We start from the raw sequence: 72,089 nt of genomic DNA on the forward strand, positions 1-72,089 counted from the left end.
GTTCCCTTTAGTCCGAAATCTAAGAGTGTTGGGGTTGTTCGTTCCCCTGTTTTGAGGTAAAATTTGCAGGTTAACAATGACATCTTGAATCGGATGAAGCTGAGTGTTCGTATTGTCGATAAAACTCCATTTTCATATGTTAAATTGGTGAAATGTTTGTCTAAAAGGGGGAGATAATGCGAGTTCCCTTTGATTGTTGTTTTCGGGTTCACACGGCTCGAATTATCCCGACTTCCTTTTGAGTATCACTATGTCGATAATACTAAAGAGTTGGCTTCTTCCTTCGAAAAAATTGTGCACGTTTCATGCTCTTCTTCTGAGCTTAAAACTGTTGGTGTTGCACGTGTTTTTATCGAAAAAATGGGAAGCCCGTCTTTGATTGTTAATAATAATGTTAAAAAAGGTGAAAAATAGTTTGAAATCGGATTCCTTCCTCATTCGAACTTGCGAGATGTCATCTGCAACAAGTGTACTACAAATCATTTAAATAGGGACGTTAATCAGAGCTTAACATAGTTATTGCATATCAAGTCAAATGCATCACACAAAATTCATCATATAACTACACACAACGACGTACATTCAATAAGCTTCATAGAGCAACAATATAACAGGAACTAGACAACTTGTACTACAATCACCCCTCAATATACCATACGCCTCTTTGCTTAACGAACTATCATATTTCTTAACACTAAACCAACAGCAACAAAATGTTGCAGTTTAACAGAGTTCGTGCAGTTTAACACACGACATCTTTTTTTAACACATTTTGACAACCTTATTTTTATACCTGGCAAACGGGTCGAGATGGGTCGGGTTGGGTCAAAGATCAAATGGGTTTAGGTCGAAACGGGTCATGGGTCGAAACGGGTCAGAATTAAAATGGGTCGAACGGGTTGGGTCGAGACCCGGGTCAGGTTGGGTCAAGACCCGGGCCGGGCTAGTAAAATTGTTCTTAATTGTATTTTTTGATGTGTCTCTTCCGAACACGCGCCTTTTTAGGACCCCGTTTTTTATGTATTTTTTGGACCCCGTTTTTTGACCCCGTTTCTGCAACAAAAAACACGCGGCGAAAACGCGCCTCGAAAAAGGCGCATCGAAAAGCGCGCCAAAATCGTAGGCCGAAAACGCGCCTCGAAAAGTGTCGAAACGAGCGTCAAAAAGCGCGCCAAAATCGTAGGCCGAAAATGCGCCTCGAAACCGGGCGTACAAAACGCGCGTCGAAAAGCGCCTCCAAAACTCGGTTGAAACCCGGCGAGCCGAAACCGGGTGCCGAAACCGAGCGTCGAAAACGGGCGCCGAAAAAGCGGATCGAAACCGGCGCACTGAAACCAGGCGCAGAAACGGGCGTCGAAAACAGGAGCCGAAACCGGGCGCCGAAACCGGGTGCTGAAACCGGACGCCGAAAACGAGGCCCGAAACCGGGGGCAGAAAACGCGCGCTGAAAACAGGCGCCGAAAATGGGGTCCGAAACCGGGGGGTGAACGCGCACTGAAAACAACAGGCGCAGAAAACGGGGTGCCGAAACCGGGCGTCGAAAACGGGGGCCGAAACTAGGCGCCGAAACCGGGGGCCTGAAACTGCGCGCTGAAAGCGGGCGCCGAAACAGGGCGCCGAAACCGGGTTCCGAAACCGGGGGCCAAAAACGCGGACCGAAACCGGGGGCCTAAAACCGGAGTCGGAAAACGCGCGCCGAAAAAGCGGGCTGAAACCGGGCGCCGAAAATGGGGTCCGAAACCGGGGGCCGAAAACGCGCGCTGAAAACAGGCGTCGAAAACGGGGTCTGAAACAGGGGGCCGAAAACGCGCACTGAAAACTGGCGCCGAAAATGGGGTGACGAAACCGGACGTCGAAAACGAAGTCCAGAAACGGGGGCCAAAACCAGGGGCCTGAAACCGTACGCTGAAAACGGGCGCCGAAACAGGGGGCCAAAACCGGGGGCCGAAAACTGGGGCCAAAAACGGGGGGCCAAAACTGGGGCCTAAAACCGGAGTTCGAAAACGCACGCCGAAAACGGGGTGCCGAAACCGGGCGTCGAAAACGGGGTCCAAAAACGGAGGCTGAAATCGGGCGTCGAAAACGGGGTCAAAAAACGGAGGCCGAAACCGGGGGTCGAAACCGGGCGCCGAAAACGGGGTCCCAAAACGCGTGCCGTAAACGAGGTGCCGAAACTGGGCGTCGAAAACGGGGGCTGAAAACCGGTGGCCAAAAACCGGCGCTGAAAATGCGCGCCTAAAACGGGGTGCCGAAACCGGGGTGCCGAAAATGGGCGTCGAAATCGGGGTCCAAAAACGGGGGCTAAAAACCGGGCGTTGAAAACGGGGTCCAAAAACGGGCGCCGAAACCGGGCGCTTAAATTGGGCGCCGAAAACAGGCGCCGAAACCGGGGCCTAAAAACGTGCGTCGAAACCGGGTGTCGAAAACTCGCGTCGAATAACGCGCCTCGAACTCGCGCTCTGAAATCAAATCTTTTGAATTAAACCCATTTGGACCCATTTGGGTCCTCAAGTAATTTTCTATAATGTGATTGGACCCATTTGGGTCTTGGAGTAAAATTTGATATTATGTGCTTGGACCCATTTAGGTCTTCAAGTAAACCTAATCAACCCATCTTTTAAGCTTTGGGTCTTGTTTGCCAGGTCTACTTATTTTACCCAACTAAATGAACAAAAAACAGACTAGTCATTTTGACTACTTAATTAAATTATTTTTCTACCTTATTTGACCATCTTACTTTGTCCACCTTATTCTACCCAACTAAAAGACTACCCATTTTGACAGCTTATTTAACAATTACCCATTTTGACTGCACTTTATCATATACACCAAACTGCAGTTTAACATATACACCAAACACAAGCATATCAGATTAGCATATACACTACAGATTGCCATTTACAGTTGACCCATTTAGTTTATAATGCAAATTTGACCTTTATGACAACATTACCAAATGTAAATTTATGACCAAATGACCAATTTGCAGTTGACCCATATCATTCAGTTTAGCCATAAGTAGATTACATACAAAAGTATCAGTTCTAACTAAATTACCAATTTCAGTTTAGCATCCATATGCATTTTAACATAAATATGCTAAGTGACTCGGATGACCCAAATGACCAATTACAGTTAAGGATTAATATGCTAAGTGACCAAATGACCCAAATGTAATATCAGACCCAAATGACCATATGCAGTTTATTTTTAATATTCTAAGTGACCAGGTGCAGTTTAGCATTATTACTACACAAGTTCAAATTTGATAAACCAAATGACCCAAATGACCAAACTGTTTAGCATACTGCAGATCATAATGTAAGCAGATCATGTTAAAAGGAGCTCAGTATTAAACTTGACTATAACAGCATAACAGTATTATATCCAAAATGTAAATAATAACCAAAGTATTATAAGCAAAATGTAAATAATAACCAAACTATTATAACCAAAATGTAAATCATAACCAAAGTACTATAACCAAATCGTAAATCATAACCAGATACCTGATGGTTTATTAGTGTCGAAAAAGGTCATGACGCAAATACCTGATGGTTAATTAGTGTCAAAAGAGTTCATGACCCAAATACCTGATGACATCAAGTCAAAAAAGGTCATGACATAGTACCAAAAACAGTTTACATATAATAACCCAAAAACAGTTTACATACATTAAGTCGATAAAGGTCATGACATATAACGACCCAAATACCTGAAGTTTACATATAATGACCCAAAAACAGTTTACATACATCAACTATAAACAGTTTGCATATAACAACCTATAATGACCCAAATATATTGAGAAACTAAGTGAATGATTGGGAAAGATGGGGAAGCTAGTGTTTTTTAACCGTATTTATAACCGGGTTATCCATGACCATTTTAATAGCATTTCCTTTACTATCCAAGATATACCACCCTAAGATATATTTAAGATATAACACTATTTGGGTTTGAAAGTCCATTGTACTAAAATAAAGGGTATATGCTATTGTAGTACACTAATTTGACAGGGGTCCAATATCGAAGTTTTGCAAAAATTGTACCTGTTACTACACATTGTTTATATAGGTCTGTTGTTAATCAACTTAAGATAGTTACTGCATATCACGTAAAATGTATCAAACAAAAATCATCATATAACAACATACGACATATATTCAGTAATATAGAAGGCTGTCTTAGCTTCATAGAGAAACGATATAACAGAAACTAGACAACTTTGTACTACGATCATCTTCAAAATATGACGTATCTCTTCGCTTAACAAACTAACACATTTCTGAACAAAAACAATAGCAACAAAATGATTCAGCATAGTACTACATATAATCTCTAACCGTAAACAAGTTAGCCCTTGCTTGATCCAATTAGCTCCATGATCATTATAGAGATAAGACACAAATGAGCTACGATGCAAAAGAAGCGTATAACACCCATTAAGATGGGGCGGGCCCCAGATTTGCTGGTCAAAGTAATTATGTTGTGATCAGCATACACAACCACAGATGTCAATCCAAATACCAAAAATTTCCACACAATGGAGTTCATCAAGAAGGTGTTGGCTTCAAATGGAGTTTCCTTTTTACCATGAACGGTGAGCGCCAACACCAAGCACTGAAAGACTAAAACCAAGATAGCTCCTAAGTGATAGGGTTTGTAGTCAATCTCAGTACTAACTTTAGCATTCTGAATCCTGTAATAAATGATAAATCACAAGCAACTATATTAGAATTTGATGCCAATTGAATTGTTGGCATATTAAACATTGTGACATTACTCTGAATCCTCTAGTTATAATGAACACAAACAAATAATCAAGTATATGCTAGAGCAACAGTAAATAGTTCAATGATGCAATCAAAATGACAGCATAAGCAAAACAATTGAGATTTATTACACTATATGTATCTATATCTATATATCAATAGCATTAATAATATACATAAGATTATAGATATAACAATAGATACAGAAAACTCACAGAGGAGTAGATTCATCGTTAAGATAACTCGCAACCGTACCGCCGCTACTTTTTACGGCGTTCGAATCGCCCTCCATCGATCCAATTTTTCAAACCCTAATTTTGACTTTGAGAGAGAATACACTGGTAAAAACAAAAAATACTGATTACTGAAAGCTAATTACTCATTTTATATATTTGCCCCCCAATAGAATTTTTTTGCTAAATATACCCTTCTATTTATCAAACATATAGCCAACAAACGTATCCTCGACTTTCATTTACTATACATTCGCCTCAACACTAATTAATTTTTTTATTTTTTTTTATAATGGCAATATCGGTATCGAATCCTCTCATTTGTCACTAACGCACCCGTTAGGAAAATACTCCTCGCATCCGTCGCGCAAAGCGTACCCGAAATGCTTTAGTTTACTGCTTGGCCTGCACAAAATGAAGGATACCAGAGGCACAACCTTTGAAGAAAACTCCCCTCAGGATTTGAACCTGCACCTACTTTTTCAAGGATACAGGCCCACAAATAACTGAGGTTTTTTACCACAACACTAATTAATTATTAGCAAACATAAAACCCGTTTTAACTGAAAATTTACTCTTTTATGTATAATTTTTTTTTTTTTTGTTGCCTTTCTCTTGTAAATTAGCCAACGCTAAAAGAAAATTCATGCTATAAAGTTCTTTGAAATCTTATCAGTAATCAGTAATATATATAGTATAACCCGACTTAAAACCCATGTGTACACACCCGCTGATAGTTTTTAGTTTTTTTTTTAACGGCAATTTTGATATAGAATACTCTCATTTGTCACTCACGCACACGTTCGGGCGGAAACCCGAACCGCTAACCAGGGGACACCGAACCACAATCCATGCAAGCATGTGGTCGAGCCTTTATCCCATCGAGTGATCCGGTTTTTAAAATGAGAGTTAACAAATTGTACACCACGTTAAAGAACGTTGTAAATCCTAGTAAAATCCTTTATTTATTTATTATTTTTATTATTATTTTATTTATCTATTTATTTACTTATTGTTTTATTTTTTATTATCTGAATTATTAAATTAAAACATAAACCATACCGCGTTGTTTTACGTGTAGTTTTGACCGTTAACATGACTAGCGCTGAAGTACCGGCATCTATCTATTCTATTCTATACCTATATAAATACGTTGTATCTTCGATTTCCGTTCTCGAAAAATTAGGGTTTTTTAGGTGGAGAACTGAATTCTTCCGATCTAGGTTTTTTTTTTTTTTGGGTAAAGGGTAAAATTTACCCGGTGAAATATATTAAACTCAAATCAAAGGATTACACAGTTAAGCTCAAAAAACACTAAGGGTAGAGCCCAAAGTCAGAAAACCAGACCAAATGGTCACAACCAAGCCACATGAGCACGCAGGCTCACACTAAAACAACTAGACGCCTACCCTTACGGGACTTTCCATGCATCCTTCATTAACTTCACTTGCCTTGAATTCTTCCATTTAAGAGCCATAATTTTCAGCCGAACCATAGAAAAGATAGCAGCGACGACCTTACTATACGATCTAGCATCCTTTTTGAATAACCTTTTATTTCGCTCTTGCCAAATCATATACACAGCCGCACCAAACAAGAGCTTTGAAACGATACTACAAACAGTTCTTCTTGCTGCGCAGCTTCTGATCGAATCAACAAAGTCAGTCCAATCATTTCCTGCAACATTAACCCTCACGCTACTCTTAACATATTTCCAAACCTGCGCTGCAAATGGACATCGAAAAAAAAGATGCAGGTGCGAATCGGGTTCAGCGTGACAAAAAGGGCAAAGAAGAACAACACTTGCCCCAATCTCCCATGGTTTTAATTTGTCTTGAGTCTTTAAGTTTTCACCAAAAATGAGCCAAACCAAGAAAGAATGTCTAGGGATGCATTGTGGAAACCATACAATTGGGAACCAGTTAACCGGATCAGATCTGGTACGAATGGTGTTCCACACTATGCCTACCGAGAAATGTACCAAGTTACCTGCATAATCTCTCCATCGAATTGAATCTGGATCATTAGACAAGACAGGCGTATTAATATTGCGCAACCCAGGGTATTTAGAATACCATTCATTCGGCCAATTCCAGCCATCTTGCGAAATAATATCACAAATTTTCGCTTCTCTAGAATATCCTGCATTCAAGATATCTCTGTTAGAAATAAAGTTAGCAAGTGGCCCATAGTCACTCCAAGCATCATGCCACGCTGAGACAGTAACACCATCTCCAACATTATAAACAAAACGATCACGTATATAATCTCTAATACTCAGAATCTTGCGCCAACTAACACTTGCCCCAGCAACAACCGGAGCATCCCAAAAGCTTCTACCCTTAAGGCGGTATGTGTGCACCCATTGAACCCACAACGATTGTTTGTTTGTCAGCACACGCCAAATATGAGAAGCCATTAAAGCAACGTTCCACTCCTTCAATCTTTTAATACCAAGGCCACCTTCTTGTTTTGGAAGACAAACACGAGACCATTTAAGGAGGAAAGAAGAAAAATCTCCAAAAAACCCAACCTAGGGTTTTAAGGAGCTGCACTATTGGTGGTGATGAGAAGTCTGATTCTAGTAGTGATGATTCTACATCAAAACCTGTCTCCCAAAGTAAAGATGTTATTGGTACTGGGGTTGAATTGGGGAACATTGGATCTAATAAGGTGTTTGAAGGTCCACATGATGAATCCATTGCGTCTTCAAACGTGCAGGGGATCAATTTGGGTAACCTTCACGATGATCAGCGTAGTGTTCATACTGACAGCGATGCATCAGATAGCGAAGAAGGTGTGATTGGAGGTAAAAAGTCTAATCTTAATTATGAATTTCCTCCACTTTTTTCTGGTCAGAAGGTTCATGCGGTTAGCAGTTCTGCTGCAAATAATGAAGATGATACTAATAAAGTCATGCCAAATAGCAATAACACTAGTACTCCTACTCTTAAGAATTATATGGCAGCTTTGCACGGTCCTGTTGAAAAACGTAGAGTGCAGTTCTACTTGTATGAATCATCTGATGTATTGGAAGATGGTATTGATGTTGAAATTCCTATTGAGTCTGTGCAGGAGGCGTCCAATCGTTATAGCCATACCTTATACGGATATTTTATTGGAAAAAGGGTGGCTTTCCCGGTTGTTCAAAGCTATGTTATGAATGTCTGGAAAAAGTTTGGGATTGAAAAGGTGATGATGAACTCGAAGGGGTTTTTCTTCTTCAAGTTTAATTCCGAAAAAGGTATGGGGGATGTTTTGGAGAGTGGGCCATGGATGGTGAGAACCATTCCGATTATATTGAACAAATGGTCTCCGGATGTTTCACTTACTAAAGAGAATGTCACTAAGGTACCGGTGTGGGTAAAGTTGCACGATATTCCACTTGCCGGATATACAGAAGTGGGGTTGAGTGCTATTGCTTCAAAAGTGGGTCGTCCAATAATGTTGGACTCGTACACAAGCACGATGTGTTTGGAATCTTGGGGCCGTCCGAATTATGCGAGAGCTATGATAGAAGTGTCGGCAGACAAAGACTTGAAAGAAACGCTATGTGTGGCGACTCGGAGCTTAATTAATAAAGATAAAGTCTTGGACACTGTTCGGGTAGAATTTGAATGGAAACCGCCCAGATGTTCGGATTGTAATGTGTTTGGACACGTTGATGCTCAATGTCCGCGTCGGGTTCCTGTGGTGGTTGAGAGTACTCGAATTGATGATGGTTTCATGGCTGTGAATAAAAAGAATGCTAAAAAAGTTGTTCATGAAAATGGTTTTAAGCATAAGGATGGATTTTTGATGGGGAGAAATAAGCAGAAGTTTATCTACCGGCCTGTCAATAAGGGTCCGGGTGATAACAATATCAATACTAATGCAAGTAAGAAATTGGATGATCCGATCTAGGTTTTTTGGGACTCATTGAGTGAATGCTGTTCTTATTTCTTGCGGAATTAAGAAGACGCCTTGAACTTGGTAAGATTTTCAATTTCATGCTTTTAATCTTGATGAAATAATCTTAGATTTCTATATTTCTGTTTCGTTTTATTGACTGAATCCTTCGAAGTTAGGGCTTTCTTTAAAATTAATTTTAATTCTTCGAAGTTAGGGTTTTCTGGAAAAATAATTTTAATCCTTCGAATTAAAGTTTTTCTGGAATAATTGATTGAATATATGTATATAATAAAAAAGTATGATTAAATTTATGTTGATAAATGCATCTTTGTAACCATTAGGCAAAACTTTATCAAATAAATGTTAGTTAACTTTAATCTTGCCGTGTCCTGTCAGACTGCAGTGCTTGAATCCATTTGTTATTTGTTCATGCACTCACAGACCTTATGGATCATGCTGAGCCTCTGTGGGTGGGTGTGCTGTTGGCTTGTCAATTTAAGTGGTTAATTGGGTGGGTCATTCCTGTCTGAACTTGGGATTCGACTCGGAATCTGTCTTGAGGCTCTACGTGTTATTAATATAAATTTTAGTGTTTTGACAGCGCTTTTGTAAATTTATTAAATTTGGTGGTCTAACTGATTATTTTATCTTTTAATGTTACTTTTTACCTTGGATGCTCTGCAGCTATGGGGTGGTGTGATTCTCAGTTGGCGAGATGATTATCCTTCAAATGCAAGTTACAAAACATCAGAAGGCTATCAATCTGTTCCAAGTTAGTTCATATGTTCTGTGGGTGTTAAGTGTGATGTCATTGCTTTACAAAGTTGTCCCTGTTGGATGCCTGGTATGTTCCCTGAGCTATAAAGCTTATGTAGAAATTGCGCAATCCTTGGTCTCAAATAAGCCAAAGGTCTCGCTTAACGGACATAAGTTCATTTTGTTAAGATTGTGCTTTTTGTTATGTATTGTTGGAAGCTTCGACGAGCCCAACACACCCACTATAGAGGACCTAGAATATACTAGACTCACTACACCAACACTTTGACGTTGGTTAGCCTTTAATTTTATAAATCCTTAGTGCACAATGTACTTAGGCGACAGTGTCGACCATATATCTTTAGGCGGTATAACCGACCATGTATTACTTAGGCGGCAGAGCCGACCATATAATAAGAACAACAAAAGTGCACTAAGAACTTAAATACAAACTAAGGCTTGATCGGGAAACTTAACAAATAACACTTTTATTAATACAAAATACCTTTACAATATTACTTACTTATAAGTTTTCTCTTCTCTAACTCACACACTTCTTACTTCCTCACAACTCTCACTCTTTTCACAACTTACTCACACCTTACACACAAATGAAATCTCCTCCCATATTTATACTACTCCATGGAACATTCTAGAACCTAGATATTTCCATGGATATATAAATATCTAGATATTTCTACAACCTACAAATATCTAGATTTTTCTTTTACATTTCAATTTCTAGATTTTTCTCTCATATTCTAATATCTAGATATTTTCTTATACATATTAATATCTAGATATTTTACCCATATACATTTACTAATTCCATATTATTGTAAATTTGCATTGTATTTTAACACTCCCCCTCAATGCAAATTTTCTTCCAACGATGTCTTGCAGACCATTCCAAGTGCTTCTCTGAATTTTGTAAACTTCGGTTTACTTAGGCTCTTGGTGAATATATCTGCTACCTGTTCATCTGTCTTTGTTGGCACCATCTTGATCTCCCCTTCAAGGACCTTCTCGCGAACATAGTGATAGTGTACTTCTATATGTTTTGTTCTTGCGTGAAAGACTGGATTCTCTGCTAGACGTATAGCTGATAGGTTATCGCAGAAAAGCTCTACTTGATAATCTGTTGATTGATGAAGATCTTCCATTAGTTGCTTCAACCATGTAATTTCTTGTGTTGCTGACGATGCCGATCGATATTCTGCTTCAGTGCTTGACAAGGATACTGTTGGTTGTCTCTTGCTGCACCATGATATTACTCCCGATCCAAGACTAAACATGTATCCAGTTGTTGACCGTCGTATATCATAGTCTCCAGCGTAATCGGCGTCACAATATCCAGTCACGTGACATTCTTTTGTTTTCTTGTACAAAATGCCAAAGTTAATAGTGCCTTTAACATACCTTAAGATGCGTCGTACAACATCAAGGTGAGGCTTCTTCGGATTGCTCATGTATCGACTAACCACTCCAACTGCATAAGATATGTCTGGCCGGCTTAATGTGAGATAAATAAGACTTCCGACCATCTTTCGATACATGGTAACATCTTGAAGACTTTTTCCTTCATCTGCTCGTAGTTTTGTATTCGGATCCATCGGAGTTGAGATAGGTTTGCAATTAAGCATTCCGTACTTTTGTAAAAGATCTCGCGCATATTTCTGTTGTCCCAGAAATAATCCTTCTCTTTTCTGCTCTATTTCGAGTCTAAGAAAATGTTTGAGTTCTCCAAGCTCCTTCATATGAAATCTGATAGACAGATTCTCTCTTGTTCTTTGGATCTCCTCATAGTGATCTCCCGTGATGATTAAGTCATCCACATATACTAGCACTATGGCTAGTTTTCCTTGATCTTGTTTCACAAATAAACTAGAATCTGAAGGAGCAACTGTGAAACCACTTTGTACTAAGAACTCGCCAATCTTCCCGTACCAAGCTCTTGGAGCCTGCTTCAAGCCGTATAGTGCTTTCTTTAATTTGCAGACATGGTCAGGATGGGACTTGTTCTCAAAGCCTCTTGGTTGCTCCATATAAATTTCTTTATCAAGTTCTCCATGTAAGAAAGCGTTCTTGACATCCATCTGCCACAGCTTCCAAGATTTGCTAGCGGCTAAAGCTAGTAGAGCTCGAATTGTTGTGATCTTCGCCACTGGACTAAACGTTTCTTCATAATCCAGCCCATATTGTTGAGAAAAACCTCTAGCAACAAGTCGAGCTTTATACCTTTCAATTGAGCCATCTGATAGAGTCTTCACCTTGTAAACCCATTTACAAGATATTGGTTTTACATCTTTTGGCTTTGGAACTAAACTCCATGTCTGGTTTTCTTTTAGTGCATTAATTTCTTCTTCCATCACTTTCTGCCATTCTTGACTTTGTGCTGCTTCTTCATAAGTGGAAGGCTCAATAGGTATTGATTCATCCACATGAGCAGCATTGGCATACCTCGGATTAGGTTGCCTTGGCCTTGTTGATCTCCGTAATTCTTGCACATGCTCCTCGGCATCCATTTGGCTTGGACGAACCTCTTCGGATGTAGATTGATGTACCCCAGTTTTCCATGGACTCGTTTCCTTAGAGTACGATCCATCTCCTTCTTTAATTGGATCCGATATGTGCTCTTTATGTTCTTCTTTCTCTTCTGGAACTTCTTCTAATCCATGAGATTCTGGAAGCTCTATCTTTTGAGGTGACCACCATGAAGAAGCTTCATCAAATACCACATTTCTTGAAGTATGGCACTTTCCAGTATTTAGATCACAACATCTCCATCCTTTTCTTGATTCATCATAACCGACAAAAAAGCACCGAATTGCCTTCTTATCAAATTTGCTTCGGAGATGATCTGGCACGAAGACGTAGCATACACATCCAAAAACCTTGAGATGGTTGACGGTTGGCTTGATCTTCCATAATCTTTCATATGGTGAAATATACCCCAACTTGGTTTGTGGAAGCCTATTAATCACGTATAATGCCGTCCTCATACATTCGGCCCAAAATCTTTCTGGTACATTCTTACCATGAAGCATACTTCGACAAGTTTCAGCAAGGTGACGATTCTTGCGTTCTGCCACTCCATTCTGTTGTGGAGTATTGGGGCAAGTCAATTGCCTTCTGATCTTGTGCTTCTCAAGATAGATATTGAACTCGGTTGATAAATATTCTCCTCCATTATCTGTGCGTAAGCACCTAATCTTATTATTGAGCTCACTTTCTATCTTCTTCTTGAACTCTTTAAACTTCTGAAAAGTCTCCGACTTTTCCTTCATGAAGTAAACCCAGACATACCTTGAGAAGTCATCAATGAATGTCACCATATACTTCATTCCTCCAAGTGATGTTTGTTTCACTGGGCCAAAGACGTCTGAGTGTATGAGCTCTAGTGGTGTCTTGGACTGATGTTGTGACTCCTTGAATGGCAATTGGTGAGCTTTGCCAAATTGACATCCAGCACATATTGTATCTGTTCGGATATCAATTTGAGGAAGCCCATTTACTATGCGTTTTACCATCATCTCTTTTAACTTGTTGTAGCCCACATGCCCAAGACGTTCATGCCAAAGATCAGCCGTCTCATTTTTTCGAGTCTTATCCACATAAGCTGTTTCAGCAGATAATACATAGACCGATTCTATTCTTCTTCCATGCATAACTGGATTGCCAACCACCTTTACTCTCTTGAATACGGACACATCTTCTGGTCCAAAGAGCACATAGTTCCCTTCTGCTGTCAATTGTGGTACTGACAGTAAATTCTTCTTTAGGCCAGGGACAAGATACACCTTCTCGAGTTGGAGCTTATGAGAGCCGCCTTCATTTGGAATTATTGTCTTTCCAATGTGAGAAATAGGCAACCTTGAATTGTTGGCTGTCAACACGACTCTCTTTCCTTTGTAATCCTCCATTTCTTGCAGCTTCGTCCCATCGTTGGTCATATGTTTTGAGCACCCAGAATAGATGATCCAATCATCTTTGTAGTTTATTTTTGACTTTAAGGTTGCTGCAAGAGCTTGATCATCCATGTCAGCTTCAACGGAGAGTCCTGCTTCTGCATCCCATGTTTCCTCATTAATGGTTGCTTCGAATGTGACCTCTTTCTTCTCATCTCTTGCGGCGGCCACATTTCCTTCAAAAGTTCGCCTTCTGGGGAATCTACAATCTCGAGCAAAATGACCCTTCTTGCCACAATTGAAGCATTCACCATTCTTTCTCTTATCATTTTCCCCGTATTGTTGGCGATGATCTCTTCTTCCTTGTTGAGCTCCCCCTGAAGCGTTGCCTTTTGATTTTGGGTGACCCTTCCACCCATATGTCTTACTTTCTTTCATCGCCTCTTGTCTTTGAGATGTTGCTTTCTTTTTATCGGTGAAGAGTGCATCTTCTCCGTCTTTTACGGTTACTTCATTCATCTGCTTGGCTAATGCCTCTTGATTTGCCAATAGATTCTCCAGCTCTATTAATGATGGTTGAGTAGGCCATCCTCTCACAGCAGCTATAAATCCATTATACTCGGATCTTAAGCCGTGGATGATAATTCTCTTCATCCTTGCATCACTCACTTTCTCTTCAGGAGCAAGTTGAGATATCTCACGGCAAATTGATTTCACCTTGGTGAAATACTGAGAAATAGACAGACTTCCTTGTGAGATACCCGCGAGCTCATTTTCCAAGAGCTGGAGGCGTGCTTCATTCTTCTTTGAAAATAATTTTTCAAAAGTTTCCCAAGCTGCCTTTGGTGTTTTCTCGTCACGGATGTGCTCCAATAGATCCTCCTCGATTGTAGTTTTCAATATAAATAAAGCCTTCCCGGCCTTGATGTTCCATTTTCTCAAGGCTTCAGCATTTTCTTTCGGTGGAGGCGTTGTGTCACTGCCAGCAACTATTTCCCACAAATCCTGTCCTTGTAGGTAGGATTCTATACAAGTCCGCCAATAACCATAGTTGTGGTTATTGAGACTCTTGATTCCACTGCTCGTACTTGCAAGATCTGTCATCATGACGTCCAACGTCCAATAAGCTTGGTCCCTGACCGATGAGCTTTCACAGTTCCTAACTGTGCTCCGACAGAATCTCCTTTAGAGCCTTGGTGAAAACAAGTCGATGTAAACGTCCAACATTTACCGATGAGTACCTCCACTAGCAATGGTCCCGAACGACCCGCTCTGATACCAATTGTTGGAAGCTTTGACGAGCCCAACACACCCACTATAGAGGACCTAGAATATACTAGACTCACTACACCAACACTTTGACGTTGGTTAGCCTTTAATTTTATAAATCCTTAGTGCACAATGTACTTAGGCGACAGTGTCGACCATATATCTTTAGGCGGTATAACCGACCATGTATTACTTAGGCGGCAGAGCCGACCATATAATAAGAACAACAAAAGTGCACTAAGAACTTAAATACAAACTAAGGCTTGATCGGGAAACTTAACAAATAACACTTTTATTAATACAAAATACAATTACAATATTACTTACTTATAAGTTTTCTCTTCTCTAACTCACACACTTCTTACTTCCTCACAACTCTCACTCTTTTCACAACTTACTCACACCTTACACACAAATGAAATCTCCTCCCATATTTATACTACTCCATGGAACATTCTAGAACCTAGATATTTCCATGGATATATAAATATCTAGATATTTCTACAACCTACAAATATCTAGATTTTTCTTTTACATTTCAATTTCTAGATTTTTCTCTCATATTCTAATATCTAGATATTTTCTTATACATATTAATATCTAGATATTTTACCCATATACATTTACTAATTCCATATTATTCTAAATTTGCATTGTATTTTAACATATATTATACCGTAACTTATCATTTACCAGATATGAAACAATAGGTGTTTGATAGAGGTGGCAAAATGGGTGGGTCAATTAATGTGTTAAAAATAGGGTGACTTTTCCTTTTTTTAATGTGATAGCATATCATACTTTTCCTTTTTTTAATCTTCTCTCTTCAAGCTTAAATAAGCTCTTTTTACAAATCGACCAAATCCCATAAGGGGACTTTTTTTACAAGTCATAATGTAAACTGATATTGAACCATCAATTCCAAACAAAATTCGGCAAACCAACGTCGAGACCTACAAAGAAGAGACTCGTTTTACAATTCATAATGTAATCCAACAAACAAACTGTCAAACCTACACAGATATTGCAACCAACATCAAAACCAACAAGGTAACTTTCTACAAGCCACTACATAAACCAACATCAAAAAGTCAAATCTGTTATAAACCGACAGGGAAACCTATAAGACCCCTATTGGAACCGACCATCAATATTATATATATTTTGGCAAACCAACAACGAAACCAACAACATTTACAACATGAGCCTTGTTTGGTCATGGCCATGTCCTCTAACTTGGTCATAGGGCGTGTCCTCCATCTCGGACATGAGCCATGCCTCCCTTCTCGGGCATGGGTCATGTCCTCCATCTTGGGCAATGGCCATGTCCTCCATCTCAAGCATGGTCCATATCCTCCATCTAGGGCGTGGGCCATGTCTTTCAATAAAAAATGAGACATGTCCTCCATCTCGGACATGAGCCACGTCCTCCATCTCGAACATAGGCTACGTCTCGGTCGTGGCCATGTCCTCCGTCTCGATCGGGGGGGCATGTCCTCCGTCTCAGTCAGGGCTATGTCCTCCATCTCGGTCGTGGGGCATTTTCTCTAACCATCATGAGGCATGCCCTCCATATTCGTCATGAGGCATGTCCTTTAACAGTCATTGGGCATGTCCTTCATCTAGAACATGGGGCATGTCTTTTAACCGTCATGGTAATGCCATGTCCTTACATCTTGGTCATGCCATGTCCCCGAACATGGAAATGGGTCATGTCCTCTGTCTCGGACATGGCCCATATCCGCCGTGTCGGACATAGGCCATGTTTGCTGCCTCGGACATGGGGCTTTTCCGCCTCCTCGGGCATGGGGCTTGTCTGCCGCTCGATTATGGGCCATGTCCGCTGGCTGGGGCATGGGGCTTGTTCGCCAGCTCGAGTATAGGGCATGTCCGCCGGCTCGGGCATTCCGCCGCCTCGGACATGTGACATGTCATCCATCTTGGATATGGGGCATGTCCTCCTTTAGGGCATGTCCTCCTTTAGGACATGGGGCATGTCCTCCATCTAGAACATGAAGCATGTCCACCTTCTTGGTCATGAGCCATGTCCACCTTCTTGGTCATGAGGCATATCCACCATCTCGGTCTTGGGCCATGTCTAACGTTTCATTCATGTGTCATGTCCAACGTCTCGTTCATGTGTCATGTACAACGTCTCGTTCATGTGCCTTATCCTCCGTATCGCTCATGGGCCATGTCTTCTGTCTCAGACATGGGCCATTTCCTCTGTCTCGTTATGGTATGTCCTTCGTCTCGGTCATGGGTCGTCCTTCGTCTCGGACATGGCCCATGTCCTTCGTCTCGGAAATGGCCCATGTCCTCCGTCTCGGATATGACCCATGTCCTCCGTCTCGGAATGACCCATTTCCGCCGTCTCAGACGTGTCACCTGTCCTCCGTCTCGGACATGGGATCTCTCCGCCGTCTCAGACACGGGACCACTCTGCCGTCTCGAACACGGGACCTGTCCGCTGTCTCGGACACGACGCCTGTATTCCGTCTCATGGCGCGCATGTTATCCATCTAGGACAAATGACATGTCATCCTTCTAGGACGTATGGCATGTCATCTATCTTGGTCGTTGGGGCATGTTCTTTATCATGGTCATTGGGTCTCATGTCCACCGGCTCAGACGTGGGACCTGTCCACTGTGTCGGACTTGGGCCCTATCAACCGTCTCGGACGTAGGCCATGTACACCGTCTCGAGTGTGGGCCATGTAGGGATGGCAACGAGAGGAAAAATACCCATGACCCGCGATACCTATGACCCGCGGATATCCATTTCAATGATGGGCGGGTAAATTCTAAGAAGTTTACGCGTAGGTGCGGGTCGGGTAAAATTATACTCGTTGACGTGTCACGGATGGGTCATGGATATTAAACTCCCGTTGCGGGTAAATTCGACCTGCAAACCCGTGATACCCGTTTAAGCAGCCCACAGGTATACCCGTTAAGCCGCATACATATAATTAGTTACACATTAATTTACGTATATATTTTAACGTAAATCCACACTTTATTTTTGTGTCATGTGTTTCTGAACCTGCCACATCGTTTATGGAGGAAAAGTTGATTGGAGATTAGGTTTATAAAAATAGTTAACTTTTCATCTCAGGGCCTTGCTTATTTGGGTTGATGGCCTAAATATTTGTGGGCAAAGATTACAAAAATATTGTCATAAATAATATACTACTTGGGCCATAACGGTTGACCTCAGTTGACCCAACATTGAAACCACCCATTTGTATAATTATTAAACCTGTGGGTTGCAGGTATACACGGGTCACGGGCACCGGCACAAAGCTATGGCGGGCGGGTCGTGGCTATAAAGAATTCGTGCCTGTTGCCCGCGATCCCATCTCTAGGGTCATGTCCATTTTCTAGGACGTAGGCAATGTCCATCGTCTCGGATGTGGGCCATGTCCGCCATGTCCACAGTCTCGGCCGTGAGCCATGTCCTCCAACATGGAAATGGCTCATGTCCTCCGTCTCAGACATGGGCCATGTCCTCCGTCTCGGAATGAGCCATGACCGCAGTCTCGGAATGAGCCATGACCGCAGTCTCGGAATGAGCCATGACCGCAGTCACGGAATGAGCCATCCACTTCGGACCTACGACATATCATCCTCTCGGACATGGAAGTTTTCATTCATCTAGGGCATGGGGCACGTCTCTTGGTCACGGGCATGTCCTCCATCTTAGGATTGCACAAATGAGCTTTTTAATATCTAAGTTGATCGGGTCTGAATTCACTCTGAAGTGAAAAAATGCTATCGTCATGGATGAGACACTTCATTGATGAACCATTATACTTTGCATCCGGAACTGTCTCTATAATAAAAACCTCTGAAATCCCTTTTGACTGCCTGTGAGTTTGTCTCGCTTCTAAATTTTTTTTTATCTTAGTGAGCAAGGATGTTAGACGTTTAATTTTGGCCTCTTGGAAGGAACCTGATAGAGTGAAAGCGAACCAGGCGAAGAATGCAGCCCAAGTAAATAATATGTGTTCTAAGCCAGCTCAACGGGTATTTACCAAAATGCTTAATTTAATCGCTGTTTAATACCAGAATCACTAGCTAAGCTTATACTAGTCCGTATATTAGAGTTTTTAACTTTTGTATTTACCATAAAAATGTCATCTTTGAGGACTTTAGGTTTGTAGCATGCTAAATTCCTGTCTATCTGACTTCATTTTGTTTGTTTATAAACTGTGTTTAATCAGTTATAGAATAGAATGCAATTACATAACGATTAGCTTATGAAATGTAGAAATAATCTTGATTGAATTGAAACGATTGGAGTAATTACGTTCATGAATATCAACACGTGTCCACACACATACACTATTTGTTGTATAGCTGTGGCGCCTTTTTTTGCATTCCATCATCGATCTGCTGTTTTGCTGACTTGGTGGTCAGAAAACAGACATATTAGTTCACTTGCTTTCGATCACCAAATTGATCGTTGTCTTTGCAGGCGTATCGAACAACTACTTATGTTTTGAATCACCATTCACCTTCAACGTCCAAGTATTTGAAGAACTTCTTATTGGTTTTGTTATGTAAGCTATTCACTTGTGTAACTGCCTGTTCACTTTTTCATGCTTCCGTCAATATTCCTGCTTTGTTTCAGCAGAACCTGTTACAGTTTTTTAGTGCGTTTTATAGCTTGGCTACTGTGTACTTATGTCCATCATTTCTTGTTTTATATTCAATTTTGTGACACATCGCTTGCAGCTGTTCGGCTGGCCCTGTTGTGCAGTTGAAGTACACAACTTGAGCATGAAGAGTTTAGATATTGATCATCCTTCTGTTGTTTAAAATTATTAATATTCCTTTCTCTACTCCAACTTATTTAAGTTTGATATTTAGTCATAAATTTTCTTACTGTATCACCATGTGTTTGTTACATTGGTTAAAAAGTGCAATACATATAGGCATTTTAATATGAGTGAACATATGCAAGGCATTTTAATATGAGTGCAAAACATGTGTTCTTGGGCATGTTTCGAGTCTTTTGACCCAACTGATCCTTTGGCATTTTAATTTCCCATAAACTTTGATTGGATGCAGTTTTTAGTGGGAATCTTCATGTAATGTGTTCTAAGCTCCATTCTTTTGGAAATTTATCACCCGTCAAAGTGGAAATTCATGAATTTTTTTTTTTATGTTGAACAGTAGATAAGTTAAACTCTCTTTAGACCGATTTTATGCTCATTCCTTACGACAGGTATGTTTTAAGCATCCATAGGTGAATCTGTTCGATTAAAACTTGTATGCTTCGTTCCACGAACAGAGAGCAAATGAAATCTTCCTCTTAGGGGGTTTGATTCTGCGAAATGGTGATCCATTATGTCGAAGTATTCCGCTGTGAGGTTGGGTTAACCTGTAATTACTTGTCAGTTTCTCTCAGGAACTTATTTCAATTGGTAATGTTTTTAATATGATTACAAAATAATCCATTTTCTAATAGCAAATAACTTGGGACTTGGGAGGGTTATGTAGATAGAAATTAACTTCGGGCGACATTTACCTTGTTGAGACGTTCCCTTTTTAGTTAAATTGATTGGCCCAAAAAGACCCATTCATTAGTATTAATATATTTTGGAAAGCGTTGTTCCATGCTCCGGACTATTCAAACTTGGGTTTGTGCCATAAAGCGGAGGTGGGTTTTTGATGTAGAGGGGGGGGGGGGGGGGGGGGGGGGGGGGGGGGGGTGGGGGGTTGCTTTCTTGATATCGTAATTTTATTCTACTCCATTTTTTCCTAATTTTGATTAGCTTTTTTATAAATCTTCCTGTTTTTCATAAAAAAAAAGTTGTATGGTAAGATTGAAATTGTTAATGTTATGTGGATGACGATTTTATCATGAAAAACTATTAAATTTACGGATTTTATAGTTTTCAAGTAGCTTATTATGTTGTGCTGTTTATAGATGTTTGTGTGTGTGTGTGTGTGTGTGTGTGTGTGTGTGTGTGTGTGTGTGTGTGTATAGATTGATTGCAAGCGTTGTAACACAGTTAAAAGTTTAAAAACATTGCAAAATTTTAGGTTAGTAAAATCTTACCCCATGTGATAGTGATAAATACTAATAATGTGATTGACCCTCGGATATCATATTTGAATGCAACAATTCTAATAATTTGAATGTGCTTCAAGGTTTGCATGATGAGGGCTCTTCACGATACCTTTAGATTAGGCAGTACGTCATAAAAGAGGGTTATTTCCATTTTGGCAGACTTGGAAAGAAATTATTAACCTTGAAAATTTGGGAAACACATACACATAAGCTAACATGCTAAATGTATATTGTTGACTAGGTAAAATTGTGTTGGTCAAAAACTACATTTAGGATTTTTTGACGTGGTTGGTCACCCACGTTAGCATAGTTACACGATTGGTCTCTCAGCCTAATGGTCATTAGAGAAATCTCGTTAAGTAGTATTGTGCGCGTGGCACATGAGGGTATTTTTATCGTTTCATTACCTTTTTTATTTTTTTTGGACAACAGATAGTTGGGGATCCCCCAGGGGACTTAAGCACCCACACGATTATCTCCCGCAGTTGCTATACCCGCCCCCCAACTGCATGCCCGGGAGGAAACCCGCACAAATCCCATACGGGGCATGGACGGTAAAATTCACTTCCCCTTTCCCCAACGTGATGTGAGAAAGGTGTCATGGGTGGTATTTTATGGCAGAGATGAAATTGTGGGTTACTATGTAGCCAACGGGAGTCGAACTCCTGACCCGTTGGACCTCATCACAATCAATTAATAAGTTCACAATCAAAAATAAAAAAATAAATCTTAAAACCACATTCAAATTTAACATCGGGTGAGCTACATTTCTATAACAATGAATCATACCCTAGCTAGATAGAAATTACATCTCATTAATGTTGATAATTCCAAATCCCACGCAGATTGTAATGTTTTAGAGAGACTTAATTACACATTTGGTCACTGTGGTTTGTCAGAAATTGCAACTTTGATCACTATAGTTTTTTTTTTGCAAGTTTAGTCACTGAAGTTTCAAAAAATTACAATTTTAGTCACTTATGTTAACAGACGTTAGTTTAGTCCGTTACACCACAGTCATGTGCCAAACATGTGAGAGTATTTTGGTCTTTTTACCATTCCCCTTCATTATTATTCTTCACAAACTTTTTTCTTTTTCTTTTTTTTTTCTTTTTTTTTTTTGTATTCAAAAAAGCTTGGATTAAATTAAGAGTACCAACACAGTAGCAAAAACCCATTCACTTCTAAATGGAGATGGCTTAAGGTATCACTAATAATCGATTCCTTTCAAGAGAAATTAATCAATTCTTTCAAGAACAATTAATCTTCAAGGTGATGGTGGCGTTGACGTAGACGGTGGCCACTTCCGTTCCACCATATCGTCGATCACTTCCGACGACCACTTCCGTTCCACCATATCGTCGATCAGTTAACGATTTTACGACTCCAACAATTTCGTTGATCGTCTTCATCATGTATCTGTTTTCGGATCTTGAACTTCGGTTCATCATGGATCTATTTTCAGATCTGGAACCCGTCTTCATCATCTTCGTTTCAAATAATAAAAAGGGGTTTTCAGATCTCGTTTCCCAATTTGAAAACCAGACATGTTCCTGTATTTATTTTAGTCAGATTGAAAACATAAAAGGTAAACACCACCATAATTTTCGAAACCATGAATTGTTCATGGTGAACATCACCGTATTTAGCTGTTTGAATTTTTTTTTCTTCTGAAGCTTAAAGGTAAATGGGTAATAAGTGTTCAATTGTGAAGGTGTTTGACCAAGTTTTAACAATTGCAGCATTTATTTAGTGTGTGAAAGTTGGAAAAAAATGAGTTTTATTTTTCTCCAGATGTTTAAATTGAATATATGTTTGATGTATGGAAATTGATTGAAGAAAATGGTTTGAAAAAGTGAGTTTGAGATAATATGTTTGATGTAGTTTTTTCCAGACTTAATATGTTTGATTGGAAGATAGAGTGGGTACTGAAAAATTTAAATATATGTTTTGTGTTTGGAAATTGATTGAAGAAAAGGGGAAAATCAAGTTAGGGTTTACTGATTTTAGGTGGAGAGGAAGAGATGAAGAAAAAGAAAAAGTAGAAGAAATAATTAGAATGACGAAAATACCCCTCACGTGATCCGCACATGATGTCTTCTGACGGAGCAAATAAACGTCTGTGAGATTCCGTGACTAAAGTTGTAACTTTTTGAAACCACAGTGACTAAACTTGCAAAAAAAAACCACAGTGATTAAAGTTGTAATTTTTGACAAACCACAGTGACCAAATGTGTAATTAAGTCTTTTAGATATGGTTTCCAAAGCTATTAAATTGGTTTTTGTTAACCTGAGCGGCTGAGCTCCTAATTAAACAAGATCTAATTGTATATTTGACATTAAAACCAAAAGGGTTAAATTCAATGGAAATATTATTATCGGTAGAAAGATGACGAACAGATAATAGATTTTTAATTAAGTGAGGTGCGTGAAGGACATTGGACAAATAAAGAGGTCGGTGATAGAATGGATAAAAGTGTGGCATGATCCATAAATTGGAATTTTATTGTCGTTACCTACAATAATATGCCAAGGATACTTTAATTGAGAATAAGATAGGAGCTTCATGCGAAACCCGTCATGTGAGATGTAGCACCCGTATCCATGTACCAATTTTCATCAGGGAGATTTTAACTCATGGTGTACATAGCAGACTCGATATCATTAGGTGTTCCTGAAGCAACTGAATGGGCATAAGCTGGTTGGTGCTGTTGTGGACGTGGACCAGGCCCAAGAATTCCTTGCTGTCCATTAGCGTTATAATTAGACCTGGGCCAAGGCATCGTAGGATATGGTGGTGGTGGGGCATTCCAATTTGGACTTTGCCAGTCCCAATAACCATATCCTCCATTCTGATAGTTATGTCCAGAAGCAAAATTAGAGCTATTTTGCCGATGACGACCACGACCTCGATTTCAAGAGTTCCGACCACCATGTTGATTACCACGATAATTGTCACGTCCTCGATTAAATTAACCAACATTCCGATTGTTTGTATTTGCAAAAGAAGGTTGTTTTGATGAGACATTAGTAACCAGAGCAGTATCGGTAGCAGCGGCAGATGCATTGGCGGTTTGTTGCAATTACGTGATTCTTCCATGATTAAGGTAGAGCGGGCTTCATAGAACGAGGGTAAGGGTTTTGTATGAGAGATTTGATAACCGACTTGATCATAGTTATCATTGAGACCCGTGATGAGTTGTAAAACTATGTGATCGTCTTCAAGAGCCGGACCAACGTTTGCTAGTTGGTCGGCAATGGTTTTGAGTGCGTGGCAGTACGCAGATACATTCGGATAGTTATCAAGACGAATGTTTGCAAACTTATGACGGAGATAAACGGCACAAGAGTTTTTGTTGTCCTCAAAGATTGATTTGATGCGATCCCACGCATCTTGAGCTGTTTGATCAGGCTTGAGAATGATGTCTAACATATCAAGTGAGATGGTCCCGTGGATCCATTGGAGCACAATTGCATCCAATCGATCCCATGTTTCTTTGTTGATAGTTGGAGAAGAATCGGTATTGGTTGAGGTTGATGAGGAATCAGTGGTTGTTGTTTTGGGAATAATGTGTTCGAGCACTTGATAAGCTTTGCAATGTGTTTTGAACAAGCTTATTTTGGTGTCCATGTCGAGAGTGACAGGGACTGTATTTTTTATATTAGTAACCGTGAGTGCAGGATGAAATTTGTGTGTTTCTGCCATTGAAGTTGATCAGGGAATCGGGGAATTAAGAGAAGATTTTGATTTGTAGGTGAAAGAGGAGAAATTTCGTTTGGCAGAATAAGAATAAGAAGAAGGATCGTGATTGTAGGCTGATACCATGAAAGAGTATAATGTTCTGTGCTTTTCTCATTCATATACACATACATATATCGATATACTAGGTAATACGTAACAACTGTTAGAGTATTAGTATCATTGGCCCAACCCGATTGCGTTGTGGGTTCGGTTCGTTAGGGTTTGATTTAGGGTTTAATAGTATCCATTGTAATCTATAAATACCTGATGAATAAAGCATAATACCTACGAGGTTCAATTATTTAACATGGTAATCAGAGCTTAGGTCTGATCCCGAGACCTACTCTAAACCAACCCGTCAAACTCTCTATCCACCACCATCTTCTGATTCGTTGGTCTCTTATTTCTTATTCACCAACTAAAAACCCTACGTAGCCAACTTAGTGCATCTATTCACGGAATTATTATTATTATTATTTTTGTTTTTCATATGTATCCTTCGAATCAGCCGCATGATCTGTGTAGCCACATCTCTTCTTATTTTTATCTACTTTCAAAATCCCTAATCACCTCGCATCAATTAATTCCATAAGGTGAACATGTGTACGTGTTATTCTGCCGCCACCGATGTCACATTTTTATTTCCTAAATTGTTTTTGTAATATCCTATTCTAGCTTATCTATATAAATAATCGGTGTGGGGCTGAGCCGCCTAGTTTGACTAGGTTCCAAACCCCGAAAAAAAGAGGAATATTTTGTCAAAAAATCTTATTTGCAGCGTTGATGAAGATTGTTATCGTCGACAAAGTTCTGTGCTCAAGTCATGCTCAATCCTTAGGCAAAGCAAGCCACGACGTATAAAAAAAACATTACGGAAAAGGAAACGCAGTCAAGCAAAGCGAATATCAATCTATTCGGTGCAGCAAATGAGAAAAAAAAGTTTTTTTTTTTACCTTTTTATTTATTGTTTATTATTTTGCTCCAGTCCGAACTTTCGCGATTTCGCCGTTCGGACTGCGGAAGAGTGTTAGAGTATTAGTATCATTGGCCCAACCCGATTGCGTTGTTAGTTCGGTCCGTTAAGGTTTGATTTAGGGTTTAATAGTATCCATTGTAATCTATAAATACCTGATGAATAAACATAATAACTATGGGGTTCAATTATTTAATAACTGTCCCAACTCTTTTGCGAGTATGATTCTATCGATATCTTTGACTATCTCTAGAGAATATCTTCTAAATAATACAAATACATATTTATAGATGTGATACGCTCTATTACCATCACATTCTCTTCTTACTCCTCCGGCAACTTTCATTTACTCCTACATCCGCTACCATCTAATTTAATGATTACGAAGGCTGATAAAGGTTAAGAAGACTGTGGAAGAAGGGTATGACGCCGTGGTTAAGATGTTCTTGCAGACGACTTCGTAGGTGGTGATATATAGTATCACACAGACAAATTGAAATGAAATGGCGATGGGTTTGTTGTGATTGGTTTTTGAAGAAATTTTCAGTAAATCTAACTACCTCCGTCTCAAAATTACTAGACTTTTCAAAGTATTTCTTCTTAAATTTTGACTTTAAATATTTTTATTTATGCTATAAAATATTTGATAACATTTATATAAATAAATTCAATTTAAAATGTGTTTTTATTGGTATAACTTTCTAGATTTATTATATAACACGAACAAAAATATTTAAAGTCTAAGTAGTAGAAGAAAGATTGAAAAAGTCAAAGCGAGACCGTAATTTTGATCCGGAGGGAGTATTATAATTGGACATTCATAAGGGAGGGTGATGATAGTGTTAGATAGTATATTAGAATATATGTATAGCCCAGTCCAATTATGTAATGGGCTTTGTCCATTATAGAGTCCTAAAACCAGATGGACCCAGCCCATTACATAATTAGACTGAGCTATACATATATTTTAATATACTATCTAACACTCCCTCGCAATCCGAATGGCTAAATCGCGAAAGTTCGAATTGGAGCAAAACATAAAGACATTAAAAAAACAAATAAGAAATAAAACTAAACATAATATTAAAATATATTTTTTTCTTGTTTGATGAGCTGAATAGACAGCTATTCGCGGATGTGATTACGTATTGCTTGACTGCGTATTCTTTTTTCGCAACGTTTTTTTCTTTTACGCCGTGGTTAGCTTTGCCCAAGAATTGAGCAGGACTTCGGCATAGAACTTTTGTCGATGATAACAGTCATCTTCAACGCTGCAAAAAAGAGTTTTTTTTGTATTCCTTTTTTTTCGGGGTATGAAACCTAGTCAAGTTAGGAGGCTCAGTCCTATGCCGATTATTAATTTAACTGAACATTTAACTATATGTTTGAAAAACGGTAATAACAAAAAAATAGAGATCAAAGCCTCAAAGGTGCATTGGGAAAATATTGAAGGTTTAGTGAGATATGCAACCGATTTCAATTGAGAATGGGACGGTATGGGTTAAGAAGAAGAAAAAAAAAAAAAAAAAAGATCGTAAGTAGTGAATGATTATATTGCATCGGGTGAAAAACAAAATTATAGTGTCATCCCGAGTTCTCTTCACGCGAATCGTAAAATAGAATAAGAAAGTAAAAGAAATATGGTGGCAGCTTCATATTTTTTTTTTTTTTAGGATAAATGAGATTGTGCGTGGTAACAAGATAGGTCTTATACAAGATTTTGAGGTTTTGGTCGGCCAATTTACAAAAAGTAGGTGACGACAGTGGGGCGATTTTAGGGTTTTTCGGTGATTTGATTTTGACGGGGCGGTCTAGAGGTATCGGTTTGTAGTGGCCGGCTAGGTCCACCCTCTGATACCATGTAAAATAATGAGACCGTGAATATTATTGTTTACATAGTCACTATTTATAGAGCCATAATCCTAGAAAACCAGATGGATCTAGCCCATTACATAATTGAACTGGGCTATACATATATTCTAATATACTATCTAATAGATACAAATAATAAATTTAAATGTTAGTTATAGTGGTTGGTTTGAGATTGTTGTTGGATTATTGGCATCCAGGTCTTAAAGAGAACATAACAAAGGTTAGAACTCACTCTCGATATCAAATCATAAAAGCTACAAAATTAACCCTGGATTTTAAGCTTATGAGAGTCCGGACTTAGCTCAACTATAGAACTCACTTTAAAAGGTTAACCTGAAAGAGGTCGGGACACGAATGCTTAATCAATATGAATATCAATCGATATCAATATATGTATGATTCTAATAACAATATTGAAATATTTTTGTGTGTTCTTTTGAGTTCATAAGATTATAACATAAAAACTTCAAATGTTGAAATATATCTTGAAATATAGAATTTCTATTTGCCTAACGTACTACTATTTTTTGTGTGGCTTAAATCATACGTTTAATAGAAGAGGCCTATAAGAAGATGATAATGATTGATGATGATAATAATAATCAAATAATAAAAAGGAAATACGTTATATACAATGAAAAAAATAATAAAATATTTACATTATGACTTTCAAAAATAATAATTAACCGTTATATACAATGAAAAAAATACGTGTTAACTGACATGCTTAAGACACTCGTTAAAAAAGCTCGATATCTAGAGGGCACGTGAATATTTTTTATGATACTTATATTTGAAAATGATTCAGTAGACTACTTAAATTCGTAATCTGTTTCATACCCATCAAATTCTCCTAGAAACTAAACTGGAAAAATGTAAAAGAAGAGTAATATTTAAGAATTTGGATAAAACTATAATAATAAATAAGATTCGCCAAGTACGTCCCTAAATGCTGTCACTAACGAACATAAAGAGGTTGTACATTGTCGTTACATTTTGACTTTATAGTGACGGTTATTAAATTGTACAATAGCTTTATGCACGTTAACAAAAGCCTAATAAATAATGTTAATAAATAAATTCATATTTATTTGTCACTTTTTACATTTTTTAAAAATAATTTTGAGACGGATTTAGTATATATCGGACAAAATCACAATTTGGTTAGCTACAAAATAATATTTACATTCATGTGGCCTACAAAAACATATCGATAAATTTGAGTTGTCTTATTTGTTGATATTTCCACCATCATTTTTAATAACATATGTATACATTAAACAATTATAAAATACAATTTGTTAATGCACATGTGTAGTGAAGTTATCTAAAATGACAAAATAATTATCAATGGCCATATAACAGTAGAATTATGATCATATAATAATAATAACTTAGAAGAATAGTTTTTATTTGGATGTTGCTAACGATGATCTTAAGAACGGTCGTTAATACGTTTAAGTCATTGTACACAGTTGTACTTGTCACTTTTAAAATGACAGTGAACAAATTACACACTATATTAAAGGATGTTAATAATAGAGCTAAATAATTAATAATAAAATGGCAGTTAACCCGTCATTGTTATCAAAATCTTTTATTATTATTATTATTATTATTATTATTATTATTATTATTATTATTATTATTATTATTATAATAATAATAATAATAATAAACTTAAAAGTATTAAAACTTACAAAAAATTAGTGGGGAGCCTAGAGACAATCTGGGCCCCCACACCTCTAGCAATAGCAAAACCTATCCTAGTAAAAATATGAGCAGCAGCACCGGCACCAATATCTTGCGCCATCGAACTCTTCTGAACCCGCTTTAGCAAAGAAACAACATCCTTTTCTAATTCCCCAAGGGAAGAAAATGAGAAAGGAATGAAACCATAACCAATCGTCTGACAGCTAGATTCGTACTTGACCCGCTTCCGACGAGCCGCATCAACCACAGCACGTCCAGGGACAAAGTCAGAAAGCCCAGACTGTGTCAAAGGAGAAGACCCTGTCAAGTCAACACAAACATCGCGACCACAATCCCAGGAATAAAGTAACACATCTGCAGGTCTGAGGGCCCTGTCGTTCCCTCCAGACAACCCAATGTCAACCTCCTTTCTCGCTGAAATCCCAGATCGATAACAAACATCAACAAGGGAATCCCGAACAACATTATGTCGATGCTTAATACCCACCATACCAGCACAAGACACCGCGTGATCCCCGAAAATATCCCCAGTAAAAACCCTTGAACAGGCAGAGCATGCCGTCGAGATAGAGAACAATGGAACACCCAACCGGTAGCACAACACACATCGGTAAGTCTTTGCGTTCATCGTCTGACCCAACCTCAAAATAGGGACTGCCCTTAGCCAAGCAGAGGTGTGATCACCCTGCTGCGATTTCCATAAGGCCGATTGTCGGGGAGATAACGAAAAAGTGGATTCTGCAGAAGCGGTAACCTTTGTGAAATAAACATCTGCCAATTTCTTCATGAGTATTGGGGCAGCGACCTCACTCGGATTACCTAAAATATCAAACCCAACTGTTTTATTAAACAGACCCAATGCATCTTCAAAAGCACGACCAAGACCAACAATACTCGCATGACGAAGTAGCTTGGTCTGCAATCCAGCAGACTGTAATCGAGAAGCCAGAAAAGCATAATGACGAACATCTCCCGCAGAATAAACACCAAGCCCTCCAAATGCAAATGGCAAGGTGGCAAGCCGCCACTGCCAATCACCAAACCCAGGCCCTGAAGCAGTAACAATACGCTCCAAGGAAGATCGAAGGGCTCCATCGAAAGCGCGTTGAGCCGCCTCAAATATACTAGGAGGACAAGTACGCAAGGAAAAGTAGAGTTTAGAAACTCCCGTACATGCCCTAAGCAACAACAACTCACACCGAGGATCATCAAGCTTAGCAACCTTATCCATAAGCGCAATGGACTTGGTCACCCTTTGCATCACCAGTTCACTACTAAAACCAGGATCGGAACTTGCGGGGGCCCCAAGCAACTTAACACCATTTAAAGTGTAAGACCCGTGTATTCCTTGTATATATGTAAATATAAATGATTCGGAAGTTGGGGTTTTGTTTTACAATTTAAAAAGGGGAAACTGTTACTGTCCAGGTACCTGCGCGCCGCGCAGATGAGGCGCGCGCCGCACATAATCGAGCTGCCAGATTCCTTGTTCTATTTAATTTAAAGCGAGGGCAAATTGGTAAATTCACCTATAACCCGAATTTATTACCTAGATCAGTTGGTTGGGAACTCATTTACTCCCACTACACCAACCTTATCTTCTCCCATTCACTCTAGAGAGAGAGAGTTGATTGTTGAGAGAGGAAGCTCATTTTGAAGGAGAAGGAGTTCGTTTCGGGTTTAATCGCAAGCTTTAAAGTTGTTCATCTCGTCATTTGCTACATTTTGATAGTTGTGGTATGCCTTAACTTCCATTTCTTGTTTTGATTTTGTGTATGGGTTAGGGTTTGTGTTGAAGATGAACACTAAGACCCATTTCTAGGTAAATTGGGTGTTTTGGGTAAATTGGGTCATGTAGACTCAATAATGGGTTAGCTAGGGTTTTAAAAGTGTTAATTGATGTTAAGAAACCCTAATTGGCTAATAATTGGTTAGAACACTTGCTTGATGTATAAATGGGTGCTATTTGGGTATAGATGACCCAAAATGAGTGTATTGACTTTTATTAGGTCAAATGGGTCAAAATGGACCAATGTTGGTTAATGTTAGTGTTTTGTGTTGGAACCTAGTGATTAAATGTGTATGAAGACCTTAAATGTTAAGAGTTAGGGTTTTTGGTGAAGTTGACCCAATTTTAGGGTTAAGTATTAAAATGGGTCAAGATGGGTAATGTTGACCTAGTTTGGGTTAAATTGGTAAAAGATGACCCAAAGGGTGTTAACCTAGGGTTTATTCATGTGTTTGAGGTTTTGTAAGTGTTGAATCGAGTTGCTAGTCATTAGCACTCTTATAAATGATGAAAAACTTGAAAATGGGTCAAATGAGTCAAGGTTGACCTAATTGGGTGAAATGGGCATGAAATACCCTAAGTTTATGCTAGTTGAAGTTAATAGACTTTAATTCACTAGCTTTATTGATGTTAGTTGAGTCTTGGCCATTTATGGGCGGTTTTGGTATAGTCGAGCTATTTAATGCATATTGGGTCATTAAATGCTCAAGTGTAAGTATTGTGGTTAATTCCACTAGTTGCGTAATTGAATGTGTACTTATGTATTAGGTACGATTGCTTTGAAGATCGGAAGTGCATAATCATCATCTTGGCGCTAAGGTGAGTGGAATAATTATGCGTGTACGTATATAATGTATTTATTTGTGTGTACGAATGTGGAATTGTCGCGGTATTTAAGACACCACATTCTAGGTAACGAGTAGTATTGTCGCGGTGTTTAAGACACTACTCATTGTATGTTTGACGAGTGGTATTGTCGCGGTGTTTAAGACACTACTCATTGTTTAATTGACATGTGGTATTGTCGCGGTGTTTAAGACACCACATTGTCATGGGAGTGGAATTGTCGCGGTGTTTAAGACACCACATTGTCATGGGAGTGGAATTGTCGCGGTGTTTAAGACACCACTCATTGTATTGAATGAAGTGTGGATTCGTCGCGGTGTTTAAGACGCCACATTGTCGTAAGGGTGAGTTAGTCGCGGTGTTCAAGACATCACCTGGGGGATTAGTGATTACGCGGTGTGTAAGTAACACTAGTGGATGTTATGAACTCCAACGGTCTTGTAAGTACCGTTTCCCATGTTCGAATTGGTTAACCAAGGTTGCGTGAATTATGTATTGAATGTATTTAATTATGAATCGTATGCTATTGTATTATTAGCTACTCGTGGATTTGCGGTTTATGGTATATGCATAATATTGTTGTATGATTGTCGAAATGTTAAACCGAGTATGATGTTGTGTAAGTGATGCAAGTAGGTAGATTATATATGTATATGTATAATTATTTTGCTCACTAAGCTTTGCTTACCCTCTCGTTGTTTACCTTTTTATAGGTTCGTGTGTGGATAAGGGTAAGGGCATTACCTTGGATTGAGTTTCCCGCTTTGATGATTAGGAAGCGCTTTTGGTTTATGGCTTGGAGTTTGACCGAGGCTTGGGTAGTTTAACCCCAAACACCATGCTCATTGTGTCGTTTGGCAATTAAACTTTTTGTGGTCGAAACTCTTATTTGTATTTTACACTTAGTGGTATTTTGGGCACGTGTGGGCCCCACTTTGTAAAACTCGCTCAAACCTTAGTTATGTGCTAGTTTTACATATATTAATGTACGGTTAAAAGCGTTTTGGCTAAATGTGTCGGGAAGTCGCTCATCTTTTTCGCATTAAAGGCAACCGGCAACAGCCAGCTTTTGCGCGGCGCGCAAGCTGGGGCGCGCGGCGCGCAAACAGTCTTCCAGCAAAAAAAATTTTTTAGCTAAAATTTAACGAGGTTTAGTCGGTGGTTGGTTTGGGTTGTTACAAGTGGTATCAGAGCATGGTCTAAGGGATTTAGGTGACTTGAGATAGGCGCCTAGACTTAGACTTTTGTGTGTGCATTGTGCGGGACTTGTAGGACTTTGGGTCGGACCGGGACTTGGTTAGTACATAGGTTCATGTGAACTAATCATGTGTTATTTGTTCATGTTGCGTAGCAATCATCAAGCGAGATGGACGTTGTACTAGCAAGATAATGCGACGTGCTCGCGTAGTAATGACTAGCTACCATTACTACGGGTGCAAATCGTGTCAAACAAGCAATGTACGACGATTGTCGAGCAAGATGGGGTAGTGTGGTATATGTATATGTATATACATACGTGTTATGTCTTTTCGTTCCATTGGTTAACCTATTTCATTTCTTAAGAATGAAGTCGGAAGATGAATACGGAACGGAAGGGCCTACTAATGAAAGGAAGAACGAATTAGCGGGAATGGTTGAAGCCGCGATTGGACAACGTGTCTCGAGTTTCGCCAACGGAATTGGCCAAGTGGTCAAAGAGTCAATCGAAGGACGGGTAACCGAAATGGTCCGAGACCAAGTGACGAAGGTCGTAAGGGAAGAGTTTGAGAAGAGGTTTCCTAAACCTCGAGGTAGGGGTGACGAAGATGTACATGCAAGACTAGAGCCACATGGTACTTCGGGTAAAAGGAAAAGAGGTACGCCTGAAGGCGTAGAGTATGTAAAAAAGAAGAACAAGGGAAGTTACACATCTAGATGTTTCAATTGTGGTGTTAGGGGCCACAAGATATGGGAGTGCACGTTGCCGAGAAACGAAAACAGAATGTGCTACCATTTCCATAAAGAGGGACACCGAAGGTCGGAGTGTCCCGAGTTGCTCAATGATCAAGGTAGAAGTGTAAATGAGGCGTCTAGTAGCATGAGGAAGGTAGTAACGGGCTCCGGTGGGTCTAAGTGTTACAATTGTGGGCAACGGGGACATAAGTCTCGCGATTGTCCGTCGGGTAAAACTGTATGTTTTTATTGTTGGAAGGAAGGGCACCAAAGGTCTGAGTGTCCCGATTTAGCTAGTAATCAGACTAGGAGGTTTGGAGGTTGGGTGCTTACGTGTTTTAAGTGTGGAGGACGAGGCCATTTGGCACGGGATTGTACGGGTACACCTTTGAGCACGATCAAGTGCTTTGCTTGCCAGAAGGAGGGACATCGAAAGTCAGAGTGTTCGGAAGCATTTGCCAATCGGGTTAAGAGGTTAGAGCGCGAGTATTCGATGGGTGGTGAAGCACCGAGCGATGTTGTTTCAGGTACCTTCACTTCTCGATGCAAATATGCCTTACTATTATTGATGTTGTGTGCCAATGTATTCGGTTATGAAATTGAGACCTAGATCTCATTACCAAACCTAATAAGTTTTAAGCGAACGTATATTTTAACCGTACCCTTACGGGCGCGGGGCTAGTGATAAGATGACAGCGCACTAGGGTAGCGTTTGAGTCATTGACTCATGTGAATGCGACTTGAGGGGCGAATGCATTAGTGTAAATACGTGGTATTGTTACGGGTAGCATTCCTAACGGAATTACCCTACGTTGGAGTTGGGATCGTCGACCGCAGGGCGTAAGACTTGGTGCAACCAAGCATTCCTTAATGTTTGGGAAATGTTTTCTACTAAGCCATGGAGACGGGCTTTGGTTTTGGATGTTAGGGCGTGTTCGTCTTCGTGTGGAAAATTGATGAGCTATAGCAATGGGATTATTGCAAGTGCAAGGTTGTGTATATCGTGGTAAACTCTACGTTTAAAGAGTTTAAGGTTAGGTTAAATTCCTTCGTATGCTCGGGGTTGGAGCAAGGTTTTGGTGACGTGCGTATTAAGAGATGCAAGACGGGTGAACCTCGTCTCTCTTATAGGAATTACGATAATGCGATTTGGCGAATTAGTTGTTAGGTTAGTGGTCACTCTTTCTGCGAACGCGAATATGTGTTTATCGTCGGGATTTATTGTTAAGGATGAATTCGCGAGAATTCGAGAACTATGACCAATGAGGACATCGATGGTGTATGTGGATAAGTGGACCTCCCACGGGATGCTATTATTCCACGATGTGGTTACGGAACAGAGTCCTAAGTGGGGGAGTTATACTCTCGCACGAAGGTGCTCTATTGTAATGTTATTTTGGATGACGTTCGTATGGATACGAAGCTAGTGTTGAGACCTACATTGGTCGACGGTGGCAAAAGTACAATTTGGAATAAATTGTGCTTATGGTTTTGGGTTCAAGTTACCACCAAGGTGGTAATGTGGAAAATTTCCTTGGGAGATAATTGATGTATTCGACGAGTAAGGTAAGGTCCCTCGGTTAAGGGATGTGCGTACCGGATTCTCTTCTAGGGGATTATTGTTGCGCCTATGCGCAATATGGGTTGTTTTTGGCTCGATTGTGTTAGCCGTTTGGTTACCTTGGAAATGGCATAATGGGACTTTGAGAAAGGGCACGATGCCTCATTATCGTATACTTTGAGTGATAGTTACACAATAGCCATTATTGTGTATTACGAGATGGTTACATGTAAGTATTTATTTGGGGTTATCTCTAGGTTGACCGCGTTTGACTAGTAATAGGTGATGAGTGATATCCGGGAGGATTAGCTCTTCGTTAACCACTCTTGGTTGTGGTTGGTGGTGAGCGGTTTTCGGAAAGAACCGTTACTCGTAGGTTTATGATGTTAATTGCCCGTGTAAATTGTGCACTTAGCCGTTTTGTGCACATGGTGGTGAGTAATAGTCGTTTTCGACATCAACGGTTTTTGGTCGCTTGCTTACGATCTTACGATAGCTGTGTACTAGTCGTGGTTGCGCGCTACTAAGAATGTTGAGTAATAAGTGTTATCCGTAAGGATTTTCTTTTGTCCGGTCTTCATCGTTTGGGTCGTTGACCTTGGGTTGAGAATTTTGGTTGTTTTTAGCATTGTACTAGGTAAGAGTACGCTAAGGGGTACGTGACGGTTGAGTTCGGTTGTTTTTGGCATTGGTATCTCGGTACGAGGTCGGTTGAGTTTTTCCTGAAGAAAGGGATTTTGACAAATCGCGAGTGACGAATCAATTTGGTGATGACTCTTAGGGGAGGATTGCATAGAAGAGTGGAAAGGGTACGTGGCGTTCTCGCGTATCCTGAGTTCTCGTTATAGACTTCGGGTGTGGTGTGTATTGCACGTTACGGAATGCGTGCAAATGTGCAATTAGTTCTTGGGTCAATCTTTGGGTTAATGCGTGTTGTGATGGAAATCGGATCGTAACGTTTGTTGAGTACCATAGAGCGTGGTTCCGGGCGGTTAAGTGACGTGGATCACGGGGACGTGATCGATTCTAAGTGGGGGAGAGTTGTAAGACCCGTGTATTCCTTGTATATATGTAAATATACATGATTCGGAAGTTGGGGTTTTGTTTTACAATTTAAAAAGGGGAAACTGTTACTGTCCAGGTACCTGCGCGCCGCGCAGATGAGGCGCGCGCCGCGCATAATCGAGCTGCCAGATTCCTTGTTCTATTTAATTTAAAGCGAGGGCAAATTGGTAAATTCACCTATAACCCGAATTTATTACCTAGATCAGTTGGTTGGGAACTCATTTACTCCCACTACACCAACCTTATCTTCTCCCATTCACTCTAGAGAGAGAGAGTTGATTGTTGAGAGAGGAAGCTCATTTTGAAGGAGAAGGAGTTCGTTTCGGGTTTAATCGCAAGCTTTAAAGTTGTTCATCTCGTCATTTGCTACATTTTGATAGTTGTGGTATGCCTTAACTTCCATTTCTTGTTTTGATTTTGTGTATGGGTTAGGGTTTGTGTTGAAGATGAACACTAAGACCCATTTCTAGGTAAATTGGGTGTTTTGGGTAAATTGGGTCATGTAGACTCAATAATGGGTTAGCTAGGGTTTTAAAAGTGTTAATTGATGTTAAGAAACCCTAATTGGCTAATAATTGGTTAGAACACTTGCTTGATGTATAAATGGGTGCTATTTGGGTATAGATGACCCAAAATGAGTGTATTGACTTTTATTAGGTCAAATGGGTCAAAATGGACCAATGTTGGTTAATGTTAGTGTTTTGTGTTGGAACCTAGTGATTAAATGTGTATGAAGACCTTAAATGTTAAGAGTTAGGGTTTTTGGTGAAGTTGACCCAATTTTAGGGTTAAGTATTAAAATGGGTCAAGATGGGTAATGTTGACCTAGTTTGGGTTAAATTGGTAAAATATGACCCAAAGGGTGTTAACCTAGGGTTTATTCATGTGTTTGAGGTTTTGTAAGTGTTGAATCGAGTTGCTAGTCATTAGCACTCTTATAAATGATGAAAAACTTGAAAATGGGTCAAATGAGTCAAGGTTGACCTAATGGGGTGAAATGGGCATGAAATACCCTAAGTTTATGCTAGTTGAAGTTAATAGACTTTAATTCACTAGCTTTATTGATGTTAGTTGAGTCTTGGCCATTTATGGGCGGTTTTGGTATAGTCGAGCTATTTAATGCATATTGGGTCATTAAATGCTCAAGTGTAAGTATTGTGGTTAATTCCACTAGTTGCGTAATTGAATGTGTACTTATGTATTAGGTACGATTGCTTTGAAGATCGGAAGTGCATAATCATCATCTTGGCGCTAAGGTGAGTGGAATAATTATGCGTGTACGTATATAATGTATTTATTTGTGTGTACGAATGTGGAATTGTCGCGGTGTTTAAGACACCACATTCTAGGTAACGAGTAGTATTGTCGCGGTGTTTAAGACACTACTCATTGTATGTTTGACGAGTGGTATTGTCGCGGTGTTTAAGACACTACTCATTGTTTAATTGACATGTGGTATTGTCGCGGTGTTTAAGACACCACATTGTCATGGGAGTGGAATTGTCGCGGTGTTTAAGACACCACATTGTCATGGGAGTGGAATTGTCGCGGTGTTTAAGACACCACTCATTGTATTGAATGAAGTGTGGATTCGTCGCGGTGTTTAAGACGCCACATTGTCGTAAGGGTGAGTTAGTCGCGGTGTTCAAGACATCACCTGGGGGATTAGTGATTACGCGGTGTGTAAGTAACACTAGTGGATGTTATGAACTCCAACGGTCTTGTAAGTACCGTTTCCCATGTTCGAATTGGTTAACCAAGGTTGCGTGAATTATGTATTGAATGTATTTAATTATGAATCGTATGCTATTGTATTATTAGCTACTCGTGGATTTGCGGTTTATGGTATATGCATAATATTGTTGTATGATTGTCGAAATGTTAAACCGAGTATGATGTTGTGTAAGTGATGCAAGTAGGTAGATTATATATGTATATGTATAATTATTTTGCTCACTAAGCTTTGCTTACCCTCTCGTTGTTTACCTTTTTATAGGTTCGTGTGTGGATAAGGGTAAGGGCATTACCTTGGATTGAGTTTCCCGCTTTGATGATTAGGAAGCGCTTTTGGTTTATGGCTTGGAGTTTGACCGAGGCTTGGGTAGTTTAACCCCAAACACCATGCTCATTGTGTCGTTTGGCAATTAAACTTTTTGTGGTCGAAACTCTTATTTGTATTTTACACTTAGTGGTATTTTGGGCACGTGTGGGCCCCACTTTGTAAAACTCGCTCAAACCTTAGTTATGTGCTAGTTTTACATATATTAATGTACGGTTAAAAGCGTTTTGGCTAAATGTGTCGGGAAGTCGCTCATCTTTTTCGCATTAAAGGCAACCGGCAACAGCCAGCTTTTGCGCGGCGCGCAAACAGTCTTCCAGCAAAATTTTTTTTTTAGCTAAAATTTAACGAGGTTTAGTCGGTGGTTGGTTTGGGTTGTTACATAAAGGCCGAGCAATATTAGGAGGAAAGACACCTACTTGCCTGCTGCGAGGGTCTTCCGTAGGCCAGAAAATTTCTGTTTTTTCAACGTTGAGATGCAGCCCAAAACGAGGGCCATCCTCCATAATCAAATGCAAAACCTTCCCCACCACCAAAGTGTCCCCAATAATAGTACCATCATCCAAATACCACGCCTGAAGACAAACCTCAAAATTATCTCTGATTTTAGAAACCAAGGGTTGTAGGACCAAAGCAAAAAGCAGCGGACCAAGGGGATCACCCTGTTGCACCCCCTGAGAATATGATTATGCAAACCGAATACCCCGCCACATTGCGCGGGCCGACCTGGATCTCGTTGTTATTATTATTATTATTATTATTATTATTATTATTATTATATACTATTTAGTATTTACCTCGTTAAACCGGGTTGTTTTGCCAAAAACAATTCCCAAACGACAATAGTGCAAACAACCTGAATTTTCATTTCCTAACCCCTATCCGGGGTCTAATTTGTAAATTTTCACAGGTTTTAATGTTCACTTTGTAAATAATACAGGGGTATAATTAATATATAAATTAATTTTTAATTTTAAACAAAATACAAACTCCACTAACAAATTCAACGGGCCGTATCTTCCTACTCAACGTGAGTTATTTTCCACCACCATCACCATTAAAGGCAAAATAATTTTACGAACAAACCGAGACGAACTATGTTCAAAACGGAAATTTTTTAAAAATCACTAACCACCACAACATCAAAATCAGAGCTTAACACATGCACCATTTTTTCTCCTGTACAAACACAACGCTACGTTAAATATGATTATGCAAACCGAATACCCCGCCGCATTGCGCGGGCTGACCTGGATCTCGTTGTTGTTATTATTATTATTATTATTATTATTATTATTATTATTATTATTATTATTATTATTATTATTATTATTATTATTATTATTATTATTATTTATTACTCCGTATTCATTACAGTATTATGTGAATTAAAATAAAACAGAAACGATACCGCGTTGTTTTACACTGAGGGCCTGTTTACTTCTTTTCTTATTAAGTCCTGTATGGATATAGATGTTGGTATGGATATGGAATGACTATATTGAAAAATTAGTGAGAAAATAATGTTGTTTACTTTTTGTGCTGAATAAATATACTGAATGATTAAAATGACTATTTCACCCCTAACTATATAACTATTTATTTTTCATTCGATAAGTGGCCAGATCATACATCACCTAACTATATATATAATATAATTAATTATTATTTACGATCCAATTCTAAATTACTCCGTATTTTGTTCCATCTGAACATTTCTGAATTGAAGTACGGGAAACAAGCAAATAATAAAACTCCAATCTGTATCCGACGTCTTCCTCCCAACATGAAATTAACATGAGGGACACTTGAAATTAACAAATGAAATTAACATCTGATATTTAATATGAAATAAAACCCCAATCTATATCCCACTTCTTCCTCCCAACATGAAGATGAAGCCATTTCGCTATTCTGGTAGCTACAACCGTCAACGACGGTGAATTGATAAATCGGTGAATCGGAAGATAGACGGTGATTAGGGGTGAGTAGTATTTTCGATGGTGAATCGGTAGATAGAGACGCCGCCGGTAAGTTTTTGTGTTCGAGAAGTTTTTGTGTGTGATTAATTTCTGTTTCTAGGTGATGAATCGGTAGTTGTAATAATTAGATACTGCAAATGATTTAAGATTTTTGGATATCACAAGAAAAGATTAGAGGGTAATATGGAGAATAAGAAGGCCATATGGGGAGGACAGTGCTTTTGTTGGTGTCCCATAAAGCTCTTCATCTTGTTAAGCAAAATCAAAAAGTTGTAAGTAAACAACCAAAGATGCTGACCGAATAAGCTATGTGGACCATTAAGTCCATTAATCCAAAAGTAAACAGGCCCTTAGTTTTGACCGTTAACATGACTAGCGTTTAAGTAACGGCATCTATACCTATATAAATACGCGGCATTCATTCCCTCACTCTGTATCTTCAATTTCCGTTCTCTGAAAATTAGGGTTTTTGGGTGGTGAATTGAATTCTTCCGATCTAGGTTTTTTGGGAGTCATTGAGCGAATGCTGTTCTTATTTACGGTTATCTTTAATGATAATGTCAACTGCGGAATTAAGAAGACGCCTTGAATTTGGTACGATTTTTCAATTTCATGCTCTGCTAATCTTGATAAAATAATCTTAGATTTCCATATCTCTGTTTTGTTTTATTGATTGAATCCTTCGAAATTAGGGTTTTCTGGAAAAATTATTTTAATTTTTCAAAGTTAGGGCTTTCAGGAAAAATAATTCTAATCCTTCGAAGTTAAGTTTTTTCTGGAATAATTGATTGAATATATGTATATAATAAGAAAGTATGATTAGATTTATGTTGATAAATGCATCTTTGTAGCCATTAGGGAAAACTTTATCAAATAAATGTTGGTTAATTTCAATCTTGCCGTGCCCTGTCAGACTGCAGTGCTTGAATCCATTTGTTGTTTACAAGAACATTATTGATACGGCTCTTTCAGTACTTAAATATCTTTGTAGTACATGATACTTTTTCTGGTTCTAATATAGTGCTATTTGTTGGTTAATCAGGCTTTAAATTTTTTATTCGTTTAATATTGAGTGAACTTCCAAATATTTACCTTCTTTATTCGATGTGTACCAAATGCATGAGTAGTGAGCTTCTGTGTTATTGTAAGTTACTGTTTTGTGGTTGGTGCATGCATTCACAAACCTTATGGATCACGTTGAGCCTCTGTGGGTGGGTGGGTGGGCTGTTGGCTTGTCAATTTAAGAGGTTCATTGGGTGGGTCATTCATTTCTGAACTTGGGATTCGACTCGGAATCTGTCTTGAGGCTCTACCTGTTATTGATATAAATTTTAGTGTTTGGACAACGCTTTCGTAAATGTATTAAATTTGTTGGTCTAACTGATTATATTATCTTTTAATGTTACTTTTTACCTGTATGTTACAGCTATGGGGTGGTATGATTCTCAGTTGGCGAGATGATTATTCTTTAAATGCAAGTTACAAAATATCAGAAGGCTATCTATCTGTTCCAGGTTGGTTCAAATGCTCTGTGGGTGTTAAGTGTGATATCATTGCTTTATGTACAGAATGGTCTTGCTTAACGGACATAAGTTCATTTTGTTAATATTGTGCTTATTGTTATGTAAATTATACCGTAGCTTATCATTTACTAGAGATGAAACAATAGGTGTTTGATAGAGGTGGCAAAATGGGTGGGTTATTTAATGTGCTAAAAATAGAGTGACTTATATACCGGGCAGACCTCCTTGTTTGCGCTTAATATCACTTGAGACTAAATTTCTAAAAAGTTAAAGAAGTTAGTTTAAAAAGGCATCACCGACATCTTAGTTTAAAGCGTAAACCTCTAAACTTAAAAGTAAATGATAAAGCATTTGAAATAATATTCGACTTATCAATCTCTTAGTGTTGTAACATGATATTCTACCTGCCCTTTTTGTCACGTTATATTGCTTTTTTTGGACAACACTTCTGAGTTACACGTAAAACCCCCAACAGTGTGACCAGGTGCCAGTTGAACTAACCTGCTGAAGCAGTTTCTCATACGAGACATTCAGGTCATCATATTAAGTTTATTTTTTATATCTAGATGTGGTCATCATACTACATTTACATTCGGAGTACGTTTATCTTAATCAATGCATCTCAATCTGATTACATTTGGGTATTATGTATTGGTTTATCAAGATATACAACTTTGATGTTTGTTATTTCTTGGACATATGAGTCTTGTTCAGGGTGTTCTGTGGTCTGTTAAGGGCTGGCATTTATCCCACTACCTAGGCGTTTTCAATAGTTTGAAGTTTGGCTTCAAGCAGCGCTTCAGGTACTTTGCTTCTCTTTCTTTTTCCCAAAATTATTATTATTATTATTTTTTTAACAGCAAACTGAATTTTGATATATTTTAAAGAAATCCATGTTAGGTGATTATAAGTTGATTGGAAACTTTAGATTATGATGGTCTACCTCCATGTCCAAAATTTCATATTTGTTTATAAGCATCCACAAGTGTTAAGTAATCTGCTAAAATGCCTAACCAAGAATCAATATGATAGCAGATTAAACTTTTCATTTTTTTAATCTTCTCCCTTGAAGCTTAAATAAGCTCTTTTTACGAATCAACCAAATCCCAAAAGGGACTTTTTTTTTACAAGTCACGATATGAACTGATATTGAACCCTCAATTCCAAACAGAATTCGGCAAACTAACATCGTAACCCACAAAGAAGAGATCGTTTTACTCATAATGTCTCCAACAAACAAACCGTCAATTCTACACAGATTTTCCAAACCAACATCAAATCCAACAAGGTAACTTTCTACATCGTATAAACCAACATCAAAAAGTCAATTCTATTCTAAACCGGCAGTGAAACCCATAAGACCCCCATTACATTATATATATATATGTGCAAACCAACAACGAAACCCACAACATTTACAACAAGAGAGCCTTGTTTGGTCATGGTGATGTCCTAACTTGGTCATGCGACATGTTCTCCATTTTGGTCATGTGAAATGTCCTCCATCTTGGTCATGTGAAATGTCCTCCATATCGCACAGGAGCCATGTCCCTCATCTCGGACATGGGTCATGTCCTTCATCTCGGACATGAGTCATGTCCTCCATCTCGAGCATGGTCCATGTCCTCCTTCTTGGGCATGGGCCACGTCCTCCATCTCGGACATGGCCCACGTAAACCATCTCAGACATGTGCGATGTCTTTCATCTTGGCTCTATCTAGGACATGGATCTTTTCCTCTACACGACATAAGGCATGGGCCAAGATGAAGGACATGGGGCATGCCCTCTAATTTGGTCATGGGTCATGCCTTCTAACATGGAAATGAGCCATGTCCTCTGACATTGAAATGGGGCATCTACTCCATCTCGGCCATGTACCCTAACTTGGTCATGGGTCATTTCATCTAATTGGTTCATGTCCTCTATCTGAAATGTGTCATGTCCTCCATCTCAGACACGTGGCATGTCCGACGTGAGGCATGTCCTCTATCTGAGACAGGGCCAGACATGGGCCATCTCTTCCATCTTGGTCATGACCACGTCCTTCGAGCGTTTTCCCGCCAAAATAAAAACATTTATCACAAAGTGTCTCTACTAAATGTTCATATTTTCATCCCATCTATAATGTTCGTGAACAAGGTTTTTTCAAAAAACGAAAAAAAAAAAAAATTTGCTTCCCCCCGCTTCCCCCTAATTGGTTACTTCCCTTTTGATCCTACCACTATATATATATATATATATATATATATATATATATATATATATATATATATATATATATATATATATATATATACCCCTACACACATAAGCCTGTATAAATACTTATACCTAAACATGTATACCTATAGATACTTACATAGGTATATATACTTAGGTAAAGATACAGACATACGTAGATACACTTAGATACATGTACCTAGATACATTGTAACGACCCGGATTTTTCCGACCGTTTTATACATATGAGATTAATATCTACATAAATTAAACATTACCAACATGATAAGCAATCCAAATTGTTGAGTCTTGTGTTTTTGAAAAGAGTTTTACACAACGTTTGACTGTCCAATTTGACCGATGATATCACGAACTATATAACATATTATACGATTGTGTACATATACGTATTTATACATATTTAACATGATCTAAGGATGGTTTAACATATCATTGTGTACTAATAACAATGAGTTATAAGTATACTTTGAGACTACTAACTTAAGTTTTCAAAATGGTAACTATACGTAACGTTCTTTGACATATATACCTATAATCTATAATGTTTATACAAGTATCGTATAATACGTATTTAATTACTTTAAAGGACTTAAATACATAAAATAATATAAGTATATTCACAAAAGATAGTTATATTTGAATTCTCGTTCCGTTTTCTCAAGATTTCTACACGTATACCTAGGTTATATGTACCCGTATTATACGCAGCTTCTAGATGTATTTACTATTGATAAATACCAATTATTAGACCTCAATTATCTGCTCTTAGCAGCTATTGTTAGTCAACAACATGTGGGATCAATTAGGAAGACTTATGAGCTAAAAATCAAAACTTAAAATCTATATATATACATACATATACACGTTTTTTTATATACATACATACACTTCCATATCAAATTTATTTTAAGATAAATGATCTTCTAAACTCTCTCATCTTCAACCTTCAAGAGTTCTTCAAAGTCTTCATAAGTTTCTAGCTCCATAATCAAGGTAAAACTATGTTTAAACTTTGATTCAATTCATGTAAGTTAATTATCTTAAATCAAGATATAAACTTACTTACAACCTTTGTTTCTTTCATGATTTCACTTCTTAATCTTCCAAGTCATCAAGAACTAGTTCATATCTTGTTTATTCAGTAACTTTCTTCATCATACTTGAGGTATAACCTTTGTTCATCATCTTGTTCAATTATAACTATCTTACTAAGAATATACAAATTATAACAACAAGAACATAGTTTGAATGATTTCAAACTTGTTCACAAACTAAATAGATCCTTCTAACTTGACTTTTAAAACACTTCAAGACCTGTAATATATCATAATGATATGCTAACTTAACAAGATACAACTTGATTTTACAAAGAACACCTTAAAACCGAATCTACATCGTTGGAGTGCAACCAGGGGCTGTTTTGGGTTGGATAATTAAAAACTATCTTAAACTTTGAATTGGAAGTTTATATTCTGGAAAAATGATATTTCTTATGAATATGTTAATATATAAAAATCTCATGGTGTAACTCAAAGTGTAAGTATTTTTTTGTAAAAATGTCATCTAGATGTTGTTTTTACAACGAAAATGATCACTTTCATAAGATTCACCAAAGTTTGACCTATAACCTGTGATTTCGAATGAAAACTAAGGTATTTACAGTTCATATTCATAAATAATGACTCGATCCAAGGAAGTGGCAAGTTGAACCAACAAAAACGGAGTTATATTGAAGAAACTACGGCTAAAACAAAATTGGGTATTCAAAGCTAGTTTAGCTACGAAATTAATTGGAGTAAAACTAAACTAATCATATCTTTGCTAATTAATATAATATTTTATATATATTTACTTATGATTTGATTTTATATATTTCAGGACCACCCGTAAACAACACGAGTGGATTAATTATAAGACCTCATGATTGTACGCAACACGTCATTTGACAACACGGTACTTTATGTACGCAACACGTCATTTGACAACACGGTACCATGGGTCGAGATTAATTCCGATCAATACGAATACGTTGGGGTCTTTATTTATTTTATTGAACAACTAATTGTGGACTACTAACATCGGACTGCTAACTACGGACTATTAGATATTAAAAGTATTATAAGTATAAATGTAACGATTATTTGAAAAGAAAATATGTTGATATATTATATATGGTTAGGTTCGTGATATCTATCGGAGACCAGGTCGTGTTATATATCTTCAAGGCAAAAGTGAGTATATAGTCCCACTTTTAAACTCTAAATATTTCGGGATGAGAATACATGCATTTTATGATTTACGTTATGGACACAAGTGATTAAAAATATATATTCTACGTTGAGTTGTACCACTGGCATACTTCCCTGTAACTTGGTAACTACTATTTACATGAGGTATTGTAAACGCGAATCCTGTTGGTAGATCTATCGGGCCTGACAACCCCAATCGGACTGGACGACCAGTATTCAACGGTTGCACAGTACTTCGTTTCGATGACTACACTTGGTACGGTGTAGTGAGATTTCATAATAAAGGGAATATGCGACGTTGATTAAATGTTAAGTATGGTTATCAAGTGCTCAACCACTTAGAATATTTTTATTAAAACGTTTATAATCTTGTGGTCTATATTTATAACGCTGCTAGCATTAAACCTATATCTCACCAACTTTATGTTGACGTTTTAAGCATGTTTATTCTCAGGTGATAATTAAAAGCTTCCGCTGCATTATGCCGAATTTAAGCAGGATTTGGAGTATGCATATTTGTGTCAAAAATAAAACTGCATATCGGAAGATTTGTAATGTGAAATATGTTGGAAATCGTATTGTTATTATCAAATGTAAAGTTTGTAAAACTAAGATTATCGCTAAACTATAATCATTATTATGCTGTTTGAACCTTTGATTATAATAAAGGTTATGGTTTGTATTATAAAAATGTATGCAGATTTTGAAAAATGTCACCTATAGGGGTCAATACCTCGCAATGACACCAATGATTACGTGACGTTTATATTCGATATGAACGGGACGCTTCAGGTGGTATCGGAGCGTTGGTCTTAGAGAACCAGAAAATTTGCATTAGTGTGTCTTATCGAGTTTGTTATGATGCATTAGTGAGTCTGGACTTTGACCATGTTTGATTTCAAAAACTATTGCTTATCCTTGTTGGTTAAAAATTAATATGTAAATAATATGTGGTACTAACGTGCTAGTTGTTATGTGATAGATGTCTGGCTTAGAACTTGTTATCACATTCAGCGACTCCGAACCAGAATCCTCAGATAGTGTTCCAGTCATTAACCTATCCGATGATGAAAACGACACCTTTGGGGAAGACTCACAATTTCCGGATGAATCAATTGAAGAGGAACCGGAAAGTGATCCCGAGGAGGAAGAAATACAGGAAATTACGAAAGACAAGTTCGAACGAGGAAAGAAACAAAAGGCTACTGAATTGGAAAATCCAAATCCCGAGTTTAGTGAGGATGTTGTGGCACCAACTCCACCAGACACTTCTACCCTTATTCCCGCTATTCCTATTAGTTCTATCCCGACATCCAGTTCTTCGGTCCCTCAGCCAAAACGCAGGGAGACAGCCAGGATAAGCTTTAAGCGATTTCTTTGAACACATACGTTTTGGGTTAAATGATGCGCTGTTGTTTTAAACCATGGGATCATATAACGTTTTGTATAATATTACTAGTGTGGTTTGCTTAATGTTTTATGTAAGATAAGCATATGTAAAATAGTGAAGTGTGAAATGCAATAATTTTCTATGGTGGAGTATTATTTGGATGGTAGTAATTAATTTCTGTACTAAGCTATTAAGTATGAACTTTAACGGGTAGGTACTACCCTAGATATAATTATAAAACGCTAATAGGAAGAAAAGGCTTTTATAATAATAACTGGTTCATATTATTAATAAGCTACAATGTACTGTAAATACACACTACATCCATAATATTCTATGTGAATAATTATTTTTTTCATTCTTATTGAAGAATATGGCGCGATTGAACCGAATGACGGAACAAGAAATTGAGGAACTCATCAATCAGCGAGTGAACGACAGAATGTTATGGGTCGAAGCTGCGAGAGGTGCTGCAGTTAACCCAAATCCTCGTGTGGGATGTACTTACAAAACTTTTCAAGGTTGCAAGCCCTCATCATTCAGTGGAACAGAAGGACCGATCGGTTTAACTCGGTGGATCGAAAAGATCGAGTCTGTGTTTAAAATCAGTGGTTGTATTGAGAAGGACATGACCAAGTATGCATCGTGCACCTTACAAGATAGTGCACTCACGTGGTAGAAAAACTATGTGAAGGCCGTAGGAGGATATGTAGCTTATGATACTCAATGGGAAGAATTCAAAACAATGCTAATCAACGAGTATTGTCCAAGGAACGAGGTTAGGAAGTTGGAAGCTGAACTACGAAATCTGAAAGTTGTTGGTACTGAACTCACCAACTACAATCAGCGATTCATGGAATTAGCTTTGCTATGTCCCAAATTGGTACCAACCGAAGAACGAAAGATAGAACTGTACAAAGATGGTTTGCCTAAAAATGTCAAGGCAAATGTTACAGCATCGAAACCCAAGACTATTCATGAAGCCATCACCATGGCAAACGAGTTAATGGACCAGATTATTCTGGATAAGAACACCGATGTCAAGACATCGGAAAACAAAAAAAAGTGGGAAGGTAATCATCAACAATCGAACAAGAAACAAGAAACCACGCAAGGTGCGGGTAGTGGTTCAAGCTCAGGTTACAAGGGACGAAATCCTTTATGTAACAGATGCCACAAACATCACTCTGGTTATTGTAATGTGGTATGCAACAATTGTAATCGAAGGGGTGACGAAATCCTTTATGTAACAGATGCCACAAACATCACTCTGGTTATTGTAATGTGGTATGCAACAATTGTAATCGAAGGGGTCATCTTACTGAAGATTATAGGGTTCCCGTTACAATTACAAATGACACCAAGACTCCTGTCACCAATGCAAATAGAACTGCCTTTGCCACTGTTACTTGTTATGGGTGTGGGAAACATGGTCATTATAAGAGCCAGTGTTCGAATCCAGAGAAGAATAACGGACCTGCACGTGGAAGAGCATTTATTATTAATGTTAGAGAGGCGTGTGAAGACCCGGAGCTTGTTACGGGTACGTTTACCATTAATAACTTATCAGCATCTATTATATTTGATACTGGTGCAGATAGAAGTTATATGTGTAGAAACTTTTACGCTAAATTGAATTGTTCATCATTACCTCTAGATGCTAAGTACATGATTGAGTTAGCTAATGGTAAACTAATTAAAGCTGATAAAATTTGCCGTGATTGTAAAATAAATTTAGCCAGAGAAATGTTTAAAATTGATTTGATACCCGTAGAATTAGGAAGTTTTGATGTAATAGTCGGCATGGACTGGATGTCCAAAATAGGAGCTGAAGTTGTGTGTGCCAAGAAGGCAATTCGCATTCCTCGAAAGGATAAAACGCCATTAATGATTTATGGAGAGAAGGGTAACTCAAAGCTAAAACTCATTAGCTGTTTGAAAGCCCAAAAGTGCTTGAAGAAAGGGTGCTATGCAATCTTAGCACTTGTTAATAAAGTCGAAATGAAGGAAAAAGAGAAGAGCATCAACGACGTGCCTGTAGCAAAAGATTTTCCTGAAGTCTTTCCGGAAGAGTTGCCGGGATTACCTCCATTTAGATCTGTAGAATTTCAAATAAATCTAGTACCAGGAGCTGCACCAGTGGCTCATGCTCCATACAGACTTGCACCATCTGAGATGAAAGAGTTACAAAGCCAGTTACAAGAATTACTGGACCGTGGTTTCATTCGACCGAGCAATTCACCATGAAGAGCTCCGATTTTATTTGTTAAGAAGAAAGATGGATCCTTCCGAATGTGTATAGATTACCGTGAATTAAATAAGTTAACTATCAAGGATCGGTATCCACTACCGAGAATTGACGACTTATTTGATCAACTGCAAGGATCATGTGTTTATTCAAAAATCGATCTAAGATCGGGCTATCATCAACTACGCGTCAAAGAAGAAGATATTCCGAAAACTACTTTCCGGACACGCTACGGTCATTACGAATTTATGGTCATGCCGTTTGGATTAACGAATGCGCCAGCTGTATTCATGGACCTCATGAATCGAGTTTGTAGTCCGTATCTAGATAAGTTTGTTATCATTTTCATTGACGATATTCTCATCTATTCCAAAAATGAGCAAGAGCATGAGCAGCATTTAAGGTTGGTATTAGAATTGTTAAGAAAAGAACAGTTATACTCCAAATTTTCTAAGTGTGCATTTTGGTTGAAAGAAGTGCAATTTCTTGGTCACGTTGTTAGTAGCAAAGGAATTCAGGTTGATCCAGCTAAAATTGAGGCCATTGAAAAATGGGAGACTCCTAAGACACCAACACAAATACATCAATTTTTGGGTTTAGCCGGTTATTATAGAAGGTTTATTCAAGATTTTTCCCAAATAGCTAAACCATTAACAGCGTTAACGCAAAAAGGGAAGAAGTATGAATGGACTTCTGAGCAGGAGAGTGCATTTCAATTACTGAAGAAAAAGTTGACTACAACGCCTATTTTATCGTTACCTGAAGGGAACGATGATTTTGAGATATATTGTGACGCTTCGCGATAAGGTTTTGGTTGCGTCCTTATGCAACGAAAGAAAGTTATTGCTTACGCATCCCGACAATTGAAGATTCATGAGCGAAATTATACGACGCATGATCTAGAACTGGGAGCAGTAGTGTTTGCATTGAAGATATGGAGACACTACTTATATGGGGTTAAATGCACTGTGTTTACCGATCATAAAAGCCTTCAACATATTTTCGATCAAAAACAGCTGAACATGAGGCAACGTAGGTGGGTCGAACTGATAAACGACTATGATTGTGAGATTCGCTATCATCCCGGGAAAGCGAATGTAGTGGCTGACGATCTAAGCAGAAAGGAACGAGAGCCAATTCGAGTACGAGCGATGAACATAAAAATTCGCATGAATCTCAACTCACAAATCAAAGAGGCTCAACGAGAAGCTCTTACTAAGAAAAACATAGGAAATGAAATAATGAAGAAGTATGAGAAGCAACTCGTTATACGGGAAGACGGAATTCGATGTTTTGCAAAACGTATTTGGGTACCAAAGTTGGGTGGATTAAGGAAGTTGATATTGAACGAGGCACATAAGACAAGATACTCGATACATCCTGGAGTTGGAAAGATGTATCAAGATCTTAAGATGCATTATTGGTGGCCTAATTTAAAGACAGATGTTGCAACATATGTCGGGGAATGTTTAACTTGTTCCAAAGTTAAAGCAGAACACCAGAAGCCGTCAGGGTTACTTCAACAACCAGAAATCCCAGAATGGAAGTGGGACGGTATTACCATGGATTTTATCACGAAGTTACCCAAGACTGCATGAGGTTATGACACCATTTGGGTAATAGTTTATCGTCTCACCAAATCTGCACATTTCTTGCCTATAAAGGAAACAGATAGAATGGAGAAACTATTACGATTATACATAAAGGAAATTGTTTCAAGGCATGGAATACCTATTTCTATTATATCCGATCGTGATAGTAGATTTACATCAAAGTTCTGGAAATCACTACAGGAGGCCCTAGGAACTCGTTTGGATATGAGCACCACATATCATTCACAAACTGACGGGCAGAGCGAAAGAACAATTCAGACTCTTGAAGACATGCTCAGGGCATGTGTGATCGATTTTGGAAACGGATGGGATAAATATCTACCATTAGCAGAATTCTCGTATAATAATAGTTATCATGCGAGCATTAAAGCTGTACCATTCGATGCACTGTATGGAAGGAAGTGTAGATCCCCTATCTGTTGGAATGAAGTAGGAGATCGACGATTAACTGGTCCCGAGATCATACATGAAACTACTGAGAAGATAGTACAAATCAAGGAGAGATTGAAAACAGCCCGTAGTCGCCAAAAGAGCTACGCCGATGTCCGAAGGAAACCATTAGAGTTTCAGATCGGTGACATGGTTATGCTAAAGGTGTCACCTTGGAAAGGTGTAATACGTTTCGGCAAAAGGGGTAAACTGAACCCAAGGTATGTAGGCCCGTTCAAGATCATCGAACGCATTGGACCGGTAGCTTATCGACTTGAGTTACCACAACAACTCGCCAGAGTACATAATACGTTTCACATTTCAAACCTTAAGAAGTGTCTTGCAAAGGAAGACCTCACCATTCCTCTTGAAGAAATCCAAGTCGACGAGAAACTACAATTCATAGAAGAACCAGTCGAAATCATGGACCGTGAAGTTAAACAGCTCAAGCAGAGCAACATACCAATCGTTAAGGTTCGTTGGAATGCTCGAAGGGGTCCCGAGTTTACTTGGGAACGAGAGGATCAGATGAAACAAAAGTACCCACATTTGTTTCCCGAGAACGCAAAATAGGTACAACTTTAAAATTTCGGGACGAAATTTATTTAACGGGTAGGTACTGTAATGACCCGGATTTTTCCGACCGTTTTATACATATGAGATTAATATCTACATAAATTAAACATTACCAACATGATAAGCAATCCAAATTGTTGAGTCTTGTGTTTTTGAAAAGAGTTTTACACAACGTTTGACAGTCCAATTTGAGCGATGATATCACGAACTATATAACATACGATAATTATACGATTGTGTACATATACGTATTTATACATATTTAACATAATCAAAGGATGGTTTACATATCATTGTGTACTAATAACAATGAGTTATAAGTATACTTTGAGACTACTAACTTAAGTTTTCAAAACGGTAACTATACGTAACGTTCTTTGACATATATACCTATAATCTATAATGTTTATACAAGTATCGTATAATACGTATTTAATTACTTTAAAGGACTTAAATACATAAAACAATAAGTATATTCACAAAAGATAGTTATATTTGAATTCTCGTTCCGTTTTCTCAAGATTTCTACACGTATACCTAGGGTATATGTACCCGTATTATACGCAGCTTCTAGATGTATTTACTATTGATAAATACCAATTATTAGACCTCAATTATCTGCTCTTAGCAGCTATTGTTAGTCAACAACATGTGAGATCAATTAGGAAGACTTATGAGCTAAAAATCAAAACTTAAAATCTATATATATACATACATATACACGTTTTTTTATATACATACATACACTTCCAAATCAAATTTATTTTAAGATAAATGATCTTCTAAACTCTCTCATATTCAACCTTCAAGAGTTCTTCAAAGTCTTCATAATTTTCTAGCTCCATAATCAAGGTAAAACTATGTTTAAACTTTGATTCAATTCATGTAAGTTAATTATCTTAAATCAAGATATAAACTTACTTACAACCTTTGTTTCTTTCATGATTTCACTTCTTAATCTTCCAAGTCATCAAGAACAAGTTCATATCTTGTTTATTCAGTAACTTTCTTCATCATACTTGAGGTATAACCTTTGTTCATCATCTTGTTCAATTATAACTATCTTACTAAGAATATACAAATTATAACAACAAGAACATAGTTTGAATGATTTCAAACTTGTTCACAAACTAAATAGATCCTTCTAACTTGACTTTTAAAACACTTCAAGACCTGTAATATATCATAATGATATGCTAAATTAACAATATACAACTTGATTTTACAAAGAACACCTTAAAACTGAATCTACATCATTGGAGTGCAACCGGGGGCTGTTTTGGGTTGGATAATTAAAAACTATCTTAAACTTTGAATTGGAAGTTTATATTCTGGAAAAATGATATTTCTTATGAATATGTTAATATATAAAAATCTCATGGTGTAACTCAAAGTGTAAGTATTTTTGTAAAAATGATCATCTAGATGTTGTTTTTACAAGGAAATGATCACTTTCATAAGATTCACCAAAGTTTGACCTATAACTTGTGATTTCGAATGCAAACTAAGGTATTTACAGTTCATATTCATAAATAATGACTCGATCCAAGGAAGTGGCAAGTTGAACCAACAAAAACGGAGTTATATTGAAGAAACTACGGCTAAAACAAAATTGGGTATCCAAAGCTAGTTTAGCTACGAAATTAATTGGAGTAAAACTAAACTAATTATATCTTTGCTAATTAATATGATATTTTATATATATATTTACACATGATTTGATTTTATATATTTCAGGACCACCCGTAAACAACACGAGAGGATTAATCATAAGACCTCATGATTGTACGCAACACGTCATTTGACAACACGGTACTTTATGTACGCAACACGTCATTTGACAACACGATACCATGGGTCGAGATTAATTCCGATCAATACGAATACGATGGGGTCTTTATTTATTTTATTGAATAACTAAATATGGACTACTAACATCGGACTGCTAACTACGGACTATTAGATATTGAAAGTATTATAAGTATACATGTAACGATTATTTGAAAAGAAAATATGTTGATATATTATATATGGTTAGGTTCGTGATATCTATCGGAGACCAGGTCATGTTATATATCTTCAAGGCAAAAGTGAGTATATAGTCCCACTTTTAAACTCTAAATATTTCGGGATGAGAATACATGCATTTTATGATTTACGTTATGGACACAAGTGATTAAAAATATATATTCTACGTTGAGTTGTACCACTGGCATACTTCCCTGTAACTTGGTAACTACTATTTACATGAGGTATTGTAAACTCGAATCCTGTTGGTAGATCTATCGGGCCTGACAACCCCAACCGGACTGGACGACCAGTATTCAACGGTTGCACAGTACTTCATTTCGGTGACTACACTTGGTACGGTGTAGTGAGATTTCATAATAAAGGGAATATGCGACGTTGATTAAATGTTAAGTATGGTTATCAAGTGCTCAACCACTTAGAATATTTTTATTAAAACGTTTATGTATATTAAATCTTGTGGTCTATATTTATAACGTTGCTAGCATTAAACCTATATCTCACCAACTTTATGTTGACGTTTTAAGCATGTTTATTCTCAGGTGATAATTAAAAGCTTCCGCTGCATTATGCCGAATTTAAGCAGGATTTGGAGTATGCATATTTTTGTCAAAAATAAAACTGCATATCGGAAGATTTGTAATGTGAAATATGTTGGAAATCGTATTGTTATTATCAAATGTAAAGTTTGTAAAACTAAGATTATCGCTAAACGATAATCATTATTATGCTGTTTGAACCTTTGATTATAATAAAGGTTATGGTTTGTATTATAAAAACGTATGTAGATTTTGAAAAATGTCACATATAGGGGTGAATACCTCGCAATGACACCAATGAGTACGTGACGTTTATATTCGATATGAACGGGACGCTTCATACATACATACATATACAGATACAAACATATACACGGCTATCCATATATAATCTAAAAATACATACACATAGATACAGAGGAATATACACGTATACATATAAACATAGGTACAAAGCGATGGGGAAATATGGAAACAATAATGCAATGTACAGCTATATAGGCAAAGTCAGATACCATGCAAAGGGATATATATATATATATATATATATATATATATATATATATATATATATATATATATATATATATATATATATATATATATATATATATATATATATATATTATAGTGGTAGGATCAAGAGGGAAGTAACCAATCGGGGGGAAGCAATTTATTTTTTTCGTTTTTTAAAAAAACTTTGTTCACGAACCTTATAGATTGGATGAAAATAAGAACATTTAGAAAATACACTTCGTGATGAATGTTATTATTTTGGCGGGAAAACGATCGGCAAAAATAACATTCAAGATAATATTGTTCGTGAAGAATGTTAACGTTTTTTTTTCATGTTTTGAGAAGTAAAATTTAGCCCGATTTAGAGTTTAGGGTTTGGTATTTTGGGTTTATTCCATAAACCCAAAACACCAAACCTTAAACCCTAAACCCTAAACTCTAAACTTTAAACCGTTCGTGTTAAAAACTCAATCTAAACCCTAAATCTAAACCCTAAATCTAAACCCTAAGCCCTAAATTTCTAAACCCTTATATCTAAACCCTAATATCTAAACCCTAATATCTAAACCCTAATGTCTAAAACCTCAACATACGCTCGAAAAACAAGATAATTGTTATATATTACTTCTTCGAGCGTTTTTCAGCCAAAACAATAACATTCATCGCGAAGTGTCTTTTCTAAATGTTCTTATTTTCATCCAATCTATAATGTTCGTGAACAAAGTTTTTTCAAAAAACGAAAAAAATTTTTTTTTTTGCTTCCCCCCGCTTCCCCCGATTGGTTACTTCCCCATTGATCCTGCCCCTATATATATATATATATATATATATATATATATATATATATATATATATATATATACAACACTTTGAGAAAAAAAAAGTCTTACTCAATTATTCTAATTCTACTCCTCCACAGGCTCCTATCAGAAGTCATGTTCTCCGTAAGGGATGCACACAAAGCAACTGTTAAATGTATATTGTTATTTGTTGCCTATTTGTTTAAAAAAGAATATAATATAATACGAGGGTGGTCAATGATTTGCCACTTACGGTTTTTTGACGTAATTGATCACCCACGTTTGCACAATTACACGGTTGGTCATTCACTCATAGGTATTATGTTATTCCTTTCAAAAAATACAAATCTCCCGACAAGATTCACAAGCTTCTTGAAGGCAGTGGAACCTCAAGCATGTATAGGAAAACCTGTAATCTCGATCCAAATTAATCTTTCATCAACATAAAAATTATCCGAAACAAGCTTAATGACCGCACAAATGTAACAACCCAACCCGTTAACCAACCAAAAACGCAGAATTAAAAGAAGAAAAAAATTAAACAGAGCTGTCTAGATCGGGTGCGCGGTGCGCACCCACACCTGTGCGCGGCGCGCACAGGGCCTGGCAGCCCGCTGTCCACTTTTTCCAATTTTCGTAAAAAGATCTCTTGCTTCCCGACACCTTTAGACCAAACGCTTTTCACAACATTTTATATTAGTTAAAACTAATACGTTCCAATAATAAAATGAATTTTACGAGACTGGGCCCACATCGTCCATTTTACAACTTTCGTACAAAATACAAATTTTCAACCACATTGTTTTTAACACAAAATAAAGACCGAGCATGGCGATTGGGAATATGCTACCCAATCCTAATCAAATCCAAAAGCAAGATCTTATAAGCAACTACGCAAGTCCACTAGTCCCCACGCTTACCCGAGCCACTGCATCCATGCAAATCTAAAAATATAAACAACGAGAGGGTAAGTTAACGCTTAGTGAGTGAAATTATACTACATACATATATATGCATAAAATGGACACGCCACACAAATAATCAAATACCGTATACCGGAGCATCCAAGCATAAAGGCAAGCTAATCTAAGCATACCGTACGATCACTAAGCAACAAACTAAAATGCATCAACAAACATAAGTTCACCAACAACGATGTGAACAACGCCAAATAGCTACACCCGGAGGGTTAGTGATGTTATGCGAGGTGTATATAAAATAGTTATTAATTTTAGCAGAAAACACTATTAAATACGATACAATTTTACACAAGATATTTATTTATTTATAGAATGGATATACTTAAACCTTGCTACAACATTTATAGGCAGTGTACCTAATCGTAAAGTAGTGTAGTTTTTAGTAAGTCCGGTTCGTTTCACAGGGAAATCTTTAAACAAAGCTCAACGCTATATTAGTTTACTTTTATAAAAATACAAATATATATATATGTAATATTATTATTATAAAGGGGGGTTTTTACCGTTTAATGACCGGTTTGTCGATTTTAAGACTTTAGTCGCAGTTAAAACCTAATGTAAAATATAAAATAAATACAAGACTTAAATTAAAGCGTAAAGTAAATAACGATAATGATATTGCGAATAATAAAAGTGCGATAAAATAAACTTGCGATAATTAAAAAGTACGATAATTAAAAGTGCGATTAAATAACAATAAATAAAAGTGCGATAATTAGAAGTGCAATTAAATATAAAATGAAGGAAATTAAATATGAAATAAAAGAATTATGCTTATTTAAACTTCCGTAATCATGATGTTTGACGTGTTGATTTTAGTTTTATGCCCATGGGTTAATTGTCCTTTGTCCTGGATTATTTAATATGTCCGTCTGATTTTTGTCCATAACAGTCCATCAGTCATAAATATAAAGTGCGAGTGTCCTCATCAAATTATTCTTATACCCGAAGTTAAATATTCCAACTAATTGGGGATTCGAATTGTAACAAGGTTTTAATACTTTGTTTAATGAATACACCAGGTTATCGACTGCGTGTAAACCAAGGTTTTACTACTTTGTTAACAATTACACCAATTACCCTTGAATGTAATTTCACCCCTGTTTTAATTATTCTAGTGGCTATTAATCCATTCCCGTGTCCGGTTAAATGAACGATTATTCGTACATATAAATACCCCGCCCATCGTGTCCGATTGAGTGTATATGGTAATTTATAGGGACGCCCAATTGTAAATCTTTATATTAACATTAACAAACTATCATTTAGTTAAACAAATATAAAGCCCATTAATAACCCATAGTCTAATTTCCACAAGTGTCGTTCTTTTGTCCAAACCCCAATTATGGTACAAAGCCCAATTACCCAATTTTAGTAATTAGCCCAACATCATGATTACTTCGTTTTAAATAAGCATAATAATAACTTAGCTACGAGACATTAATATAAAAAGGTTGAACATAACTTACAATGATTAAAAATAGCGTAGCGTTACACGGACAGAATTTCGACTTACACCCTTACAATATTCGCTAACATACCCTTATTATTAGAATTATAATTAAAATTAAAATTAAAATATAAATTATATATATATATTTTACGTATATATGAGAGAAGAGAGAAAATAGAATATGAAAAATGATCAGAATTCGGTTTGCTTTATAGGCAGAGTTGATTTTTGGGGCTCCGCGACTCGCGGTAAAATCCTCTTCAAACTCCGCGAGTCGCGGAGAATGAATTTACAGCTCACACCCTTGGAGTCTTTCTCTGCCGACGGTTTTATAATTTATATATAATATATATATAATTAATATAATTAATTATATATTATATTATATTTATATACATAGTTAACTTGTAATTTTTAGTCCGTTGCGTCGAGCGTTAAGAGTTGACTCTGGTCCCGGTTCCGGATTTTCGAACGTCCTTGCGTACAATTTTATATTTTGTACTTTGCGTTTTGAATCTTGTACTCTTGTAATTTCGAGACGTTTCTTATCAATAATTGGAACCTCTTTGATTGTCTTTTATACTTTTGAGCTTTTTGGTCGTTTGCGTCTTCAATTCGTCGAATCTGTCTTTTGTCTTCACCTTTTATTATTTAAACGAATATTACTTGTAAATAGAACAATTGCAACTAAAAGCTTGTCTTTCTTGAGGAATAATGCTATGAAATATATGTTCGTTTTTAGCATTATCAAATATTCCCACACTTGAGCGTTGCTTGTCCTCAAGCAATATCGTCTTGAAATACTAGAATCACTTCTTTATTCTTCACACTTTGTACATCAGTGATTTCTATACGGCGGTATAAACAATGGTAGTAACGATATGGTTTACAGTCCCACATGACTATAAAAATTTAGATCCATTAAGGAAATTGGATCTTTATGAAAACATTTGATCTTTTGAAAATTAAATCTAGTTTTTACCCTAGATAAGTTTTCCGGGATAACCCTTTACCGGTGTTTGCAAAATATTTTTGTGGGTTTGGTGGGTTTCAGATTTGAAAATTTTAGCTCAAACTTGCGGTTTTGTGTCACCCACTTGCTAACCTTGTATTTGGAAAGCAACACGTCCAGTTTACTTGTTCCGTATATTACCTTTCGGCAAACTACCGTCCGGTTGTAAAGGAAAGCGTTGAACAAGCAACTGTTAAGGCAATGTCCTCTGACATGCTTTTAATTATGGTCTATAACGTGTCGGACGCAATTACTATCCTTGGTAGGAGCAATAGTAAAGCTCACCCTTATAATTTTTTCGGTCTGGCACAAGGTCCTGTCTTTGACCACTATGCAACCACCGTTCTTACGGTTGACACCCGATTTAGTTCAGGTGACCTAATGAATTCCAGGTGAATTCCTAGGATTTTACGTTCAATGGTAATGAACGCATTGAAAAAGGGGTTTCAGAAAACAAATCGGTTTGTAATTTTGATCAAAATATTTTCTCGTTTAAGCTCGAGTTTAGATATCATCGAATTCCATGAGTTTGTAATTCTCAATCTTTAAGGTCAATCTCTAGGATTGAGTAATATCAGTCTTAAAAGCTGATTTTTAATCTTTAAGGAGATTATCCTTTCTGGGGATCTGATTCATTAGTCTTATCCAGCTAATTTGCATGGTGCCCCCCCATTGTACGAGATAAATCCTTCTCATGGTTAGGATAAATCTGACCACTTGGCGACCCTGTTTAATGCTGAGGTCCGTGGATTTCCTGCTGATTTTAGTGATGACTTTTCTAGATTTTTCGTCAACCTACAGCTGGTCTGAACGACAACTTCATGACCTAAATCAAGAAGCGCGTGTCTTTTTCGGAAGACTTTACTTCCTTTTAATGATGGAATTGATTCATCGTGTAGATCCATCTCTTATTTTCTTTCATTGGGTAAAACAGTTTAGTTTAGTTCAAAGCAAAAGTATTTTCAGTTATTTGTTACAGATATATGTGACATATGTTTAAAATAACTTGGTAAATTTTCCCACACTTGGCTTTTATTTTCCTTTTTATCGTCCTCTATTCCATTTTAAATGAATTTTAACATTTTAGTTTGTTTCTCAATTTATGTCCTTTCCGAGGTAACAATAATTTCGGTGTTAAAACCTAGTTTTATCGTTCATAAATATGTATAAACATGATTTGAATTCATTTAATTGAAAATTTTGAAAAATTTTACTAGAATTGGGTAGTCAGTATATAAGACTAGGGCTGTTCTTTTTTATCAGAGAGCACTAGATTCTAATACAACTACTGCTTTACTAGTATTTTTAATGGTAACCAAGTGTATAAAGTAAAAAATTTTAAAATCCGAAAGAATTTAACCCCTTCCCACACTTAAGATCTTGCAATGCCCTCATTTGCAAGAAATCAGGAATAATTTAAATTATTGAGGGTGATTTGTGTGAAAATGATTAAATTTTTACCAAAGTTTCCAAATATATTGGCGTTTGTTTGCTGAATGATAAATGGTGCACATCATTTGTTCATTCCGTCTTGTTGTTATTTCACATATATTTTGCATCTTGTCGTCAAAATTAGTTGCTTTTGCTGAACTTAATGCCAGTCTTTGAAAATGCGTTGTTTTACCCTGTTGTGTACATAAGATATACTGCAAACATATATACATATTTTTGAAGTTTGGTATATTACCCCACATTCAAAAATTATTAAAATCTAAGAATAAAAGTTAGATAATTATAAAAATGATTACAATATTAACAAAAGTATTAAACGTATCAATAATTACAAATTACAAAATAAAAAAAATAATAAGTAAACTAAGGATGATATTGGTACCAATAGGGGTTCCAGGCATAACCATAAGTGCTATAGAATGCTTCGGCAGGGTCATACGTAGGATATGGTGGCTGCATCTCTATAGACCAAGGAGGGAAGATGGGTTTCGGTGTAGGAATATAGTTTCTACCTATATGTTGGCAATGAGCTATGATCTGGTTCTGATGAACTTGCCAATCTTCAAATGCTCCCTGTCTAGCATTTTCGTATTCCTGAGAAGCTATAAATCTATGCATTTCTTGCATCTCATTCCCCCCTCCTACATTACCTTGTTGTTGGTTTCTCTCCACCTGTGGATGTCTACCATGGTATCGTACTGCGGCGTTATTTCGCCTCTTTAAAACTTTCGCACCATGGTATACATTTAAACCTATAGTATTGCGGGGTTCTGGTTCTTCTACTAATAATCCCCCCCGACTTATATCCACACCGAGATATTCACCAATCAAAGTAATAAAAATACCACCTCCTATTATGCTATGTGGTCGCATCCCCCGAACCATAGCTGATAAATAATAACCCACACAATATGGTATACTTACAGCGCTTTGTGGGTCTCGAATACACATATGGTAAAACAAATCCTGTTCATTTACTTTTTCTTTGTTCTTACCCCTTTGTGTAATCGAATTAGCTAAAAACCTATGTATCACTCTTAATTCGGATCTATCTATATCCAAATAAGAGTAATTTCCCCCTTTGAAACGGTGATGGCTTGTCATTTGACTCCACACACCGTGTGTATCAAAATTCTCATCTATCTTTCTACCGTTTAGTATCAATCCTCTACAATCGGCAGACGCTAACTCCTCAGGCGTATATATACGTAAAGCCTGAGCCATGTCCAGTAAAGACATGTGGCGCATCGAACCGCCTAACAAAAATCTAATAAAAGAACGATCGGTTAAACTAGCTACCCGATCATTCAACTCTATACTACATAACAATTCTTCACACCATACTTTATATACAGGTCTACGTATGGTGAATAAACATATCCAGTCATTAAAAGAAGAATTACCATACCTCTGTACAAGTAATTCCCTAATTGGCCCGGCCAATTCTACAGCTTCTAAGGGTCCCCATTCTATGACCCTCGGTACCTCAACAACCTTGGAATGAAGAGTATGCAAACCCCGTTGATATTTTGGATAATCTATCCAAAGTCTGTCAAATCTCAGGTTCGGGTGCAACTCTTCCAAGTGCATATCAGAAAAGGTCATGACTGGATGAGGTATATCCTGCTTGTAGTAGTTATCCACCTCCTGTTGTTCCAAATTCTCAGCAGGAACATTGCGGGCTTGGGATGAAGATTCACCCCTTTCATTCTGCAAAACACATCAAACACAATTTTTGTGCATCCAAATATGCATTAGTGTCAGCAAAATCATCAATCAAAATAATTACAATGACATTATCAATTTATATCAAACTTAAGCTCATTTTCACATTTTTATCAAATCTACACTTTTTCAAATAAGCATATACGAAAATGTTTTAACCAAGTTCATAAGCATTCAACTCAAATAACATGTCAAAATAATCATTACTAGCAATTAAACAAGTCTCAAATGGCATTATCTTTCAAAAATCAAGTTCATGAATTTTAGACTTGAAAAAGTCCACTTTAATTCTCAAAATCATGTTTAGGCTCAAAGTTTGGATCATTTAACTACCTAAACATGTTACACTACTTAATTTAGCAACAATTCATGACAAAAATCGGCCGTAACCTGTTTATATCAAAAAGCCCCAAATTGCTCAAGAACACAAACCCTAAATTATTCAAAATTTGAAGTTTAAGGCTTCTAATCATGTTAAACAGCATCAATCTAGGTTATACAAGCATAATACATAAACAATTTAAGCCTAATTACACTAAAAAGCATCAAAATCAAATTGGGGAAAAAATAGCTCAAGAACACCAAATTTCGGATTAAATGGTGTTTAGGTGTAGAAATTTACCGTTTTTCTTGAGTAATTCTTAGATAGCATCCTTCTCAACATGATTTTAGCAAAAAATTTGGTGATTAACGGTTAAAAATTGTGATTTTGGGGGGTTTTTTTCGTGTTTTTCGGGTGCAGTTTTCGCAGGTTGTTTGAGTTGAGGAGTATGAAACTGAGCTGTTGCAGCTCTTTATTTTTTTTCTGTAATCCGACCTCTCCGCGACTCGCGGAGGTTTTGCACTTCAAACTCCGCGAGTCACGGAGTTTTTTTTTTTTTTTTTTTTTTTTTTTTTTTTTATAATCATTATCTTTTGAAACAATTAAGTACTTAATTTTAAAATTTTGTTTCCCTTGTTATTTAGGACGAGGTCGTTTCGGATCGATGTCCTAGTCCGTCCTTCGACAAAATTTTAAAATTTGTCTTTTTGTAGCGATTGTTTTAAAAGCTAAGATTTTTGGGTTTTTTTTAATGTTTTTGGCATACTTTAAATCAATAAGATTAAAAATAATGATAATAAAAGTTCTCGTCCCTCCCTCGGGTAAAGCAATTTCGGTTCAAAGACCTAGTCTTCAACTTACGACGAATTTTAAAAATCATATTCTTAACTTAATGAGATAAAGTAAATTTTTGTTTTTAAATTCACACAACTTAAATATAAAATTCAAAATTAAAAATTAAAAATTAAAAATTCACACCAAACTTAAAATTTGAAATGCATAAAATTAAAATTTCATATTTTAAAAATTAAAAATTCACACCAAACTTAATTTAAAAATTCATATTATAAATTCATACCAAACTTATATTAATTTTTCAAATATTTATAATTTTAAATATATTGTTTTTACAAAGTTTACAATATTAATTTAAGATTTAAATATTAATTTTAAAAACATGGTAAAAATAAAATTAAAAATCTTTTTGTCTTTTTATCCCACTTTAATCAATCAAATATTATCAAAAATATGCGCCCCTCTTTTCGGTAAAGTAATTTCGGTTACAAGACCTAATTTAACTCATGACGAATTTTTGAAATATTTTGGGTTGATTGATTAAAGATATTTATACCTTAAGAATAAACGTTAAATTTCGCAGTGATGTAATAAATTTTTGAATGATATCAATAATTTCGGTCGCCAAACCTAATTTTATTTAATACCAATTTAATACTTTTTAGCGAACAAATTAGCGTTTATTATCAAAAGGTTAAAAATAAAAAAAATAAAAACTGTACAGACATACCTGTGAAATAGATTTCTTAGTTATATGATCTATCTCATTCATAAGATAGTCGGTTTAATTGGTTTTCCATGGCTACATAGGCATAACCTCGAGCATTCAGTGTCTTTTCTTCTAAACATATGAACGGTCCGTCTCTGCATAAAGTAACAAATTCGGTATTTGAATAGGTTTGATTATTTGAACATTTACCTACATGTGACCATTTTCCGCATTTGTGACATCTTTCTAGGTGTCGTGCTCTTCTTTTCGCTGCGGATTTTGATTTTCCTTTACCAAATTGTAACTTATTATCTTCGCATCTGGATTCTTTTCTAACTCTGTCCATTCTTTCTCTGATTACTGATACTATTTCACTCGGTAGTATGTCATTATTACGTTTAGTGATCAAAGCGCGTAGCATTAGACCATGGTTTAGTTCACAGGCAGTCTTCATTTCGTAAAAACCTAAAAAAAATAAAAATTCAGAATGGGGGGAGAAGACTAGTTCTTTAGGGTCTGCTAGGGAAAGACCATTCGGGTTCCATTTTCGAGAACTACACGAAAACAGACAATCTAACTCTAACAGAAATACATATTATCCTTTAAAGACTTGATTCTCCCCACACTTAGTTAGCTGTGGTGTCGAAATTGTGATTAACTTCGTTGTCGACTTCCATCGGACCATGTATGTAATGTTTAACTCTGTGACCATTAACTTTAAATTCAATCCCATTTGAATTTATTAATTCTATCGTTCCGTATGGGAAAACTCTTTTGACTATGAATGGTCCAGACCATCTTGATTTCAATTTTCCAGGAAATAGCTTGAATCGTGAATTTAAAAGAAGAACTCTGTCTCCTTCTTTAAATTCTTTTGAACTTCTGATTCTTTTATCATGCCATTTCTTCGTTCTTTCTTTATAGATTAACGAATTTTCGTATGCTTCATGTCTTAATTCTTCTAATTCATTTAGTTGACTTAATCGTAGACGTCCGGCTTCATGTAAATCAAGATTACATGTCTTCAAAGCCCAAAATGCTTTGTGTTCAATTTCTACTGGAAGATGACATGCTTTTCCATAAACAAGTCTAAAAGGTGTGGTTCCAATTGGAGTTTTGTAGGCTGTTCTAAAAGCCCAGAGTGCATCCTCCAATTTAATGGACCATTCCTTCGGATTTGATCCTACGGTTTTCTCTAAAATACGTTTTAAAGCTCGGTTGGTATTTTCAACTTGTCCACTTGTTTGTGGATGATATGCGGTGGAGATTTTATGAGTTACTCCATATCTTTTAAGAACTTTCTCAAGTTGATTATTACAGAAATGAGTACCCCGATCACTTATTAAAGCTTTCGGTGTTCCAAACCTTGCAAAAAGACGTTTTAAAAAGTTGACTACAACTCGTGCATCGTTAGTTGGTAGAGCTTGTGCTTCCGCCCATTTAGATACATAATCAATGGCTACGAGTATATATAAATTATTATGAGATTTTGGAAATGGACCCATAAAGTCAATACCCCAAATGTCAAATACTTCACATACTTGGATGACATTTTGTGGCATTTCATCACGTTGACTTATTTTTCCGGCCCTTTGACATGCATCACAGGATTTGCAAAGAAGGTGTGCGTCTTTGTAAATTGTAGGCCAATAGAATCCAGCTTCATAAACTTTTCTTGCTGTTAGTTGAGGCCCATAATGCCCTCCTGTTGGTCCTGTGTGACAATGGTTTAAAATTTTACTAGCTTCATCTCCAAATACACATCGGCGTATTATTCCATCGGGACAACTTTTAAACAGATGTGGATCTTCCCAGAAATAGTGTTTTATATCACTGAAGAATTTCTTTCGTCTTTGGTACGATAATCCTTTTTCAAGGAATCCACAAACTAAGTAGTTTGCATAGTCTGCAAACCATGTGATTTCTTTATAATCTATCTTCAATAGATATTCATCAGGAAAGTTGTCTTGTATGGCTGATTCATTTAGAACTTCTAATTCGGGATTTTCAAGACGAGAAAGATGATCAGCGGCGAGATTTTCTGCTCCTCTTTTATCTCGGATTTCAATATCAAACTCTTGTAAGAGTAAGATCCAACGGATTAATCTTGGTTTAGCATCTTGTTTTGAAAATAGGTATCTAAGAGCAGAATGGTCAGTATAGACCACCGTTTTTGCTAGAACGAGATATGATCGAAATTTGTCAAAAGCAAAGACAATAGCAAGGAGTTCTTTTTCAGTAGTTGTATAGTTCGTTTGTGCTCCTTGTAACGTATTACTAGCATAATATATAGGTTGAAATCGTTTTTCAATCCTTTGTCCTAAAACGGCTCCCATTGCAAAATCACTTGCATCGCACATTAGTTCAAATGGTAGATTCCAATTTGGTGTTATCATGATCGGTGCATTAGTGAGTTTTTCTTTAAGAATATTAAAAGATTTGATACATTCATCTGAAAAGATGAATGGCGCATCCTTTTCTAGGAGTTTATTCATAGGAGTGGCAATTTTAGAAAAATCTTTTATGAAACGTCGGTAAAAACCGGCATGCCCTAGAAACTCCTAACTCCTCTAACATTGGTGGGATGTGGAAGTTTAGCAATTACATCTACTTTAGCTCTATCCACTTCAATTCCTTCTTTTGAAATTTTATGTCCAAGAACGATGCCTTCTTTAACCATGAAATGGCATTTCTCCCAATTAAGTACTAGATTTGATTGTTCGCATCTAATTAGCATTCGTTCCAGATTAACTAGACATGATTTAAATGTATCACCGAAGACTGAAAAGTCATCCATGAATACTTCCATGCATTCTTCTATCATGTCGTGAAAAATCGCCATCATGCACCTTTGAAAGGTTGCAGGGGCGTTACAAAGTCCAAATGGCATGCGTTTGTAAGCAAAAGTACCATAAGGGCACGTGAATGTGGTTTTATCTTGGTCCTCGGGTGCTATTGGAATTTGAAAATATCCGGAAAATCCATCTAGAAAACAGTAGTAACTATTTCCGGCTAATCTTTCCAACATTTGATCTATGAAAGGTAAGGGAAAGTGATCTTTTCTGGTGGCGTCATTTAATTTTCTATAATCAATACATACACGCCATCCTGTTACAGTCCTAGTAGGAATAAGCTCATTTTTCTCATTTGTAATGACAGTCATGCCACCCTTCTTAGGTACGCATTGAACTGGGCTTACCCATGGACTATCAGAGATTGGATAAATTAAACCTGCATCTAGCAGTTTAATAATCTCTTTTTAACTACATCTTGCATATTTGGATTTAGTCTTCGTTGGCGTTGCACATACGTTTTATGACCTTCTTCCATAAGGATTTTATGTGTGCAATACGAAGGACTTATTCCTTTAATATCATGAATCTTCAATGCAATGGCTGGTTTATGAGCTTTCAACACAGAAATGAGTTGTGATTTCTCATTTTCAGTAAGAGAAGATGATATTATTACAGGTAATTCAGATTCACCATGTAAATAAGCGTATTCCAAATGGTTTGGAAGTGGCTTTAACTCTAATTTCGGAGGTTCTTCTATCGATGATTTATATCGATATCTGTCTTCTTCTTTTAGCATTTGAATTTCTTCTGTTGTTGGTTCATATCCATTAGCTATAAGTGTAGCTAACATTTCAGCTTCATCAATTGGTTCATTACCTTCTCCTAAAGAACATTCTCCTGTTCCTTGTAATTCTGGAAATTCTTCTAATAATTCTGCATGTGCATCTATAGTTTGAATATAATAACATGTATCATCTGCAGATTGTGGTTGTTGCATTGCTCTATCAACTGAAAAGGTAACACTCTCATCCTCTATACTTAGGGTCAGTTTCTTACCGAACACGTCTATCATTGCTTTAGCCGTGTTTAAGAATGGTCTTCCTAATATGAGAGGAACTTGAGAATCTTCTTCCATGTCTAAAACAACAAAATCTACTGAAAATACTAAAGTACCAACTTTAACTAGCATGTTCTCCATTATCCCTCTAGGATATTTTATTGATCTATCGGCTAGTTGTATGCTTATTCTGGTTGGTTTCAATTCTTCAAGGTCTAGTTTAGCGTATAGTGAATACGGCATTAGATTTATACTAGCACCTAAGTCTGCCAATGCCTCTATTGAACTAAGACTACCCAGAAAACATGGAATTGTGAAACTTCCTGGATCAGATAATTTTTCTGGTATCTTATTCAACAGCACTGCTGAACAATTAGCATTCATAGTAACAGCCGAGAGTTCTTCCATTTTCTTTCTATTTGAGATTAGATCTTTCAAGAATTTAGCATATCTAGGCATTCCTGAAATCACATCAATGAAAGGAAGATTTACATTTATCTGTTTAAACATATCCAAGAATTTAGATTGCTCGGCTTCAAGTTTCTCTTTCTTCATTTTACTCGGGTAAGGAAGTGGTGGTTGATATGGTTTAACATAAGGTTTATCCTTAACTGTGTTATCTTCATTAACCTTCTCAACTACCGGTTCTTTTTCCTTATCTTGATCAGGTTGTGGTTCTTGTGGAGTAGGAATAGTTTCATCAGAAGTTACAGGTATTTCAGGTGGTTTAAGTGTTGTACCACTTCTTGTGGTAATAGCTTTAGCTGTTTCATTCCGGGGGTTAGCGTTTGTATCACTAGGTAGACTTCCCGGTTTTCTTTCACCTATTAACCTTGCTAGGTTACTTACTTCTTGTTCCAGATTTTGAATAGAAGCTTGTTGATTTCTAAATGCTTGAGCATTTTGTTCATTAGTTTGTTTTTGAGATGTGAAAAACTGTGTTTGAGTTTCAACTAGCTTCGTCATCATATCTTCTAAATTCGGCTTTTTATCATCGGTTTGTTGTGGTGGTTTGTTTTGAAAATTCGGTCTTTGCTGATTATAAGTATTATTGGATACTTGTTGATTGCTAGGACCTTGTTGGTTGTTGTATGGAATATTTCGGTTATAATTCTGGTTTTGATTGTAAATCGGTCTTGGCGGTTGATAATTATTCTGATAATTATTTCCAGGCCTTTGGTTTATGTATGAAATATTCTCTCTTTGTTCCATTGTTAATTCAATACTGAGACAATCTTTTGTCAAATGTGGTCCTCCACACTGCTCACAACTAATTCGTATTGAGTGAATATCTTTAGTCATCTTTTCCATTCGTCTCTCCACAGCATCTATCTTTGCGGAAATGGAATCTAAGTCATGGCTAGAATCGGCTCTAGCTGCTTTAGATGATCTAATGATATCTTTTTCTTGGTGCCACTCATGTGAGTGGGAAGCAGTGTTATCAATAATTTTGTAAGCATCAGTTTCGGTTTTCTTCATAATAGAACCACCAGCTGCTATATCTATGTCTTTTCTTGTAGTGATGTCGCATCCTTGGTAGAATATTTGTACTATTTGACAGGTGTCTAAACCATGTTGCGGACATCCTCTTAACAACTTTCCATATCTAGTCCACGCCTCATATAGAGTTTCATTTGGTTTCTGTGTAAACGTAACAATTTCTGCTTGAAGTCTTACGGCTTTAGATGCAGGAAAGAATTGTTTAAGAAATTTGTCAACTAAAACATCCCATGTATCGATCGCCCCTTCAGGTAACGATTCCAACCAATCTTTGGCTTCTCCCTTTAAAGTCCAGGGAAATAACATGAGATATATCTGTTCATCCTCCACTTCTCGGATTTTAAATAGTGTGCAGATCCTATTAAAGGTACGTAGATGTTCATTTGGATCTTCCTTCGGCGCACCACTAAATTGGCATTGATTAGTCACCATGTGTAGAATTTGTCCTTTGATTTCATAATCTGGCGCATTAATGTCTGGATGAGTAATTGCGTGACCTTGGCCAGTGCGTTTAGCTCTCATTCGGTCTTCCATACTTAAAGGTTCCAGATTCTCCATAATTGAATTTGTTGAATCGGTATCACTAGATGATTCTGATTTAATGGTTCGTTCCTCAACAATCTCTGTTTGAATGATTGGTGGCTCCGGAGGAAAGTTTAGTGGTTCAGGATCTACGAACCGTTCCTGAATATTCTCCGGATTCTCAATTGTGAGGTTGGGTTCAAAAAATGGATTATCGGAAATTTGAACTGAAGTACTTGGTCGACTGGATGACGATTCTAAAGAAAAATCAACGGCGGTTATATTTGCTAAATGACTTGATCTAGTTACAGGTGGTGAACGTACAAAAGGTGATGAACGTCTTGCTCGGTGCATTCACTGAATATCCTATTAGTTTTTTTAAAAAGAAAGAAAAATTATAATAAGTTATCCAATCAATAGAGTTTTCTGATTTTGCCCACGTTTCGAATAGCCAAAAGATGCAGCAGAGGGGCAGGATTCGTTTGGTCTCAATATAATTGAGGACTGTTTGGCTCCAATAACCCGGTCCACGTACAAATCCAACTATTACTACGAACCAGAAAATTTTGATGTCTATTAATTTAACCACTTAAAATAAATTTTCGTAATTTTAAGAAATTTAGATAAGAAGTAGAAAAAAATTCTAAGTCCTAAAAACTAGAATGGCGAGAAATAAGAGAGAAAAAGAGTTCGTCGCAAAAGGTCGAAAAAGAAAAATGGTTGAAAAATAAAAGGTGACGGAAAAATAAAAGAAACTTATAAAAACTTAAAAATACTTAACTAACCTAATCTTATTACTACAACTAACTTAAAATTATAATCGCAAATTGAAATTACTAATTGGAATGATAATTGGTACATAGTAAAAGGTCTAAAAATATTAAAGCTTACAGGAAAAACTAAATCCCAAATGGAAATAACTTAAAAAGAAACTAAAACTTAAAAAGGCGTCGCAAAATTCTAAAGCACCTAAATCTTAGTCTAAAGAAAAAGCACTTAAGGAATTCTACGGCAAAGCCTAAAAATCTAGGAGTAAAAATAACTATAGCAAAAACTAAGTTTAAAATTAAATATGAGCTAAAAATACAAATATTACGCTACAATGATTAAAAAGGGACAAAATATAAAAATATACAAAAAGTTGTAAAAATTACAATTTTTATAAAAAT

The 72,089-nt window shown here is 37.1% G+C and overlaps 1 protein-coding gene and 1 long non-coding RNA gene across 2 annotated transcripts; one reads left to right on the forward strand and one right to left on the reverse strand.

Moving 5' to 3' along the window:
- Nucleotides 1-4,126: 4,126 nt before the first annotated feature.
- On the reverse strand, nt 4,127-5,117 carry LOC139892421 (uncharacterized). The gene is made up of 2 exons (XM_071875492.1): nt 4,991-5,117; nt 4,127-4,702 (listed from the first exon to the last, which is right to left on the reverse strand). The coding sequence occupies exons 1-2, from the start codon at nt 5,065-5,067 to the stop codon at nt 4,357-4,359; spliced, it is 423 nt and encodes a 140-aa protein (XP_071731593.1). The 5' UTR covers nt 5,068-5,117; the 3' UTR covers nt 4,127-4,356.
- Nucleotides 5,118-6,153: 1,036 nt separating this feature from the next.
- On the forward strand, nt 6,154-41,973 carry LOC139892422 (uncharacterized). Its single transcript, XR_011774063.1, has 3 exons — nt 6,154-6,231; nt 8,912-8,980; nt 41,872-41,973. It is a non-coding gene; the product is annotated as an uncharacterized lncRNA (long non-coding RNA).
- Nucleotides 41,974-72,089: the final 30,116 nt, after the last annotated feature.

Source organism: Rutidosis leptorrhynchoides, chromosome 2 (genome assembly GCF_046630445.1).
Source record: "Rutidosis leptorrhynchoides isolate AG116_Rl617_1_P2 chromosome 2, CSIRO_AGI_Rlap_v1, whole genome shotgun sequence".
Lineage (NCBI taxonomy): Eukaryota > Viridiplantae > Streptophyta > Magnoliopsida > Asterales > Asteraceae > Rutidosis > Rutidosis leptorrhynchoides.

Excerpts from the sequence above, each read along its gene's own strand:
- LOC139892421 (XM_071875492.1), bottom strand. The coding sequence starts at position 5,067 with ATGGAGGGCGATTCGAACGCCGTAAAAAGTAGCGGCGGTACGGTTGCG. Across the intron at positions 4,703-4,990 it reads AACGATGAATCTACTCCTCT|GATTCAGAATGCTAAAGTTA; the intron begins GTGAGTTTTCTG and ends CATTTATTACAG.